The sequence below is a fragment of the Lissotriton helveticus genome, chromosome 2_1 (genome assembly GCF_964261635.1).
Source record: "Lissotriton helveticus chromosome 2_1, aLisHel1.1, whole genome shotgun sequence".
NCBI classification, from domain to species: Eukaryota; Metazoa; Chordata; class Amphibia; order Caudata; family Salamandridae; genus Lissotriton; species Lissotriton helveticus.
Window position 1 is genome coordinate 2,066,098,584 of NC_136059.1, and position 72,089 is coordinate 2,066,170,672.

Sequence of the window (72,089 nt, forward strand, 5' to 3'; positions counted from 1 at the left end):
ATATTTGGGGAATTTTCTGCTGAGAGAAGAAGTGTATTCCAAAGCTTGTCCAAATGCTAAACGCTCTTTCGGGAATCAGTCATTTTTCACCACCCCTGATTACTGTTATACCACAGTTGAGAGACGGTGGCGGTTGAGGGAGCTGGTGGAGCATGTCGATTGATGGGCCTGCAGGCCTATCTAATGAACCCAGCAAGGCTGAAGATTATTTACAAAAATAATTCTAGAGTTTTTACATCCGAAATTCAAGCTAAGGCCTACATGGACGCGCTGAAGCCAGGAAATGCAAAATCCACTCCCTAGCGAAAAAGTGGCTGGCACGATTTGACTTTCACTCTCTCCTATAGATATTTGCGTTAGATGGTGGGAGAATGTATATAAAAGGGGGGAAGGGGAAAAAGGGGGAGGAAAAAAAGAAAAGGGGGAGTGGAATCTAGTGCAATTTTGAACACAAGGGAGAGGCGGAGATGTAGGGTTAAGGGTTATTCAGCACATCATTCAGGTTAAATCTAGGCAAACAAGCGGCAAAGGGAGGCCGACTCTCAGATTCCATCATAGAGACCTTAAGTCTGCTTGCTTCATTTGGCTGGGTGGAGGGTGGGGGTAGGAGAGAGAGGTGAGGGATGGCGGAGAGGGTGTGGCACGGGTGGGGGAGTTAAAGGGGAGAAAAAATCATCATCATCTAGAAAAGAAAATCAGATTAAGATACACAGGAAAACAGTAAGAGAAATTTAAAAAATGGTATGCGGATAGTCACTATTAATGTATGCGGGCTTAACGATGCGAGTAAACGTAGGAATGTGAAAGAATACCTAAGAACCCTCCGCACTGCTGTCATATGTCTGCAGGAAACACATGTTGAGGTATCACACAAATTCTTATTGGAGCAGCTGGGTTTTCAACTTTTAACATGCACCACACAAGGCACTAGGACACAGGGTGGTGATACTCGCTCGGGCTAAGGTTATAATAGCCAAAAAATGCCTCACAGACTCCTGCAGCCGCTGGGCTATGGTAGAGTGTCACACACCAGTATTGAATTTTACCTTATGCTCTATACACGCCCCAACAGTTGATGATCTGACGATATTTAACCAAATCAACACGCAGATGGCCAATTGGCCTCTTCCATTAATAATGTGCGGAGGCTATCAACGGATTGAATGGTTTATGGAAAGGCGACCCCGATAAGTTTGTAGGGCGAAAGAGGAAAAGCCATAGGGCTCTAATTCAAAATCATGAATGACAATGGGCTTATAGATATGTGGGAACAACAAAATGCAGGCGGGCGGCAGCACATATTATTCTGCACCACATAAAGCAGTAGCACGATTAGACTATTTTTTGATTTCTCCTACCTTTCTCTCTATCTCTAAAATAAGTAGATTGCCACGCATAATATCTGATCATGATCCCCTAGTACTAGAGATTCTAATCCCAAATTTTCAGATTCAACTAACTAGCTGGTCATTTGAGCGAGCTTTATTACAGGATAATAAATATGAGGCACACATGGAAGGCTGGCTGAAGGATTTTCTCAAAATAAATAGAGGGACTGCTCAGGCTGGGATAGTTTGGGATGCCTTGAAGGCCGGTATCAGGGGGAGACCAGGAGCTACTCTATATAAGACAAAATATGGCAGAAAAGGCAGATATAGAGGTGAAGATAAGGCTAATTGCCACACTAGAGGAAGACTTGGTCAGAGCAATCGGCTCTAATCGCAGTATAGAAGAGATAGTCCAGAAACTGGCCAAAGCTACGGCAGGGGAATTAATTGCTATAAAAGAGGCTGGCAAATTTTTGGCCTGGAAGAAGGATCAATATGAATATAGCGAACAAGTAGGGCACATCTTAGCAGTAAAAACTCGACAGGCAACAACTAGAGGGGATATATCAGAGCTGGTCTCAGGCACTGGGGTAACCGTTACCACTCCTAACAAAATTTGCATGGTGTTTCAGGAATTCTACCAAAACTTATATGACTCAGACAGGGACGCGAGCAGAGAGGAAATAGATCACTATCTTGAGTATGCATTAACTGAGAGGTTCTCTAGAGAGGACACTGCAGCTTTGGAGGCTTGTTTTTCTTTAGAGGATATTCGGGGGCAATTAATGATCTACGATGCTGGGAAGGCAGTAGGGCCTGATCTTAAAAACCCTTGAATTCTATAAATATTTTTTAAAGCTTTGAAAGAAGATATCTGTAGACTCATGATCCAAACCCAGAGTGGAGAAACACCCCCACAATCCTGGGGAGAAGCCACAATGGTGGTGTTTTTGAAAAAAAGTAAGCCCCCAACATATCCAGGGTCATATAGACCAATCAGCCTCATGAACAGTGGCGCTAAAATATATTCAAAGATCCTAGCTAACCGTTTGAGCTTGGTAATATGGAAGGTAATTTGTCCTAGACAACACAGGTTCATCCCAGGGAGAGGTACTGCAGACCATAATAGAAGAGTGTGTGTTTTATTTGATGGTACGCCAGCCTCACGAGACCCCATGGCCCTTATACTGCTTGACGCCGAGAAAGCATTTGATAGGGTCTCGTGGGGCTTCCTCTGGTCTGCACTAGAAAAAGTAAATGTTGGAAGAAGCTGCATAAGGGCTTTACAGGCATTATACATAAACTCTAAGATTAGACTTCGAGCTATGGGCGAGATGAGCGATGTAAATAGCATTCAGTGAGGAACCCGGCAAGGGGGCCCTGCTCCCCGCTACTTTTTTCTTTTTAAATCGACTCCTTTATCAGGAGAATAGAATTGAATAGAAACATCCTGCCAATAACACTGAACGGGCATGAAACTAAAATCTTAGGCTATGCAGACGACTTAGCAATCACGTCTGCAGAACCCGCCTCAGCACTGGTCGAAAAAGAACAAGAAGCAGATATCTATGGGGCATTGGCTGGTTATAAATTAAACCAAGGTAAGACACAAATTGTGGTTAATAATGAAATTACACTGACGGATCAAAGAGTAACAGATTCAGCTATATATCTTGGAATAATAATAACATCAGATTTAACAAAGATAGTGAAAACAAACCTGGCCCCTGTAATCAAATAATCTAAAAAAGACCTAGACAGAATGAACAATTTGCATCTGACGATAGTAGGTTGTTGTAACATAATAAAAATGATATTTCTCCCCAAAATCCTGTATTTATTCAGGACCATCCCACTGAAATTTAGTAATAACTGGTTCAAAGAGATTGAAGGAGTCGCCAACCGTTTTATATGGGCACAAGGCAGAATGCGAAGGGCTACTAAATTTATGTCCCTCGCTAGGGATAGAGGGGGCTGGGCAGTACCCGATTTTAGGGCATATTATTGGGCGTCGGTCCTCCAATATACAAGGGGGCTACTAGGAGGCATTACCTCTGATAAATGGAGGGGAGGGGATGGCTTGCCAGACATCTATGAACTTTTAATAACCGAGGCCAATAATTGGCTTCTAACGTTCAGCGAGGCAAGCTATCACAAGAAAGTTAAGTTTAAGACACTTGGGGCAGCAAGAATGGTTTGGACCTCAGTCCGGAAAAAGCTAGGACTTGGGAGAATGAACCACTACACCCCTTTATTCAAGAACCCCACATTACCGGAGGTGTTTCATGATAATGTAATGAGACGATGGGACAAGCTAGGTGTAAAAACTATTGGGGATCTCATTGATAATACTGGTATAATGACTTTTGATAGGGCACAAAATTGATATAATGTAGAGCGTAGAGATTTTTTTAAGTACCGGCAGATCAGGTCAGCTCTGCTAAAGAAGCAAGGCGGGAATAAGATATTTGAAAGATAAGGAGCGACTTCAAAGCCAGGAGGGATGTTCAATTACACATATATATGAGGAACTGAGCCAGTATAAAGAGGACGATTTGGTGAAAATGTGTGAAAAGTGGAGAACGAAATTGAATATAGTTGGTAATGAGTTTGAAACCTCGCTCAAACTATCGAGCATAGTATTAAAGGTGGCGAATTTCCAGGCACAACATTACAAAACTATATTTGAACTATATTATACACCAAAAAGAATAGCTCGCTGGGGGGGGTACAAATGGTACAAGCTGCCCGCGATGCCAAAGTATAGAAGCGGATACGATTCATATGTTTTGCCTCATGTTCTAGCCTAGATCCCTTTAAAAAGGCAATAGAAAAGTTTATGGCAAGAGCATTTGGGATCCAGATAAGTTTAACTAATGAATTAATGGTTTTGGGAGTAAGAGGAGAAGGAAGTCCTGTAGCTCATCAGGAATTTTTATTCCTGGCAATGGCTATAGTGCAGGATCTGCATAGCATCTTTATGGAAGGACCCAAATCCCCCAACGTTCCAACAATGGTTATCACGGCTCCTTGCTATATTTAGTCTTGAGAAGGCATTATACGAGAAAAAAAGACGGAAAGCAAAGCAGCTAGGGAAGCGTATTTGGGCTCCAGTCATAGAATGGAAACAGAGATTGGAGAGTAGCTAGCTGGGAACAGCTATGAGCTTTTTTCCCTTGACTAAAAGCTAGGAGGATCCCGCTTAAGCATGGGCGGATCTAGCGGATCTCGCGTACGCGAATTTGCGGATTTACGGATTCGCAATCCGCGAAGATACGCGAACTCTCGCGGATTTGCGGATTTTCCCGTTTTTTGTGTTGGCGCGCGTTCGCGCTGATTTTGGGACAATTTCGCAATTGCGAACTTACTTTTCGGCTCGCAACGGCCGCGACTATGTTGTTTCTACGTCTGGTTTATCATCACAGGTTCACAGCACCCTCTGTTTCACCACTGCCACCCTCTGGGACACCCATGCCACCCTCTAGTACATCCTCACTGCCACCCATTAGGTTTGTTTATCACTGTAGTTTATGGGGGGTGAAAAAAGCAAGCACACCTCCCTTACTTCAACTGCCATGAATTAATTTGGGGTTGATTAATGTGTCAGTTATTTAGAAAGTTCCAGTCTGGCTGGCACCTGCTTCCTTCCTTATCTGTAATTTGTTTTCTGTTGCAGTGAAATTTTTTTTCACAGGACCTTTATGGTCTACTTGTAGCTATTCTATGAGCCTGCTGTTTGGGTCATAGCAGGGTCATAGAATAGTTGCAAACTCTGGAGGGGCCCCTCAGGAAGCACTACAGTGAATGTTACAAATGTTAAGTTTGAACTTTTGCACCTGCTCATTGCTTTCAGTTTAGCAAAAATCGGTTTTTCTGCAATTTTGCGCGTTTTTTGGGGCGCGAATCCGTGCGAGATCGATTTCGGAAGCCGCGAATGCTTGCGAATACACTAATTTTTTTTTGCGTCGTGTTTGTTCGCGTGATTTTGTGCGTGTTCGCGAGGCGCTTGTAGCTATACGTTTGCCAAGTTACCCTAGCGGTCGTACACGGGCGCGGCCATCTTGTTTGCGTGACGTAATTCCGTTTCCGGCCGCTATGTGTAATCTCGCAAAGTGTGCTGCTCGCTAGTACAATTTCGCGCGTGCTCGCGAGGAAAATCTCGCGCGAACTTACCCACGCGGTCGGGAACGGGCGCGGCCATCTTGTTTCTCATTCATTGCTATGGTTCTGGGCATGCTTTCTGTATCCTCTCTGAATCTCTGCCATCCTTTGCTTGTTTGAAGTTTATTTGATCTATTTTACTTATTAATCTATCCCTCTATTTTTTTAGCTCTATATTTTTGTGTTTTCTGCTGCTTTTAGTTACTTTTAAACTACTTTTTTAAACTCTTTTCTTTTCTTCTTCACTATTCTATTTCTTCTTTATCATTTAACTTTATTTCTGCCCAGACCATGGTAAAGGGAGCCGGGAAGCACCCTGAGAAGGGGAAGGGTCCCGCACCCCGTGACCGGCTCCCGTGCGGGCGTTTGAGGGGGGAGCAAGTGGTGCCACGGGAGATCTTTAGCGCGGAGGAGGTGGCCGCACTCATCTTCCACGCCCAGCGCCGCCTCCCCAAGACGATCCTGGGAGGCGGCAAGATCGCAACCGGCTATGGCATCCGGGAGCGCCGGAAGCGGTGGGAGAAGGTGTGCCGGGCCATGTTTAAGCTCTCTGGGGTCCGGCGCACATATAACCAGGCCACCCACCGCTGGACAGATGTCATGGACCGGGAGCGGGACTTGCTGGACGCGCTCGGCGTAGAGGTCCCCGGGCTTGGTGAGTAGTAGTAGCTATTCATCACTACTCTGTTTTATCCGGCTCTGTCATTTGCAAATCTTTGTTCTTTACCAAGAGCAATAATGCTGCCGATTACATTGTAGGTAAATTATATTTCAAAATCTTCTATGCATTTCAGGTGCACTGCTCTCCTTCTCAGTAGCCTTGCTTGCTACTATGCTTATTTGTTTTGTATTTTGTGTTCATTTCATTGGCCTGAGAAATTATGTATGAGTGTAGTGTAAAGATAAGAATTGCGTAATGCTAGACACTAAGGGTCATATTTTCAATTACCGGCGCATCCCTGCAAAGTAGCAGGGGTGCGGCAGTAATTGTGTGCCATGCCACCACCACCCATTGGCCCAAAATGTCACAGAAGCCTTACGCATCTGTGCCGTAAAGGCGGCGCATTGCTGGAGTTGCGTGCCAACGATGGCGCAGCTCCAGCAATGCTCTGGGGTACCCTATCTCCCCAATGCTGCATCAAGCCGTACGTCGGCTTCAAGCGCGCAGGGTTTGAGTCATGCATCATTGTCCTAAAAGTGACTGATTGACATCTTGTAGATTTCCCTCAGCCACTTTTAGGATTCGTTCCTGCGCAGGTACGCCCTCCCTTGCGCCGGAACGCCCCCTGATGGCGCAGGGCTTTACAACGTGATGCATATATACGCCGCACCAACACCATGGCGAGTCTTTTGTTCTGCCGCTGCGTCACAAAAGTCATGCAACAATGGAGGAAAATAAGCCGCAAGGGACTTCTAAATCAGCCCCAACAGACTGAAGTCCAGTCCTTCCTTTAGACACATGGCTATAAGAATAAATAGTGGCGCTGGTCGGTGGATTGATAGTTTGAGTATTCACTGATCGGCAAGCAGGATGGACTTTGTCTGTCACTTCGCGTGCTGCGGACTGCTGCCTGCCAGGCCTAGGCAAACCTCTTTAGTAGTCTGTTTATTGAGTTACATAGGAACTTTCTAAGTCAACGGTCCGCAAATCAGGCAATACGAATAACGTAGTATACCACATGAGATAGATCCCGTGGAATAGTTGTCTATCTATTTGCTATTTCTCCAAAATATTTTGTTATTGTTCTTTTGAAATGTTTGATTTGGTTGACAAATCTTCATCCATGTTTTCTGGTCTTTCTTTCTTTCATGTTGTACATCAGCTCCCCCCAAGGGCAAGAGGACACAGGAGGAGGGTGCTGTTCAGGAGGATGCAGGCCAGGATCGGGCAGGCGAGGGCTCCTTTGCTGGCCCCAGTAAGTTTAAATTTTAATAAAGAGTACCTATTTTTTCCTAGCGTTCCTCATTCGATTTTTTCTAAATCGTCTTTGATCTTCTTGTAGACTGGATATAAATTCTTATCCTGCCTCGAATATGACTCCATGTGGTATTACTAGATTATTCTTATTAGTCTGTCTGTGTAGCTAACTAAGATTGGACATTTGGCAATTCCATTGTACTCCCATTCTATTCAGCAATAGCTCTATGCACTGTCTCCTTACTGACTAGATAGTGTGGCAGAGTCATTTAGCTCCCGAAGTCACCGATGATTGATCCCCAATGATCTCTAGATTATCGTACGCAGGACAAGAGTACGGAGTCACAGTCAAGAAGTGTCAGAGGCACTCATGCTTGCAAAAATTCCAAAACCTTTAGCTCATCCACTCTAGTCTGGAGGACCAAAAACCACAGAGTCTATTTAAGTTTAAAAGCTTTATTAAAAGTAAACACATTTATTAAAATCTACTTTGTCATAAAACTATTTAACTGAAAACGGAAAAGTGCTTAGTGCTGACGATTAATTGGACACATTTCTTGTGGTCGAGCCGAGCTCTCACCTGATTTGAACGTGATCCTGGTCGTGTTCTTAGGAGTCAAGCTTCTGTCTGTTAGGAGAAAAAGTGGTGCGTGTTAAAAATAAAAAGCAAGCATTCATCAGTTGTGCATAAAAGTGCAGCAAGACAACAGCCTTCCCTGGAAAAAGGGTCATTTTTACTTTAGAGTAGACAGTCACAAATTATTACATTGTATTCTGTTTTTTTAACATTTCTTTATTACTCCTAGACCAAATATTATATAGTAGTGAGTGGTGTATTCTAACATTCTTAAATGTACTTTGTAGGTGGAACATCTGGTGACGGGGCCAGCGCGGAGGTGGCGGTGTTGGGCGAGGACTCGGAGGACTCTGGGGAGGAGGCGGTGCAAGAGCCGGCGGACGGTCCTGTGGGGGTTCGCACGGTGGTGGCGGGAACAGGTAAGCTATATATTCCTTACTTATTGAGATTGAAGACTGCATAGTGTGCTTTCTGCACGGGTGTATTACAAATCACCCAGGTAGTAGCCTCCTCGAAATGTACTTCGACTTAGCTGTGAAGTTTTTGGTGAGAAGAATCCCAATAAGTTCTTAGATGAACGTGATGGATGGGATGAACGAAAAGCGAAAGAAGGGTGTAAGTAAGTGGGACGCGAAATTGTATGATGGCTGGCAAAGAAGAACGATATGTGTTTGCTTGGCCCCCGAGGTGGCTGGGAAGGAAAGAATATGGTATGGTGCATGGCTGGGTCAATGATGAAGCAAGGATGGGTGGAAGGACATCAGCCTGGGTGGGTGAAACAGAAACTGTATGTGTGCGTATACTTTGAATGAATGGATTCCTGGAGCATGGTATTCTCTGACTCTTAGATAGCACATGTGTATCTAGAGAGAGTAGATGGTCGCTGGATGAACTAAGTGTTACCTTGAAGAGCATGTACCACCGCACCCGCACGTCCGTTCCAGTGTAGGGAAGGCAAGGAAAAGAAATTGTAAATGTGTCCAATACTACCATGAATAGTAGCAGTACTTTGTATTGCAACTGCAAGCACAGCATATATCTGGTTATTACGGTGGACACTCCGTACCTCTCTTAATAACTTTAGTTTAGTTGTAGTACGTCATTCATGTGTGGGTGTATCACTGTTCACTCAATATTAAGCAAAGCACCTAAAGTCATCCCATATGTCATCAAATACGTCCCATGTGAAGTGATAGATAATCAAATTATTTAGCTTCTTCATTTTCCTTGTCTAGTACTCATTTGCACTGTAGGGTGAAAGGTAAATTAATTAAGCAGTAGCCCTTGTAACAGAGTATTCTCAGTGCCACCCGTAATAGAAAAGTAATAGCTTCACCACCTGCATGTACTGGACCGGTACAGTAACGCAAGTCTGTCTCACTCATCATGGTGTGCAACTGTTTTTCTCGGGTGCAAGTTCACTGTGCTGCCATTCTGCCGGCTTGCATAAGATAACGTACCAATTTTCCTAAACAAGAGAGAAGAAGAAGAATAAGACTGGTGTACTGTCATAGTCGACTGTAATGGAAGTCCATAGTGGTCGTAGAATTTGTTCATTAAACTACCACTAATGTTAGAGCAAGGATGCAGAAGTGGGAGGTTACATAGATACTGTCCTCAATAGTTATGTACTGTGCTTTCAATTTGCTACTTGTACTGTGACCCAACTTTCGGCTCAATCACTTTGTGTTATTAATGCTAAGGAGCATTGGTTACAGACTATGTCTTTCTTTCTTCATATAGTTGCTCCTTCCAAATCGACATCACGGAGGGAGCAGGCTCGAATGGCCCGGCAACGGAGGCTGGATGCCACTGTCGCCGAATATCGGCGGCTGGTGGCCCTGGAGGAGGAGGAGGACACGCAGTCGACCGGTGCGACAACAACATCCTCGACTGGGACAGCTGCATCCTCCTCCGTGACCCCACGGGACGCCAGCATACGCAGTGCTCCAGCGGGACCGAGCCGGGCTAACAAAGCCAACCGCCACCGCCAAGCAACAGAAAGACCAGCTGCCCCCCACAGAAGCTGCAAGGCACGCCACCGCCGCCTAGGAGTCCGAATGTCCTACCTGGAGCAGGAGGTCCAGAACTATAAGAACTTGGTGGAGGGCCTCCGCTTCGAGCTTGCCACCCTCCGCAAGGAGTATGATGCCCATGCCGCAAAATGCACCAGCACCCTCCAGTAGTGGAGTGTCCCTTGCCCTTTTTTTAGAGACTTTTGGGGGGTGGGATTTGGGAGTTGGGTTCTTTTTGGGACTTTTCAAAGACAATCGTTGGGGTTAGGGTGGGTCTTGAGGGAGATTATTTTGTTAGGGCTACATAAATATACATTTTTCAACTTTATCTGACCATACCTGTTTTTTACTGCTTTTCAGTCTGGTGGGTGGGGGACGGGGGTGTAACAGTAAGTTTGTTTTCCTGAACAGTCGTAGGACTTTAGTAGTACTACCGTCAATCTCTCGTCTAGTCCTAAATAATACTCCATTATACTACCTCCCACCAAACGCTTATCTTACCTGTAATTTGTGTTAGAAATTAGGGCTAGGCCCAGGGCTGGCTCCACGTGAAATGGGGATTAACGTTGGCAATCCTGGGCGGGTGAAATTTCCTCATTGCGGTGGTACTAGTGGTGTGACACAGTGGCAGTTGCATGCCTATGGAAAAAAAGAAAACGAAACCTGGTTTGTCCTTACTGTAGCATTACAACGGTTACGGTACGATCGAGAATATAGCAGGTGACAGTACACTAGAACAGTGCCATAATGTAGCCTAACAAATGGTAAAGTATTTGCTTGCAAGTATAACTAGTACTTGCGTTGAATTTATTTGACATTGGCTCCTACTACTAGAAGATATAGTACTGAAGCTGAGTAAGTCTAGAAGATATCCTCGTATTCCTTCACCAGCCTGTTGCTATGACCTTATCCTCCCCAGCAAGTGTGTGGAATTATTGATGTCATTTTAGTCAGACATCAAGCAAAACAACACAGCCCGGGGGAAGAGGGTTAGGGTTTGGAAAATGGATGGGAATGGGGGTTTCTTTTTGGGTAGGTTTTGTTGAGAGAAGAAAAAAAAAGCACAGCCTGGACAAACAATAATTGAAGATAAAGAAATCTTTGGGTACAAACTAAAGCTAAGCACATGCAGTCACACTCATAGAAGAAAACAATGGATACTGTATCTGTATTCTGTATGTTGTTGGAGTTGTCCTGTTGAATTTGGTAAGTAAGTTGCATGCAGCAAACAATTCCTCTTATTAGCGGCACTCCTCCATTCCAGCTGACGCTTCGTCCATCAATGTTGGTGACCACTGACAGAAGACACCCTGTCCACTGCCTGCCTGGCGGATGTTGACTGAAACCCGGCCTGTAATTATTGAACGGAAAACAGGAATTGCTATTAATACCACTGATAAATAAATAAAAGGTATGCACGCTGTGTGGTGCAAAAAGTCACACTTTGATTTCCCTAATAGACAGTAGAATATTTTTGAAATTGCGTGCTCTGTCTGAGTCACCTTTTTAAGGATAAATAAGTATGGCCAAAATATTATAGCGGATCTTTCCCCTCAAGGTAGGTGTACTGTAAACTGTGTTTTAGAACAAAATTTGACCTTCCCAGCAATGCTCCCACCAAGACCCTTACTAAAGCCAGTCGCAAAAATGTAGAAGACCCCCAATCAGATCTCCAAAAACGATGCCTAGCAGAAAAATGGAGACAAAACGTACTTTGAAAGTAACAGTAGGCCCAAATACAGACCGTGGATTGTATTCAAACCACTTGCAAGCAAGCAAAAGTATCCATAGCCAGCATCGCTCCAACAGTGCTCTAAAACCCCAGTACTGCGTTGCAATAGAACACCCCGAAACACATGCAATCCTGCTGCTAGGGCTAACCCTAACGAACCCTAACTTACAAAAAGTGCCAAAACTGGTGTTTCCTTATGGATTTTGTCCAAAACACTTCTATCCGGTATTAGACCTTCCCAGGAATGCCCCAGGCAAGACCCGCCAACCCACCCGCAAAAAACCACGCGACAACACCCCCAAACAGCGAAAAAGCTAAATCTCATACTTACAATATCTCTCGGCCTTCGGTCCAAACGCGCTGTGCAGCTACTACCAGCTAGGTCATCATCAATCATCATAACTCCTGTTTTCCACCACGGATTTCCTGAAAAGCAAATGCAATCAAGATTAGACTGTCGCAGCAGTGCTTCGACAGAGACCCCGGCCGCAACCCACCCACGAACAGCAGGAAGCCCCCCAAAACGCTACATTGAGCAAGATGTCAGAAGAAATAGCAAAAAAAAGGCTTTTCCTTAAGGATTTTGTCCAAAACACTTCTATCCGGCATTAGACCTTCCCAGGAATGCCCCAGGAATGCCCCAGCCAAGACCCGCCAACCCACCCGCAAAAAACCACGCGACAACACCCCCAAACAGCGAAAAAGCTAAATCTCATACTTACAATATCTCTCGGCCTTCGGCCCAAACGCGCTGTGCAGCTACTACCAGCTAGGTCATCATCAATCATCATAACTCCTGTTTTCCACCACGGATTTCCTGAAAAGCAAATGCAATCAAGATTAGACTGTCGCAGCAGTGCTTCGACAGAGACCCCGGCCGCAACCCACCCACGAACAGCAGGAAGCCCCCCAAAACGCTACATTGAGCAAGATGTCAGAAGAAATAGCAAAAAAAAGGCTTTTCCTTAAGGATTTTGTCCAAAACACTTCTATCCGGCATTAGACCTTCCCAGGAATGCCCCAGGAATGCCCCAGCCAAGACCCGCCAACCCACCCGCAAAAAACCACGCGACAACACCCCCAAACAGCGAAAAAGCTAAATCTCATACTTACAATATCTCTCGGCCTTCGGTCCAAACGCGCTGTGCAGCTAGGTCATCATCAATCATCACAACTCCTGTTTTACACCACGGATTTCCTGAAAAGCAAATGCAATCAAGATTAGACTGTCGCAGCAGTGCTCCCAGACCCCAAAACTCACCCACAAACACCCGGAACCCCGCCAAAGAGCACCTCAAAGGCAAGCAAGTCAGCAAAAACGGCAAGAAATTTCCACCTCATATTTGGTCCAAAACACTTTTATCCATTATTAGAGCTTCACAGCAATGGGCCCAAATCCGTCAACTCACCCGCAAAGAAGTAGAACACCCCCACAAGTGCTGAGTCTTTCTTCATTGGGCGTAATCCAGCACTCTGCTTTGAGGGAAATCGCAGTCTGGAGGAGGAGGATAGAGGAGCATGTTCTTCAGAACTTGTGAACCTGAGGAATGTAGACTGCGGCACCTTCAAATCAATAAGTAAACAAGTGAAGACAGTTCTGCTGATGGTCTTGTTTTTGGGATTAGGTGATTAAAGTTTGAATTAAATTAACTGTGCAAAACAAAGAAAGAGAGACACACAGGAATAAAAGTGAATAAGGACGAAAAAGAAAGTTATTGATTCATTGTCTCATTTTCAGGGCTCGGTGTCAGGGAATAAGAAGAAGATTTCGTCATCATACTCTGCGAATTCAGGCAGGATGAGGTCAGTGCCACCGAACAGAGAACAAATCCCCTCATCTACGTTGCCGTCCTCCTCGTCTTCATGCGGCGTGCTTTCTCGTACTTTGTAATCTGGTGGTATGAGGTGCTGATTCATCTTGATCATTGTCAGCCGCTCCACATTTTGGGGCGAGAGGCGGCTCCGTTTGGGAGTTACAATGCCACCAGCAGCACTGAAAACACGTTCAGAAGACACACTTGCGAGTGGGCAAGACAAATAGTTTATAGCCAGGTTGGAGAGCTCTGGCCACAATTGTTTTTTCCCATGCCAATACTGCAATGGCTCATCATTAAGAAAGACCTCTGTTGAGTCATTCAGATAGTCCTGCACCATCGACTCAAGATCATCAACGGTTCCTCCACTTTGCTTACTTTTTGCTGTGCCTGTGACATTTTTTCGAGAACCATACCCCATCAAACTTAGCCAATCCTCCTCCGCAGCCACTGTTAGTGTTGTCATTGTGTGTGGTGCAGATGATCCACTTGCCGGTGTCTTTAACGGCTGAGAGGTCACTTGTGCCCCAGCCACAGGTGCAGAAGTGGATTCTTGTGACTGGGGATGGCCTGCTGATGCTGATGCTGATGTACTGTCTTCTCCTTCAATAACCTGCCGTTCTTTTTCAAACCTCTTGGCTGGCCAGGCTAACCAATGTTTGTACTTTTGAACATCTGCATCAGCAAAAGGAAAGAATGCTTCGCCTGCCAGCGCCTTTTTGTAGCGTGGATCCAGAATAGTAGCACAAATGTAATGCTGTTCTGACTTGATCTTTTGAAGACGTTCATCACCACGTAGGCGCTCTAATAATTTCTCAGACAAAATAAAATGGTCTTTTTTTTTCATCTTTTTCAAACTCAGAAGACACCGCCATCAGTTGGTGCTCCAGCATGCACAACAATGGGATAGCTTTTCCCAAATTACAGTCCTCCTGGCTGACTGCACACGTGAAGAACTCAAAAGGACGAAGCATGTCTGTCAGGCTTTTAACTATGTCCCATTGCGCCGCACCCATCCGCATGTCCTCCTTCAGAGATGTACCCTCTGTGAAGAAATAGTGATCGAGTACCGTATACTGCTCATACAGACGCTCAAGCATGTAGAAGGTTGAGTTCCAACGTGTTGCCACCTCCTGGATGAGTGCTTTCACTGGTATTCGACTTTGAAGTAGCAGCCTCCTCAGATGCTTCCGGGCCTTAAAAGAATGGCTGAAATGGTTACATATTTTGCGGCAGGTGGCCATTACCGCGAACGCTGCACTGTCTCTATCACTCAAGAATTTTTGAACTACCAGGTTGATACAGTGCGCCAAACACGGCACTCTAAAATAGCGACCCAGCGCCATGGCCTTAACTACATTGGCGCCATTATCCGTGGAAACATAACCAATCTGGCGTTTTTTTGGGGATAGCATTTTCAAGACCTTTTTGTCAAACTCGTCCAAAATGTTTTGGGATGTGTGACTTTTCTCCAAGCAAAACATGGCTAGTGTTGCATGTTTCCGAGCAGCTTGGAAAACTTTGTCCGGGTCAACACCTGCGTTTAGCTTTGCTTTAACACCTGAAAAAGAGACCCAGTGTGCAGTGATGCACATGTAATCAGCGCCTGCGCCACTGGTCCACATGTCTGTTGTCAGATGTATTGTGTGAACAGCACTCTTCTGCAAAGCTGCCCCAATCGCCTCCAGCACATCTTCATGTAGTGCTGGAACCGCAACTCTGGCAAAATAGAACTGGCTAGGAACCTTCCATTTAGGGCAGAGCGTTGCCACTAATTCTAGAAAACCTACCGCTTCTACAAAAGAAAAAGGGAGAAGGTCCACAGCTAGCATTTTAGCCAGCTTAGTGTTATACAGACGCATCAGTGGGTGGTTGCGTTCATATGGCACGTCTGAAGTAAGCATTGTTCTAATGTTGCCCTGGACCAAGCATTTACGGGCTGATAATGACTTCGTTGACCCAATTTTGCTCGCTGGTGAACTTTTGTGCGTTGGTGTCTCACTCGCTCCAACACTCTTAGTGTGCCTCACATTGGGTGTGCTGCTGACAGGGGTACTGGGTGTAAGGGAAGTGTTTGACACGTCTTCTTCCTCCTCGTCATCATCAGATGCAACATCAACGTTTCCTTGAATTCGGCCTTTCTTGATCGCATCTAGGTGCGCAAACCATTGGACAGTGTGCTGTCTCCTAAGATGACCTCTCTGGCCTCCGGTACCATAGTTGGTACCTGGCTTACCACGACTAACTGCAAGCTTACAAAGGGTACAAATGGCAAACTTTGGATTTTTTTGACAAACAGTAAAGAAATCCCAAACTGGGGACTTGAAGTGTCTGTGGGACCTGGAGGAGGCGGCGATACTGGTGGTGGTGGTCATGAAGCTAATGCCAGATGAAGTGGAGGATCTGGATTGCCCAACTTTTGTACGTTGTGCACTTTCACCGCCACTAATTAAGGTCGAGGTGGATGGAGGTCTCTTCTTGCCAGAAAGAAATATGGAAGCGGGACGAGTTGGTGTACTACTTAACTCCAATGATTGTGGTGTTTCCACTGCCTCCTCATCGACAACATCATCATCATCACGCTCAGCAGCTCTTCGGGCTAGGGTCAAAATGTCTGTTTGCTGCATGCCCGCTGGGGCTGCAGTGACCTTTATGATGACTGGGTCGTCGTTGGCAGAGTCTTCATCAGCAGCAGTATCCGCCACTTCTTGTTGAGCCTCATCACACTCCATAACTCTGAGACTTTGGACGAGCTTCCTTTTACGCTTAACTACCTTTGTCGGATCATGGTGTGCCTCACTCTCAGACGGCAGTGGTGCTGGTTCCCAAGTTTGATCCGTATCATCAGAAGGAGGTGTGCTTGAAGAAGATGTAGACACCACCCTTGATCTCTTCCTTGCTAGGGGTGTGGAAGACAATGAAGGATCATCAGGAGGAGTGGCTTCCTCAAATGATACCTCGCCTTGATTGTCGATTTCCTGATGTGCCCCTACTTCGGGAGGAACAACTATTGTGGGCACTTGTGACCCTCCATGCACCTCTGCTTGCGCATCTCCTTGCGCTGCCTCTCCTTCCACATGTACTTGGGCTTGTACTTGCACATGTGATTGTTGTTGCGGCTGTGGTTGTTCAACACTCGTCAGATGAGCTACAACAACCTGTGTTGATTGAGGGACATTGCTGCTGCTTTCTTGCGATGAGCCAACATCACTGGTCGATGGTGATTGAAGAACTATACTGGCTGCCTCTGCAGCACTCAAGGGCTTGGACTTAAGTTGGTGTGGTGGTGGTGGTGGCACTGAGCCCAATGGAGCGGGGGTGCTGCTGCCAGCTTGGTCCCCAGCAGATCCCGCTGCTGCTGCAGGCATACTTTTTTTTTTACTCCCAAAAAAAGGGGCGGGTGGCACACCAGTCTCCTTGGTAACTTGCTTCTTCTGCTCCTTACTGGCACCTTTCTTGCTAGAGGAGCTACGGGTTACTTTTTTTGGGGCCATCTTCTTCAGAGCAGGTCAGAACAGCAGGCAGCAGTTGCACGAGTTGCAGAGTTGTCTGTGTCCAGACGTGACGTCGCGTGACGTTATGCTGCACACACACACCGCTGCAGGACTTCTTCCTGGCACTGGTGGTTCTCTTGAGTCTTGTGCACCTAAAAGCAATGGAAGACAGAGGAACACCAGTTCAGTTATACACCCCAAAAAATCGACAAAACACAGAAAAATGAGCACAATCCCATGCCGTCCATGATGTTTATATTGAAGACACCCCACAGAAAGACTAGGGCCATGCAAGTATGCAACACTCACTACCCCTGGGCATAATGGATGAAAAGTAGGCAAAATAAGTGCAGGCCTCAGACACTGCCTCTTTTCAAAATGGCCCCTTACACCCCAAGCACATGTTGCCTGTACCAGCCAGGACTCAAGATGGCCACCACCACCACCCACATGGCCACAGTCCACATCAACAGTACACCCCCAAAAAACAGAAAACCAGCCAGAAATCACCACAATCCAATGCCATCCATGATGTTTACATTAAAGAGAGTGAGACCACACTACAGGCACACTCAGTCCATGCACCACTACCCCTTGGCAAAAGGCCCCACCAGCAGCCCCAAAAAAACGACAAAAAACAATAAAATCAGCACAATCCCAGCCCATCCATGGCCTCAATGGTGTTTAAATTCAAGAAGACACCCCTCAGAAACACTAGGCCCATGCAACACTCACTACCCCTGGGCATAATGGATGAAAAGTAGGCAAAATAAGTGCAGGCCTCAGACACTGCCTCTCTTCAAAATGGCCCCTTACACCCCAAGCACATGTTGCCTGTACCAGCCAGGACTCAAGATGGCCACCACCACCACCCACATGGCCACAGTCCACATCAACAGTACACCCCCAAAAAACAGAAAACCAGCCAGAAATCACCACAATCCAATGCCATCCATGATGTTTACATTAAAGAGAGTGAGACCACACTACAGGCACACTCAGTCCATGCACCACTACCCCTTGGCAAAAGGCCCCACCAGCAGCCCCAAAAAAACGACAAAAAACACTAAAATCAGCACAATCCCAGCCCATCCATGACCTCAATGGTGTTTAAATTCAAGAAGACACCCCTCAGAAACACTAGGCCCATGCAACACTCACTACCCCTGGGCATAATGGATGAAAAGTAGGCAAAATAAGTGCAGGCCTCAGACACTGCCTCTCTTCAAAATGGCCCCTTACACCCCAAGCACATGTTGCCTGTACCAGCCAGGACTCAAGATGGCCACCACCACCACCCACATGGCCACAGTCCACATCAACAGTACACCCCCAAAAAACAGAAAACCAGCCAGAAATCACCACAATCCAATGCCATCCATGATGTTTACATTAAAGAGAGTGAGACCACACTACAGGCACACTCAGTCCATGCACCACTACCCCTTGGCAAAAGGCCCCACCAGCAGCCCCAAAAAAACGACAAAAAACAATAAAATCAGCACAATCCCAGCCCATCCATGGCCTCAATGGTGTTTAAATTCAAGAAGACACCCCTCAGAAACACTAGGCCCATGCAACACTCACTACCCCTGGGCATAATGGATGAAAAGTAGGCAAAATAAGTGCAGGCCTCAGACACTGCCTCTCTTCAAAATGGCCCCTTACACCCCAAGCACATGTTGCCTGTACCAGCCAGGACTCAAGATGGCCACCACCACCACCCACATGGCCACAGTCCACATCAACAGTACACCCCCAAAAAACAGAAAACCAGCCAGAAATCACCACAATCCAATGCCATCCATGATGTTTACATTAAAGAGAGTGAGACCACACTACAGGCACACTCAGTCCATGCACCACTACCCCTTGGCAAAAGGCCCCACCAGCAGCCCCAAAAAAACGGCAAAAAACAATAAAATCAGCACAATCCCAGCCCATCCATGGCCTCAATGGTGTTTAAATTCAACAAAACAGTTGTATCATGCACCCCTAACCAACCCTGGTCCTACTGGATACTGTGGCTACCAACAATATAATTTATTTAATGTTCTGAAAAAGTTCCAAAATTGTACTTGCAGCAACTGTAATGCCCCAAACAAACTTACTTGTGAAAGTTGATTTCTAATCCAAAAGTGATCCAAAGACAGTCAAAAAGGCCTCAAATCCAAATATCCAGCAGCACTCACAAAAAGTAATCCTTCCAGCTCCAGATCCAAATGAAAGTGACCAGGAGATGGACAAAGCACTGGGAGGAGCCTGCTGGACAGGAACAGGAAGTTGGAGACTGTGGGGCACTTCCTTCCTCCCCCCCCAAAAAATGGACTCCTTGCAAAAAAAAAGGCCATGCAAATGTCAACCTGAGGAGTGATTCTGATCAAAATCATAATTTTCTGAAGGTTTATCCTGTTTGCTGGTGATTTTCTTGTGCAGAATTGTAAAATCTCTATTTCGCGAGTGCGAGATTGTTCCTTTCCGCCGCAACTACGTGTTCGCAATTGCGAACTCTCGCGAGGTATGCTGTGCAAGGTGGCAAGCCGCGATTACGTATTCGCGGGCGCCAAACTCCCGCGGGATCACGCAGCAAGATCCAAAATGGCGCGGCACTCGCTAAATATGATCGAGAAAAACAACTCGGCAAACGCTTAATGACGGAAAGTGAACGCCGTGCACCACGCCGCGCGCCGCAACCAAGCAAAAAATCCGCCGCAAGCGGATTCACGGATTTTCGACAAATTCGCGAGAGTTCGCGGATTGCGAATTTGCCGAAAATCCGAAAAATCCGCGATCGGAGCGGATTTTACGCCCATGCTTAATCCCGCTAGAGAGGATGAAATATAGGAAAGATGGGACTAGAGCTGTATTAAGACTAGATCAACAGGAACGGATATGTACAATAATGCTAAGATTATGATGTGTCTCGTATACCATAAAGACAGAGGAAGATATTAGATTCTGCTGTAAATATACAAGGATATTTACTAGTACAAAGTGATAATTTTAAGCTGAATGTATATGGATTTTTTTTCTAAACTGTGCATCATCGAAATGATGAAATAATGAATTGATGATTGAATAAATAAAAAAAAAAGAAACACACTTTGCTGCCCTTTCATTATGAGGTAGGAAATTTCAGCTAGAAGGCTTGTGACACTGACCTATGCCAACATATGAACAAAATTCAGATGAGCCTTCCATTGATGTCATGTTTAAGCATAGATGAGCCAGGTGGCTACCGTTTGTTCTGCTGACAGTGCAGCAGAGTGCTTGGACATATCTGCCTGAACGGCACAGCTTTACATAGTTCCCCCCTAGGCTCTTTTTGGGACTTACACTGTTGGTGTTGTAGTTAGTCATAGTCAGCACTGTCCTGTCCAACTTCAACCACCGACTCTTCACAGATTACAGTGGACACCCACTCCTCCAAGGTATACAGCTCCTCCTGGCTTGCTGGACTACCACAGCTGGTCTGCAATGCTGCCTGTAGATTGGCTGCCCATTTTGCACTTGGCATCATGCCAGCACTTCTTACAGTCTGTCACTGTCCTCTTGACTTCAGCAACGCTGTTCACTTTCTCCACTGACAATTTGGAACTGACAAAGAGCTGGTGTTGGTGCAATGTCACCTCTGCGATCAAGATCTCATTCTCCTCCTGACTGAACGTACACATCTTCTTCATCTTCCCCTGTGACTCTGGCTGGTCATCCTGGCTGGTAGTGGGGTTGGGGGGGAGGGTGTTGTCCTGTGTTGTCCTGACTCCTGGCTGCTCTATAGCTGCTTTCAGGTAAGTGTAACTTTTTTTTCTCTTAGCTGAATTTTTATGTTTTTCCCCCCGCTAGGAGCAGAAAAATGACGTTAGGCTGACTATCGTGTATTTTACTGCCATTAACTGAACATTACTTTTGTACCATAGCAAGCATTTTTTTATTGGCTTGACTCTGCCATCAGCATTAGTTTTTTCTTTCAGCTGCTAAATCTTGCTAATGTCATGTAGTGCCCTATTGTAAATAATACCCTAAAATGGCGTTAGGAAGTGTCATACAGCAGCAGTAAAAATGGTGTCTCTCTGCTGTGGCAAAGCAGAAAGAGTGCTTTTGTAAATGTATCCCCGAGTATTGAATGCATGGAAAATGTTTCTCAGAGAAGTAACATCTGGATTTTGGAGTCTTAACAGAAACTAACTCAGTTTTAATTTTTTTATCATTCAGTTAAAGACAATATAAAAAAATCTATTTCACACCTTCAACATGAATGCCAAGATTCAGCAAATGCACAGATAACTGCCATTAAGTTCTCAAAGATCCATTAAAACCTAGAAAAAGAGTAGTTTGGTAAACACAGGTAAGACTTTTCAATAAAAATATGACAATCAATGAATTAAGCCAGATATTTCAAAATGTACAGACTAACAACAATAGGAATATGCTAGTACATACCCAAATTCAAATTTATAGAGAATAATGCCTTTCTGCACCATCTAGGCAAACTAAAAATAATGATAAACTTAAGACTCAAGTTTCTCTTATCAGGTCTGAAGAAGAGAAGTTGCTTGCCTCACTAGCAGACAGTCCCTTCAAAATCAATCCTCTCTATACTTCCTTTAGGGGGTTACCCCCTCTTGAACACATTGGCATTTAAGTACAAGTGCGTATTAGTGTCAGTGGTGTAGGAGAGTAGGATCTGCTTAATAAGGTTACCCACACTTTTTGCTGGTGTTTCACTGTTTTTTTACTTTAGTCTGGCTGGGGCCCTGCTATTCAGAACCCCGGCCTAGCTGCTTTTTCTCTAAAATGATTGCATGTACTGTAGGTACACTCCAGATTGGTTACTGGTTTACCCTTGTGAGTCTCTAGTATATGGTGCCTAAGGTACTAAGGGCATAGGTACCCCAGAGGCCTACCAGGGGCTGAAGCATGTATTATGCCACCCCTGGGAAGCCTTCCAAAATGGCACCACAGGTCTGCTACTGCAGCCTGGGTAAGGTGGTGCATGCACCCCTTACTAAGATATAGGTTACTTTTATCTACCTTTAATCACTGACACATATAAACCTATGAGTCACTCCTATGGCCGGCCTTATCAATCCTGAAGCCAGAGTGCTTAGTTTTGTGTGAAAGGGTGCCCATGCATGAGCAGGACCCATCTGCAGTAAGTATTGGCGAAATTTGCGAATTCGCGTTCCGCGAATTCACGCGAAATCGAATTCGCAATCCTCAAAATCCGCGAATTGGTGCGAATTTGCGGATTTTTGTTTTTTTGCATGTTCGCGAGGTTTTTTGCATGTTCGCTGGGTTTTTTGCATGTTCGCGGGGCTTTTTGCGTGTTCGCGGGCTGCTTGCATGGCGAAGTTACCCTTGCAGTCGTTTATGGGCACATCACCCTCTGGTTCACCACTGCCACCCTCTGGTTCATCACTGCCACCCTCTGGTTCACCACTGCCACCCTCTGGTTCACCCCTGCCACCCTCTGGTTCATCACTGCCACCCTCTGGTTCATCACTGCCACCCTCTGGGTCAGCACTGTCACCCTCTGGTTCACCACTGCCACCCTCTGGTTCATCACAGCACCTCTGGTACACCATTGCCACCCTCTGGTTAACCACTGTCACCCTCTGGTTCAGAACTGCCACCCTGTGGTTCACCCCTGCCACCATCTGGTTCACCACTGCCACCCTCTGGTTCACCACTGCCACCCTATGGTTCACCACTGCCACCCTCTGGTTCATCACAGCACCCTCTGGTTCACCCCTGCCACCCTCTGGTTCAGCACTGTCATCCTCTGGTTCACCACTGCCACCCTCTGGTTCACCACTGCCACCCTCTGGTTCATCACAGCACCTCTGGTTCACCACTGCCATTCTTTGGTTCATCACTGCCACCCTCTGGTTCACCCATGCCACCCTCTGGTTCCCCACTGCCACCCTCTGGTTCACCCCTGCCACCCTCTGGTTCAGCACTGTCACCCTCTGGTTCACCACTGCCACCCTCTGGTTCACCACTGCCACCCTCTGGTTCACCCCTGCCACCCTCTGGTTCACCCCTGCCACCCTCTAGTTCATCACAGCACCCTCTGGTTCACCCCTGCCACCCTCTGGTTCAGCACTGTCACCCTCTGGTTCACCACTGCCACCCTCTGGTTCACGACTGCCACCCTCTGGTTCACGACTGCCACCCTCTGGTTCATCACAGCACGTCTGGTTCACCACTGCCACCCTCTGGTTAACCACTGTCACCCTCTGGTTCAGCACTGCCACCGTCTGGTTCACCACTGCCACTCTCTGGTTCACCACTGCCACCCTCTAGTTCAGCCATGTCACCCTCTGGTTCCCCACTTCCACCCTCTGGTTCACCCCTGCCACCATCTGGTTCATCACTGCCACTCTCTGGTTCACCCCTGCCACCCTCTGGTTCACCCCTGCCACCCTCTGTTTCAGCACTGCCACCCTCTGGTTCAGCATTGTCACCCTCTGGTTCACCACTGCCACCCTCTATCGAGACCATTTGTGACGCAGCGGCAGCACAAAAGATGCGCCATGGTGCTGGGTATTAACAACGTGACGCATCTCTCTGTGAGATGCATCACGTTGTAAAGCCGTGCGCCATCAGGAGGCGTTCCGACTCAGCCTCCTAAAAGTGGCTGAGTGAAATCTTCAAAATTTCACTCAGTCACTTTTAGGCCAATGCTGCGTCAAAACCCTGTGCCTGCTTGGAACAGGCGCAAGGCTTGATGCAGCATTGGGGAGATAGGGCCCCCCAAGAGCATTGCTGGAGCTGCGTCGCAAGCGCGACGCAGCTCCAGCAATGCGCTGCTTTTACGGCACAGACGCGTGACGCATCTGTGCCGTTTTTGCCACATGCTGCGCCGCATTGTTAATGCGGCGCACAATGGGTGGCGGAGCTGCGGCGCACAATAACTGGCGCATCCCTGGGGATGCGCCAGTTATTGTAAATCTGACCCTATACATTTAGCCAACGAGGGAGCGCTTACTGATTAGACAGTAGAAAGTACTCCAGTTGAGTAGAGGTATTGCACAAAAAGGTGGCATCTTCGTGGACAAACATGCAGGGCGGGATTCATTCTGCCCCCTGTTAGACTCGTTTTTTGTGCCCTTCTGCCCTCTGTTAGACTTGTTTTTCCCTTGTTTTTGTGCCCTTCTGCCCTCTGTTAGACTCGTTTTCCCTTGTTTTTCTGCCCTTCTGCCCCCTGTTAGACTCGTTTTGTGTGCCCTTGTGCCCTCTGTTAGACTCATTTTTCCCTTGTTTTTCTGCCCTTCTGCCCTCTGTTATACTCGTTTTTTGTGCCATTCTGCCCTCTGGTATTCCCTTGTTTTTGTGCCCTTCTGCCCTCTGTTAGACTCGTTTTGTGTGCCCTTCTGCCCTCTGTTAGACTCGTTTTTGTGCCTTTCTGCCCCATTAGACTCGTTTTTTGTGCCCTTCTGCCCTCTGTTAGACTCGTTTTTCCCTTGTTTTTCTGCCCTTCTGTCCTCCGTTAGACTGGTTTTTTGTGCCCTTCTGCCCTCTGTTAGACTCGTTTTTCCCTTGTTTTTCTGCCCTTCTGCCCTCTGTTAGACTGCTTTTTGTGCCTTTCTGCCCTCTGCATCACCACATCATCACTCAGCGCTACCCCAGCACCACTCAGCACCACCACAGCATCACTCAGCACCACCACAGCATCACTCAGCACCACCACAGCATCACTCAGCACCACCACAGCATCACTTAACACCACCACAGCATCACTCAGCACCATCCCAGTATCACTCAGCACCACCACAGCACCACTCAGCATCACCACAGCACCACTCAGCGCCACCCCAGCATCAATCTGTGCAACCATTCAACAACAACTGGTTCAAATATGTTCTCTCAATGTTTCAAGCTTTATTACAAATGTCACAAAAAGATGTTAATATTTCACTTCTGTTCTTGGATTTTCGTCACAATAAAATACACTGAACATAATCTTCACAAAAGTTATTTACAAAAGTTTAAGCTATTGCCATTATAAATTAAAATCACTTTTATTTAAGTATTAATTATTTAAAGAAATTAAAAGCCATTGTAATTTGTAATATCAATACAGCTAAGTCACGTAAATACAAAACATGTGAGACCTATTGCATTGCAAATGCTTGTTTGTACTTTGTCATCTACGAGATCTTTGCAATGTTTCAAAAGAGAGAAAAAGAGAGAGATAGAGAGAGAGAGGGAGGGAGAGAGAGAGTGAAAGAAAGAAAGAAAGAACGAAAGAAAGAAAGAAAGAAAGAAAGAAAGAAAAAAGAAAGAAAGAGAGAGAGAAAGAAATAGAGAGACAGACAGAGAAAGAGCAAGAAAGTGAAAGTGAAAGGGAGAGAAAGGGAAAGAGAGGGAGAGAAAGAGAAAGAAAGAGTTAGAGATAGAGGGGAGAGAAAGAAAGAAAGAAAGAAAGAAAGGATAGATAGAAAGAAAGAAAGAAACAAACAAACAAACAGGGAGAGAGAGAATGAGAGAGAAAGAAAGAGAGAGACAGCGAAAGAGCAAGAAAGTGAAAGAGAGAAAGAGAGGGAGAAAGGGAGAGCGAGAGAGGGAGAGAAAGAAAGAAAGAGAAAGAGCAAGAAAGTAAAAGAGAGAGAGAAAGAGAGAGAGAGACATGGAAAGAGAGAGAGAAAGAGAGAAAGACACACAGAGAGGGAGAGAGTGAGAGAGGATGAGAGAGAGAAAGAGAAAGAGAGAGAGAAAGAAGGAGAGTGAGAGAGAAAGAAAGAGAGAGAAAGAGAGAGCGAGAAAGAGAGGATGTGAGAGAGAGAAAGAAAGAGAGGGAGATAGAGAGAGAACAACAGAGAAAGAAAGAGATAAGCAGAGAAAGAGCAAGAACTTGAAAGAGAGAGAGAAAGAGATAAATAGAGCAAGAAAGGAGAGGGAGAGAGATAAATAGAGAGAAAGAGAGAGAGAAAGAGAGGGAGAGAGAGAACGAGAGAAAGAAAGAGAGGCCGGATCTCTGAAGGGCCAGATTCCTTAATTGCCCCTACAGAACATGCAGCTTTTTATTTTTAGAAAAATGCATCTGAAAATTGTGCTGTGAAGGTCTCTTTTTGTTTAACCCCTCCTGACAACTCAAAATGGGTGTATTTGCCATCCTCTCCCTTCTTCCTGTTTTTATATCTGTAAGTGCTTCCTGATGAGGTTTAATTCCTGGGACAGGCGCCGAGTTGCCTACTTGTAACTCTTCAAGGGTCAAGGGTCAGAGCAGGGTCAGAGAATAGTTGCAAGTAGGCAACGAGGTGCCAGGAAGCACTTAGCAGCAGGTGCCCAAGTTGAAGTTAATTTCTTTGTAACCCTTTTGTAAAAGGTTACAAAGAAATTAGGTTCAACTTTTGCACCTGCTGCTGTAACCCTTGCTTGGCTGAAACTTCGTCCCCGCTGATTCGCGGATTTTACCGCGATTTCGCGAGATTCGCGGATCGCGAAATGGCGGAAAATCCACAAATTCCCCCGCGAAACGGATTTCACGCCCACCCTTAATCTGCAGCTTTCGGAATCTATTCTCTGAGGCTGTTCTGTGATGCAGCCAGACCATATACTCTTAAGTGCATTATAACCTCGCGGTAAATGCTAACTTTGGAATGGCAGCATGGAAACATGTCGTGTTTGGTGTCAAACACTTTGGAATCCTACCCGCCAACCCACCAGTCCTGGCGGCGGGGGTGGAATTCCACCCTTATAGAGGGAGAAGACATGTACCCACTAACCTAACTGGTAATCGTTGAAAAGAGCCCCAGCATCACAAAATGGATGCTGCAGCCACAGACACGAGTCTGACCTCCTGCTGCTGGACAAAACTCCGGCAGGGGAGGCTTGGACAATAGGTTTTCAGTCACCGGGAGGTGTAACCAACTCCCAGACAGGCTTTAGTGTATTGGGGATGGGTGGATGCATTCAGAGAATGCTTTTTGAACAGTCCTGGGGGCCCACTTGGTGTCCTTGCGTATACCCCAGTTCAAACCGGTTGCAGGGGCAATCAGCCCCTGCTCTGGTGTGAAACTGGACAAAGGGAATGGGTGTAACCACCCCTCTTCCATGACCCTTCCATAGGTGGGTCCCCAGAGTATGTCAAACCCCCTTTCTTAGTATAAGTATGGGAACCCAGTCCTTAGGACTTCAGATTACACCTGGACGAAACTCCGCAACATATATCCTAGAACTTCATCATTCTACATTGACTAGAAGACGGAAGTGACTCCCCTGTTCAAACAGACACCAAAGAAGCATCTTGCCGGTCTGCATTTCCAAGGCTCCCGCCGGATTCCACTGGAGTTGTGTCTCAGGACATGGACTTCCAGACTTCTCTGACACCGAAATGAGATCCCAGCAAAGCTGAGACCTGCAACACTCACGAGTGACTTGGAACCGGAACTCCTGGATACGTGCACATTTGCTAGTGTGTCAACTTCCCGAGCTTTCCCGAAGTTGTGCATTGGGCTACTTGTAGTCCAAGCCCCGAGGACCATCTGCACCAAACAATGTGGGCCTACACTCCACGAGTGCTCTGTGGGCCCGCTTCTAGCATTTCCGCTCGAGGCTCCATTGCGATCCCTGGACTGTAGACTGGTGGGTCCCCACGAAGGTAACTCTTCTGTTTCTTGGGCTTCCCTGGTTGCTCCAGATGTTCCCTGACTCCCCTCCAAAGGGTGAGTCCCTCAGAGCTTGCTGGTCTGCTCCGAAGCCAATCTTTGCTTTCTGCGTGGGGTGCTGTTGCCACAGCTTTTTGGGTCCAACTTGGATACCGACACCGGAGCACTCGACATCCTTTGTTGGACAGCACGAATCCAGCTCCTGGTTGTCATCAACGCCTCCTGGCTGAAGAGTCAAGCTTCACCTTCTGCACCTGAAATCACCCGACATCGGTGGGCATCTTCTCATCACCTTCCTGGTCACTGGCAAGTGACCCAGACTCTGTCCCCTCTGCTTTCAGGTTCTTCACATGTCCGATCCACCCTTGGATCCACCCAGACACTTCACATTTGGTTGTCTGCAGCATCTTTCAGCAGCTCGCCATAGAAAATGATGACTAAAACCCGACACGAAAATACACCGATGCACCCGACTTCCCTGGGAGAGGTAACTTGAGTACTCTGGTGCTCCCGTGGGTGTTGACTCTAGAACCTCCTAGTTCTTAAGGGGTTTGCTCCAAGTCCTCTTCTAAGTGTCCTTAATCTTTATTATTCCAACCGCGACTTTCCCCATAGAAGTTGATGGTGATTCGCGGCTGTGTTCAGACACTGCACGTGTCCCCCGTGGGTCCCTTGTGTCACCACCTTGGGTTGTTGCTGGCGGCCCCAGCAGTTCTAAAGGCTCTTGGCCTTGTATCTATGTCAGTTGTGGTTCTTATACCACTTTCTTAATATATAGTTTGGTACGCCCCTAGGGCTCAACGTATATTGTGCTAATTTACTGTGTGCTAAATCAGTTTACTGTATGTACTTTTGCCTATAGCCTCATAAAGAGACTGGAGAGATGTGTTTAGAATAAATGCATATCTTTTATATTTATACCTGGCGTGGTTCTCCTTTCATTTGATCATTCATGAAATTATAGAGCTGGCTCTGATACCATCCCTCCTCCTCCTGCCCTTGATGAAAATCAATGTAACAACATTGCTGACTTCTTTATTCAGAAGGTTGAACTTATTTACAAGTCACTCTCTTATCTTTCCCCTTCCTTGTGTAGTATTGCTTCTGTATTTGACCCTACATATCACAGTAATTGTGACCAGATAGCCAAGATTTCTTCCTGGCACCCATTTGAGGCGTCTTTCCAAAGTTGCTTAAACAGTATTAAATCTGGGTCTCCTCTTGATCCTTTGCCTATTAACATCCTTTGTCAGCTCTCTGCCACATCTAAAGGCGTCCTTATCGATCATCTTAACGCCTCTATGAGGGAGGCCGTGGTACCCCCCGAGTGGAAGCGAGCCAAGGTCCTCCCTTGGTTGAAAAAGGCTGGAGCAGATCCTTCTGTATTATCTAACTTTAGACCTATATCTCTGCTTCCGGCTTTCTCCAAAATTTTGGAGAAACATATCAATACTCAACTGGCACAACACATAGATAAAGTTGGCTTTCTTCATTATTCACAATCCGGGTGTAGAGCCAACTTTTCAACTGAAACCGCTCTGCTTGGGGTTACTGAGAAACTGCGCCAGCATTTAGATCAAGGGGAAACTGCGGCACTCATTCTATTAGATTTGAGTGCCGCATTCGACACTGTGTCGCATAACTTCTTGCTTAACGCCCTTAGGTCTCTTGGGCTGGACGGCACTGCCCTATCCTGGTTTGCTTCATTCCTTGAGGGTCGCACTTTTCAAGTCTTTTCTGCTAAGGCATCATCTAAGATCTGCATATCAGCACATGGAGTCCCACAGGGATCCATTTTAAGCCCTCTACTCTTCAACATCTATGTCAGACCTCTGACAGAGATTGTGGAAGAGGCGGGTCTTTCCTTATATTCGTATGCGGATGATACATAGATTGTCTTCTCGCTTTCCACCACTAAAGAAGCTACGACTTCTGCCCTTCAGTGCGGCCTACGGCAAGTGACAGAGGGGATGCGCCTTAACTTTTTGAAGTTAAATGGGGATAAGACTGAGGTCCTTATCCTGGGCAAGCACAAGGACCTATGGGGCCCTCACCATTGGCCTCAGGTAGTAGGTTCCTTTCCCCTACCTGTCACCCATGTCCGTAATCTGGGCAACATTATTGATGAAAGTCTCTCTATGAGACAACAGGTGGCAAGTGTTGCTGCCATCTGTTTCACGATCTTGAAGTGGCTTCGTAAGATCATTTGGATGCTTCCTGCCTCAACCCAATGCAGGGTAGTCCAGGCACTCATCACCTCTCGCCTCGATTACGGCAATGTTCTCTATCTCGGTAGCTGCCAAACGGTACTGAGAAATCTACAGGTAGTTCAGAACTCTGCAGTCAAGTTCCTAGACAGGCTTCCATCTCGCCGTATTTACATGACCTTCACTGGCTTCGAATTGATCAAAGAATTAAATTTAAAACCCTGTGTTACATCTTTAAAATCAAACAAGGTGTGCACCAGCGTATCTGCAAGAGCTCATCCATCCTTACATTCCTTCTCGTCCCCTGGGCTCTACAGCCCATGGAGACTTTGTGATTCCCAGATTTAAACTTGCAAGTATGGGAGGCTGTTCCTTTTCTCGTCTTGGCCCCAAAATCTGGAATTATCTTCCGGTGTCCTTGAAGAATGACCCGTCCTATCTCACCTTTCGAAGAAATCTTAAAACTTGGCTCTTTTAGTAGCAAATGGTTCTTGACTGCTCCTTTTCTAGCAATTTGTGTGCTAGGCGCCGGGAAACCCTTTTTGGGTAGCTGCGCGCGTTACAAAACTAATTTAATAATAATAAAACAAGCTGCTTTACAATCCTTCAAGACTTAGCGTGAAGGCTGCTCTCCACAGCTTCCACTAGGATAGTTTTCTACATAGGTTGTCTTTAAACCTACCATCAATAAGGGTCATTTGGACTGGTGCAAAGTGCCCACTAGAATAGTGGACAGCATATGCCAGGACAACTTCTCACAAGTGGTACATGTTATTAGGGGTTTCCTCAGGATGGTAATTTTGGGCTGAAGATCCAGAAGGCCACTGGGAAACAAAGGTTAGGGAAACACAGGGGAAAGGGAAGTTGCACTGGCTGTATATTTCTGAAGATTTGGACATGCTGGAGGCATAGATAGTTTACTGTTTACATTACAGGCACTTGCAGTGGCTTACTATCTAATTAAAAAAGTATTTTAGGACAGCCTTCCAGGTGTTATATGATTATGGGTTGAATCATATTTCTCCAGGAAACATATCTGTTACCAATTGATTCATATTATAGAGCTTAATTCGGCAACAATGATATCGACATTTAACTGCAAAACAACGGCATGGATGTGGGCCCTGGATGGCAAAGTATCAAGATCATCTGATTGTACTGGAAAGGTAAATCCCAGTTCACCATACAACTATACCCTACTTTTGGAAATGCAAAGCAGCTCCCAAATGATCAACAAGAAGATAAACTCATTACATCTAAAGTGGACCGAATGCAACATTGCCTGGCTAGCTTTATGGAATAAATTGATAGTATTAAGCGGTGAATTTCAGAAATTGAGAATGAGTCACGAACACAGTCCAAGACACTGTAACAACATGAAAAACAGCTTTGTTGCAAGTTGTGCTAACTGTCAGGACTTGGCGACATACTCATACCATCTGTACATCTTTTAAGAGTCCACAAATCAATGCAAGATGGAGGTATACCTGGAAAAAATGCTCACTATTCTTTTTGGGACTGACAATCTCTCTCCCGTGTTTTTGAAAGAACAAGCATATGTCTCTGAAAGAACGCGTCCCTCAGGGAGTCCCCCAAGACCTACCATTGCGTGAATATTAAATTACAGAAACTTCAAAAAAGTCCTTAAACTAGCCCATGAGAAGAGAAGTACTAGGGCTTCAATGTTCCGTTTTTCTTGGCTTTACTATTGTAGTTTAGGAGGCACAACCTGCCTACATTCCTGACAAGAAATGATGGTAAATGCTGTGGATTGAATATGCTATACTCTCACTGGCTAAATTACACGTTACTCGTAATGGAACACCAATTTTCTACAGTGATTTCCATAGTCACATACTTATACTAAAGCAGACCGTTGCAGATGTTTCTTGCCGATCAATGACACACAGGTTCCCTGAACACAGATGATAACGGTTGACTTGCTTTGAATCACCAGTTATAGAAAAGCTGAATCAAAGCACTTTGTTACCGAATGCTTATATATGAAGTAGGATTCTATTTGAAGGTCTGTTACACTGTTACGTTATTTACTCCAGCCTTAGGCTGGGGTTAAACAGTGCCCCTCTATCATAGACTGTGCTCACTAGTCAACATGGACAGGGAGACCAGTAAAATGAATCCCTGCTCTACCTGCACAAGTAATACTTCAGCACCTCGTAACGGTTCTGTATCAAGGGTGTTTAATCTTTTCTTTTAGCCTTCTTTTTGATTGTAATTATGTTATGGTTTAAATGGTGATGATCCAGCGGAAATTGTATTTTATTTGTAGGGGTGCATTATAACAACAAGTGTAGATTGCCCCCGCATATCATTCTTTGTCGATTAACATGTGGTATTAGAATTGTGAAATGTATTAACTTGAAAGTTGATGTGTAACTAACAGAAAACATCGATGTGAAGAGCTTGTATTGTGAAACTGACAGTTATTTATATAGTAAATTCGTTTATTAATTATGTTGTTCTGCATGGAGGTAAATGCATTAATTAAATGAGCCTTATTTTCCTTTGCAAATTCGTAAAGCTCATATGATAGTTTCTTATGTTAGCTGAATCTTGTAGACCTAAAATGCATTTCCCTGGAAACTCTCACTTTAGAAGTAACAGCTGAATTTCATGGATGGTGTGGAATTTGTTCTTTTTACATTTTGTGTTGCAGGTGAAAGAAGCGTTCTCGTTAGCTAGAATAATGCCTTTGTTTTACTAGTCACGCAAGGAGAGAAGTAGTTACAATTGCATAGCCTGAGTCCATAAAGGAAGGTCCTTGTGCTTCACTCAGGAGAAGGCCTGGGAACCAAGGACAAACTGTTGCAAGAAGAAGAACACCGTTATCCCTTGAAAAACTACCTTTTGGATTGTACCCATTGCGGATGGTGTAACCCACAAAGCCTCTTAAGAAAGATGCCTGAAATAATGTGATGTTGGAAGTAGAGGAAATATCCACTTCTGCCTTTGCCTTCGGAGAGAGAGCATCTCAAACAAGCTGTCTCGATAGCTTCATGCTATATGACCCATTAAATGTGGAGAGACTACTTAAGAAGACTCCACATGTTGACAACTTTTATTCCTTTCCCTGAAGAAGCTTTAGTAGGGATGTTATCTTAGAGTTAGTGTAGGGTTGGATTAATGCTTTGTACTCATCATCCCTCGATGCAGGGAAACTTGGATTCATGCGTAATGACACTCTGCATTCTGCTTCTTGAATGATATTGCTTTACATATTCTTCATCGTTCTAATTTGATATGCAGATTTGGCTTTCTGCTGATTCCGGTGTATTTTTACACTTTGAGGTGTCTTTATGTCCAGTTATTTTTCTCATTGTAATAAATCAACTAACCTTCTGTAGTGGTCTGTTGTTTTTATGTGTCCGAAGGATTTCTTGTGGATTTGATTGGCAGTAATTAAAAATGTTCTCCCTTCTACCCTTCAATGCAGCTTAAAGGAACAATTGAATTGTGATTCGAGATTAGGCACTGAACTTATGGGCCTGGTTTTTTCAGTGTTGTGAGTGGGATGACAACATTGTTCTTTGGTGTTTACAGTGCGAATGGGGTGGGGTGGTGGTTTGTTTGTGTTTGGCACTTATTTTTACGAATACCATCAGTTTAATGTGCCTGAGTGGAACTAAAGAGACAAAAAACCTATGATATGCCAATACTGATCTTCAATTTATATGATTTAATATTATGGCACATTCTATTACTTAATGCCTGGGATAAGTAAATTAAAAAAATCTAAAAGTTTTTTCTTATTAAATTTATAAAGTAAAAAACTTAGAAACAAAGAGCTCCCTGGTAGCATTACATAATAGAATGGCCCATAATATTAAATCATATCAGCTGAGCCTTACTGATTACGAGCCGTAACCCATTGTTGTAAGTTGAGTGGAACTAAAGGCATTTAACATGTGGCCTATCCTTTACACTGAAAATGTATCATGACATGGGTGCACCATAGGGGGATGCACTTAGGTGCTCTCTTTGATTCTTGTCATTATCTTTAAAATATACTTACCCAGACATTAAATTAATTATATAGAATATTAGAGGACTTAAATATCCTAAGAAAGCTAGGCAATTACCAGAGTATATTAAGAGGCATAAAGTAGACATGGCATTCATGCAAGAACCTCATCAATTACAAGGAACAAAAACCCACTTTAACATGAATTGGCGTAGCCATGGACACTTCATATATTACACCTTGGGGTGGGTGCCAAACTCCGCTCCGCTGGTGGAGTTTTCAGAGTTTTCCTACTTTGCGCTCTGCTTGGAGCGGAGAGTTCAGGGAAAAACTCCACCATTTTCCAACAGAGAGGAGTTTACGAGCACTCTCAATGCTCTTCCGTAACTGTAAACATGTTTACAACACTAAGGTGAGCTTTTCAAAATCTAATCCTAAACTAACGAGACCCGTCTATGTTTTTCTATGTGTTCAGATGCATTAGGGGTCACAGCCCTCCTATATATACTCACTACCTTCTGCAAAAATGTAGCAGCTGCCTTTTGCTCCATCGTTAAGGCCAAAAGAAACTCCAAAATTAATTTTCAGCCTTCGTAATGCAACCTATAAAGTTGCAACATCCAACTCCCTTTTATTTACTGTGAGCCATAAAAAGTTGGTTCAATGACCAATGTACTCTATAGTTTAGCTAAATGCAACATGGTTGTGTGCAAGTGCAGTTAGTAGTTTACACCATGAAACCGTTTTGGTGCAGTGCTGTATGCTATCAGCTGAAATGAAAGGGAGCTTTTCAAATCTGACTTCTGTCATGACGATTCAATGTTTTTCTAATTCGTAAAGTTAATGGTGGAGATTTAAAAGACAAGGGTATTGAATGACAAGGTTTAACCTTTCCTTTTAAAAGGAAGCCAATGTTTCCTAATCCTGTTTTTTATCATTTTTATTTTGTATTTTTAGGTATTTGTATAGCGCAACATTCATCCCTAGGCCGGGAAATCACGGCGCTAAGACTGAGTAGAGTGCGGTGCAGATAATTATAGGACTACCATTTGAAGGGTCAGTATCTAGGGAACAAAAAGGTTTTCAGCTTTTTCCTGAATATTAGGTAGTCTTCTGTCAGGCCTAGGTCAAGTGGAAGTTTGTTCCAGAGGACTGCTGCTGATTTTGCGAACGATCGGTCACTCATCCTGACTTTAGTCGTACCTTTCACTGTTGCCAGTGCCTGATGGCACGATCTCAGATTGCGCGAGGGCACATGAAAGTCTAATTTATCTTGCAAAATATGTGGGCCTTTCTTATGTAAGGTTCTATGTGCATAGCACATGAGCTTAAAGTTGGCTCTTTGGTGTACTGGCAGCCAGTGTAGCTCCTGCATGCAGAGGGATGCTGAGCTATATCTACTTTAATTGTAAATTAGTTTAGCAGCAGCGTTTTGAACCACCTGGAGTCTGGTGAAAAGATAGTCGGCCATGCCCATATAAAGTGCATTGCCATAGTCCAGCCTGCTCATAAGAAGAGCCTGCGTCACCATTTTCCTACAGTTTAGAGGAATCCAAGGAAAAAGTCTTCTGAAAAGTTTTAGTTTGGCGATACCTTTTCCGCACAGTGTGCGTATTTGATTCTGCATCGATCCCACGTTTTTTGCAGCATGCCTTGGTTCAGGTGCAGTGCCTAGCACCTAGGGTTACCAACTACTGTTCCAGATTGCATGTGCGCCACCGAAAAGTAAGATCTCTGATTTTCCAGCATTTCGTTTTAAACAATGCCCGGACATCCAACCTGCTATTTCCGTAAGGCAGTGGATGAGATTGCTTTTAGTATCAGCTTTAGACAGCCAGTCAAACAGGAGAATTATCAATTGAGTATCATCGGCATAGGAACATATATCAAAACCAGATTTCCTACTGATGTCTGCCAGGGAAGAGACATATATTAAAAAGAGTGGGGCTCAAAGTATGGACTATGGAGTTCCCTGTGGAACTCCATAGTCCATTCTTTTTGCAGTGGAAGAGTGGGAACCCAGGTATGGTATTTGAGAGATTGGCCTATAGTTTGTTGGGTCATAAATGTCTAGGCCTGGTTTCTTTAGAAGGAAAAAGACCACAGTTTTTTTTCCATACATCTGGAAAAGCTGCAAGGTTTAGGGAATGATTGAGAGCTCTGATAACCTGGGGGCATAATACTGACACAAATCGGGAAAAAATGAAGTGCGGGCAAGGGTCTAGTGGCGATCCTGCCTTGACCTTTGTCAAAGCTTTAGCCACTTGTTCTTCTAAAAAAGGCGTAAGAATGTCAAGGGGAGCATGGGCTGTGGGATGGGGTGCTAATTTTTCCCAGACCGTATTATCATTGTCTTTGGCATTGTTAAAAGATGCATAGATTTTTGTCACCTTGTCTATAAAGAAGTTGTTAAGTACCTCACAATTCTCAGCCGTAGGTGTCATAGATTGAGACAGAGAGGTAGTCATGCAAAGTTCATGAATTACTTTGTAGAGTTGTTTGGATGAACTACCATTTTCTTCGATCCTTTTTGTATAGTAATTCGTTTTGGCATTTTTCAAGGCGAAATGATACATTTTTTTGTTTGCCTAGATAGTTTTGTCTGTTTATGCTACCACTTTTCCGATTGAGTATTATTAGCAGATTTACTAATACGTTTAGGGGCGCATTGGTCAAGTGTTTTTTCAATATCTTGTTGTAGCTGTGCAGCTATTGTGTGTGCAGAATTCTGATAAAATAAGCTAGAGTCGTGGGGAAATGAGGCAGTAAATAACTCCTCAGTGATTTGATTCCAGACCTTGGTCCCTGACTGATATGTTGGTTCCGCCTTAGATAACTTATTGGTTAGGTTGAAAGAGAAAGATTAGAAAGTGATCCGTCCAGGATAGGGGTTTATTCTCTTGATTATTCATAGTTTCTGTGTTAGAGAACAATATCTCTAAGGTGTTTCCAGCCACATGAGATGGTTTAGTGATCCTCTGGGTTAATTGCATTAAAGCCAAGTTGTCATCCAAATGTTTAACCCCCGGATTAGTGAACTTTTCAAAGTGAAGGTTGAAATCCCCTATAACCAAGAACTGATTTTGTTTTAGGCAGTGGGGGAGAAGTTGTGTTAGTATGTTGGTACTAAGCCAGGATGGTAGTCTGGTGGGTTGTAAAGGACCGCCCCTCCAAATAGTTTACAGTCACCCACAGACACTGAGAACGCTAGAATCTCATTTGTGCCTGATTGAGTGACTGTAGTAGAAACACAGGTGAGGTGGTCTTTGTATAGAATCGCTACTCCCCCCTCTTGCCTCCTTTTCTATCTTGTTTTAATATTTTATATCCTAGAGGTAGGGCGGTGACAATGTCTGGGGAGTTATTATCGTGTAACCAGGTTTCAGTAACAAAAGCTAGGTCTGGACTCAAATCATCCAATGTCTCCCAGATCTCGATACTATGTTTAGGGAGTGATCCGGAATTTAAATAAATACAATTCAGTTCCTGGACAGTGGAATTGTGGATTGAGTCTTTTACTGGATATTGGGCATGAATATCAAGGCTTCCTCATTTACAATCAAAACATGTGAATGGGCCTTTCATCTCGGCTGGGGATGCTTTTACACACCCCATGTTTGACAGTCGTCCACTGCTGTTAAGTTGACACTTGGAAATATTTAAATGCTTTGCAGCGAGAAAAAATATATTTTTAAAAACATTATAAATATGAATTGTTGACCATTAATGAGGCCAGTGACACACAAAGACAGGTCTAAATTTGACCACACCAACAGTGCTGGTAGCAGAGTTGGCATTGACATTATTTGCAATTATCTGTTCAGTAATCTCTGGTGACTCCCTTAGCATGTACAAGTTTATCATGGAAAATAGTAAAGAATTATTAATTTTCTTGTTACAATAACGGCTGCATTGACTTCTATATGTGCTGCAATGGGTAAATAGCAGGAAACAGATAGCAGTTCTGTCTGCTGTGAGTGAGGAGCAGCCAAGGTGCTGGTGACAACCAACTGCACACTGGAGAGGAGGGTCTGAGTTGAGCATCAACCTGTCCATATCCCAGGTGAAGGAACTCTTTCCATTCATTTTATTGGACCATCAGGTACTTAATGTGTTTTTGAGTGAATCCAAGTTACCCAACTAATGGGGGACACCATGAAAGCCACTCTCACAGCAGAACAGCCAGAGTAAGAGAGACTGCAGGAGAAGGGGCATGCTCGTCGGAGGTAGCGGGCAGCTCGACTGCTTCATGGAGGCCATACTCCTGACTGCCACTGTGAGTGCTGCTATGTTCATTGTACTGGGAGTCCGCCCATATTGGAGGTGCATGTACCCCTCTCAGGCTGCTTGAGAGTGATGTCAGTGCCTGAGTCCTCTCCGAACCTGTCCACCACAGTCCCAGTGCAAGTTTGGGGCTGTGCTGTGGCACACAGACTGCATGGGACTGCGGAGTTGGCATTGAGGGCTCTGTCATGCGTAGATGTCGAAGAAAGCATGGATGTGTTGGCTGTCATGTCGGTGTGCCTGCCTACCGCCACAGCAGGTAAGCATCCCTGGAAGCGGACATCAGCATCTTTCATGAATAGCATAATGATGTGGTCATGCTGAGCATTTGTACCCAGGGGGCCATCTTGCAGACCAAATGGGCACCCTTTTGTTCAGATCCATGTGTTCCAGTTTGCAGCCATGAAGAGGCAAAAACAGTGCCGAGATTACACAGTGTGCACGTGCATGACGGCAGCACTGAGATCACTTGCAGCACCGGTGTGTGGTGGCAGTGGCAAGTTACAGGGGTGGGAGGTTTCATGTGTGTCTTTGAAATAGCTTGTGATATTTTTTCACGTTAATATATATTTATTTAAAATTGCAGTAAGCCCTCTTCAGCAGCATCACATGCACTGCAGATTATAACAGGCACTGCAGCCCCCCACAGGTATTTCACAGAAGCAGTCTGTACATTGATCTGTGGCCATCTCATTGGTGTGTATTCACATGCATTGTGCCGGCCACACTGCTAAAGGTTTGAGATGTGCCAGATGCAGCAGAGGCACATATTTGGCATCCCAGTTCATCTGTTCCTGCTGGCAGAGCAAAACTCCATCTGCCGGTGTAACGGTGCAGAATTCCACTGAGTTTTTTGCAGACAGAGTACTCAACGAGCTCTGCTTAGCCCTACTTACAACACACATTCCCAAAGGTGGATCATACTGCTTCAGTCCTCTCAGCATTACATACAGGAAACCACCATTGCAGACACCCAGGGCCAGCATCCAATAGTGCAGGGGATCATGGGCCATGCACAAGTTACACTCATTAACACCTATGAACCTAAATCCGACATCCCCTCATTTTATGACAACATAATGCAACATTGTCTCACTCTGATGGCTTCCACTAGTTTGTGGGAAGTAGAGGAGAGCTCAGTACAAATATATCTTATAACATCAAGCAGAAAGCACTGTGTACTGATATTTTAACCATAATCATCACATAGGTATGACAACATATTTGTACAATCCATGCCCTCATATCCCCTTGTACCCCTATCCAGCCCTTCTTTTCCATTTTGGTCACCAATACCATTGTTAGACCATGGGGTGCCTGGTCAAGGCTCTAGGTGTATACCCCTAGTTTTCGTCCCACCCTTTCCATATCTTGTAATGTTTCTGAAGATAGCCTCTCGCCTTGTATGTGGGGCATTCCATACTACATCCAAGAGTCTATGCCTTTGGCTCATGCCACAAATGACGAGGCACATACCACTTTCCAAGCCTTTGCAATGTCACTCTTGGCTACTGGCTACTGTGAGGCCGAGCCAAAGGAGTGCTTTCTGGTATCGCAAGCCATCCAACTTGTCTGTTAGATGAAGTAATATCAATGTGGGATCCCTCAGAATGCTCAGGCTCGGCACTCTCTCTAAATTTCCCAAGAACCACTCCGAGAAAGGAGAAAGGACAGGAAAGTACCAAAACATATGGGATAAATATCCGGGGAAACGTCTGCCCCTTAAGCACCCCCCATTTGATATCAAGCCCACGCAGGAGAGTCTGGCCCTGGTGTAATGTACTTGGTGAAGCAGTTTCAACTGAATACTTCCTAACTGTGAAGCTATGACTGCCTCTCTAGAAGCCTCTTGGGCCTCTCTCCAATCATCATTATCAAGTGCTCCTAGCTTTTTCCCACACCCTGCGTACCACCTACATAGCATCTGGGACACTCCTCAGCAACATCTTATGTCTTTGATAGCTTTTGTTCTTACATGTTACTCTGACACGTGTTGCTGCTGACACTTCAGGGCAAACTGAGGTACCGGAGTTCTCAAGTGAAAGGAACTCGGTAACTCAGTTTTGCCCTGAAGTGTCAGCAGCAACACGTGTCAGAGTTGCAGATACCTGAAAAATGTGAGTGGTATAGATAGTATTCCTTGTTTATCTCCTGAAAGGATTTCTGCACTCCATTGTGTAAAACATCCCCCAAAGTTGAGATTTCTATATTAGCTCAAACCACGAAGCCTTGCAAGGCCACAACTTGTGGAACATATGCTCCTCTCTACAAAGGTGTTTCTAGTGTTAGCCTGCCAGGCCAGCCACTAGCCTTGTTGGCCACAGCCCATATCCTAAGTAAAACCCTGGTAGTACGTAGAAGAGATTTAGGCACATCGAACCCATATAGAAGGTTCAGGAGATCCTGCATGCCTCTAGCTCTCCCCTGAAGGGCATAGGCAGGGTCCTCAACCCCCCTCAACCACCAGTCATTGATAATAAGAAGATAGGCTGCCCAGTAATACAAGCAAACAGCCGGTGTGGCTACTTCCCCTTCAAACACCGGTCTGCAACACTTTTCTAAGGAGATGTGAGGTATGCGACCCCCTCCCCTCCTCCTCACCCACAGCTGCGTCCACAACACTGAATTGAATTTCAGAAAGAAAGAGTTGGCAGTTAGTTGGTAAGGGGTGATTCTGCAACTGGCATAAAAGCTGCTACAGTGCATGGGGAGGAGATTTTAATGATTCTTGAAGCCAACATATACAGATCATCTTCTATCTGCCATTCACTACCCAATGCTGCTCATGGAGTTAATTCACATTCACGTTATCATTGATGTCTGGTGCCATAAATACCCCCTCAAATGTTATTATTTAGACAACTCCACAGTACATGACGCACACTTGCATTATAATTTCTGGCTTGCACCCAGAGATGTATACGAACTACACTGTTGCTAACAGACATTATTTGATACTCTTAGGTATTACTCACTTTAAGTATGCAACATACACCGGGAACTCATTGCCCCAAGTATTTCACACTTCTGCACTAACAGCCTCTCTCAGGAGGAAGAACAGCAGGCAACTTCACTTTTAATGAAGTTATTGCTGACAGTAACTCTACACTCATGGAAGCATTTAAAGCTGAAAGCGCGGAGTTGGGGCAAAATTTAAATATTATGGTTCAGCCTTTTTCTTACCATCAATTTCATGGTTAAACCCTGTTCCCAGGCTGGCTTCCAAGTATAACTCATTTGAGGTGACAGACAGCCAAGGCCGGTTTTAGGTGTAACTGCAGGGCGGTGACGTAGGGAGGGGGAGGGTCAGGGTGGGGGGTTGTAATGTATGGATTATGGACTTTAACAGGTAAGTAAACATATAAATAAATAAAACGAATTTCGTTGTGTGCACTGCATCACCAAATACGATGCAGTGCGCGCAACAAAATTTGTTTTATTTATTTATATGTTTACTTACCTGTTAATGTCCGTAATCCTTACATTACAACCCCCCACCCTGCCCCTCCCCCTCCCTACGTCACCGCCCTGCAGTTACACCTAACACCGGCTGTGGCTGGTGACAGATCTTTGCCACAGTATTTTGAATCAGGAGCCAGTTCATCATTATACGATAAATGACAATGACAAATTGCTTTTACCGGGTGGTAACGGCCGAATTCGGCCGTTACCACCCGGTAAAAGCCTACCTACATCTGGCCCCATATGTCTTACAACCACCTCAAGATGCTCCAAATGTCATGACTTCAGGGAAGACTATTTTCACCTAGCATGGGCCTGTCCCGACATTTGAATTCTGGGAGGTAATATTTATAAATCTATCTGAAATGTTGTCAATGCCAATATCCCTATTCCCAATTCAAGCCCTATTGGCTTATGTGAAAGACATTATCAAGCACTCATGTAGGTATGCAGCTCTTGCTCTCCTTCTTTCAAAAGGAAAGAGCAAGACACTCCCAGGAAGGCGAGCGATCAGCGCTGCAGCTCTCCTCCCCATAAGGCTATATAGGCAACGAGGAGGCAGGGGTTCCTGGCGGTAAGGGACGACGGTGGCAGCATCTCCCCACCCCGCTTGGCGCCTACACTGGTATTTGAGCGGAAGCGCTGTCACAAGGCGCTCCAATTTACTCACTGCTAAAATTGAATAATAATTTTAATACGCCCCAGCACTGACCCCGTATTTTTTTATGTGCACTTCATTTTAAAATTGATGTGGAAATTTTAAAGTTTGGATGTATTTGCACTGACTGGTTTTAGAATTGATGTAATAACTTTTAAAACCACCCGTTTTAACTTACTAGCGCCTGACAGGGCTCAGAGGGGCTCCCACGGCATTTAATTGTTGTCTTGGCTCAATACTCAAGCCTGCCCGCCCTGGTCCGACTCGGTAGCCTATACCGTTGAGCGGAGGGCGGGGCAGGCAAGAGCAAGACACTCCCAGGAAGGCGAGCGATCAGCGCTGCAGCTCTCCTCCCCATAAGGCTATATAGGCAACGAGGAGGCAGGGGTTCCTGGCGGTAAGGGACGACGGTGGCAGCATCTCCCCACCCCGCTTGGCGCCTACACTGGTATTTGAGCGGAAGCGCTGTCACAAGGCGCTCCAATTTACTCACTGCTAAAATTGAATAATAATTTTAATACACCCCAGCACTGACCCCGTATTTTTTTATGTGCACTTCATTTTAAAATTGATGTGGAAATTTTAAAGTTTGGATGTATTTGCACTGACTGGTTTTAGAATTGATGTAATAACTTTTAAAACCACCCGTTTTAACTTACTAGCGCCTGACAGGGCTCAGAGGGGCTCCCACGGCATTTAATTGTTGTCTTGGCTCAATACTCAAGCCTGCCCGCCCTGGTCCGACTCGGTAGCCTATACCGTTGAGCGGAGGGCGGGACAGGCAAGAGCAAGACACTCCCAGGAAGGCGAGCGATCAGCGCTGCAGCTCTCCTCCCCATAAGGCTATATAGCCCTCGTCGGCCACAAGCGCGCAGTGCTTGCGCGCAGTGGGGCGCCTCAACAGGCGCCGAAGACAAGCCAAAGACCTGCCCGTCTGCGCCCGTCCGCGCCAGGCCGGGGCCAGGGGCCGAAGGCTATGGAGGGACACGCCGGCAGACAGCTAACGTATACCTCTCAGGTATTATTAGAAATACTAAAGTCTTCACCAACGTTCTGCCCAACTGAGGCGGAACACAACATAGAAGGCCCTTTCTCATGCCGATTATGTAAATCACAATTTACTACTGCAGCGGTAGCTAGTAAGATTTTTCCCGCCACCGCTAAGCAGCATCCTCATGGTAGGAAACAGATGGACTCTAACCCCCAATCTATGGGAAATGAGAAGAATCACACTCCCATTAAAACTAAAAATCTGCTATGCAATATAAGATCCCTACCGAAGCATTTTACTGAAATATGGGATCTGATCAATTCCCATCAACCGGAACTATGCTTCTTGACTGAAACATGGCTTAAGCCTCACTCCGTCCCTGCCATAACACTGGGAATCCCTACAGGGTACAAAATGGTCAGGATGGACCGTCCTATTAAAGTTGGCGGAGGGGTAGCAATTGTCCATAAACAGGAAATGAACATAACGGTATTGGATGAAATCTGTACCCCAAACCTAGAAGTATTAGTTTTCAAAATCCATACTTCGAACAAAACTAGCAGAAAGGGAGCAGTGGTATACCGCCCCCCTGGGCCTTGTGCAAATGTATCCATCACCCTGATGGAAGCATTAGCACCCCACATATATGAAGACTCTGACTTCCTTCTTGTAGGAGATTTTAACATCCACAGTGAGTTGGATTCTAACAGCGAAGCCCAGACACTGCTGTCAGACCTCGCCACTCTGGGTCTAAAGCCTATCAATGATGAACCCACTCATCAAGCAGGACACACGCTAGACCTAATTTTAACTAACTCCCTGCAGGTCGAATGTAAATCCCCCTACCAAGTGGAGTGGACTGACCACTTTATAATAGAATTCTACACTCCCACTCTTATCTCATGTGGAAACGGAAATCTCACCCTAGCGAATAAAAGAAGACCCTGGCATAAGCTGACCCAACAAGACTTTAGCAAAAAATTTGTGGGACCAATTTTAAATGAGGAAGAGAACATTGACAATGCCCTACAGACTTATGAGGAAACTCTCCTCAAAGCTATAGATAGCATTGTTCCATTAAAAACCTTTAAGCCCAGACCTGCACATAAGCAGGAAATCTGGTTTTCAGAGAACCTTAGAGTGCTCAAACAAACCACCAGAAAACTGGAGAAGAAATGGAGGGCATCTCGCCAAGATCAGGATAAACAATCATACAAAAGTTCTCAGAAATTATACCACAAAGCCATCCGAGCAGCAAGGAAAAACCATATTGCGACGCAAATATTAGCAGCTGGTAACAATCCCAAGACTCTTTACCAGATTTTAGAGACTTTTCTTAAACCCACCGCATGTGAAAGTGCAGAAGTAGCGTCACAAAAACTCTGTGACAACATCTCTCAGTTTTTCAACCAAAAAATAGATGCCATCTATAACAAGATTATGCTTTTGAATTATCAGAACACCGCTGATAATGAGCTTATCGTAAACCTGGAACCAGATAAGCCAATCAGGCACTCCCTCTCTGCCTTCCCCCCTATATCGATGGAGGAAGTAATAGGAAACATCTCTATGATAAAGAGCGGATCTCCTACTGACACTATCCCTGCACGGATCATGCCCATCCTGGCTGCGGCTCTGGGACCCTTTATTCAGCAAATTATCAATCTTTCTTTAAGTACGGGACAGGTTCCCAAGGGATGGAAAAAGGCTCTGGTGAAACCGCTGAGGAAAAACACTGCTACTCCTTGGGAAGAATTAGCTAACCTCAGACCCATCTCCCTGCTCCCATTTCTAGGCAAAATTACTGAAAAACATGTTAATAACAAATTATCTAAATACATTGAATCCACTGAAGCACTGGACCAGTCCCAATCTGGGTTTAGACCCAAACATAGCACGGAGACCGCCCTGCTGACTGTCGCAGACGATCTACACATGTACCAGGACAGGGGTTATTCTGCTGTCCTGGTGCTGTTGGATCTGTCTGCGGCATTTGATACCGTATCCCACCCTATCTTGATCACTAGACTGGCTAACATCGGCCTAAAGCAGGAAGCCTTGGCATGGTTAAAGAGTTTCTTGAAGGACCGCACCCAGCAAGTAGCTATGGGTGCATACAGGTCAGAGGAAGTTGAGATCACCAAGGGGGTGCCACAGGGCTCTTGTTTGAGCCCTACTTTATTCAACATCTATGTGGCACCCCTGGCCAACATCATGAGAAGATATGGTTTTATCCCAATATCTTACGCAGACGATACTCAACTCCTCTTTCCTTTTAAGATCTTTACACCTGAGGTCAGAAACTCTTTTTCCAAGGGCATGAAAGCGGTGGCACGATGGATGTCCTCCAACTACCTGCAGTGCAACGTGGGGAAGACGGAAGTCATGATGTTTGGGGAGGCAAAAATGCTCTGGACCCCAGATTGGTGGCCACAAGATCTTGGCCCAGTGCCTAAACCTAAACAAACTGTCAAGAATCTGGGGGTCCGCCTAGATCAGGAGCTTACCCTCAAACAACATGGCAACCAGGTGGTGGGAGCATGCTTTCATGTCATTGGCATGCTACGGAAAATCTTCCCATTTCTACCTGATGCAGTTAGGAAGACACTGGTCCAGGCACTCGTTCTGAGTCGCCTGGACTACTGTAACGGCTTGCTCCTGTCTGCCAACGAGGGAGTCATGAACAGACTCCAGGTAGCTCAGAATACGGCCGCCCGCCTGGTTCTGAATGCTCCTCCCCGCACGCCTTCCAAACCCCTGCTGACCAAATTGCACTGGCTATCTGTCAGACAGAGGGCAAAATTTAAGGTATGCTGCATCATACACAAAAGCCTACATGGTATGGGCCCCGCATACTTAACCACCAAATTTAACGCCCTACATTCCTACTCGGACACTAAGATCAAGTGAACAAGGTCTTCTGTGTGTACCCAGAGCTAAGAAGGCCAGACACGGAACTAAAACCCTATCAATAGCTGGCCCCTCTCTCTGGAACAGCCTCCCTGTATCTCTTAGGCTATGTGTAGACCATCTCCCCTTTAGGAAAAGGTTGAAGACCTTTTTGTTTGAACAGTAAACCCAGACTAGAACAGCTTTAAAGACTCCTTCCCTCAAAACCCTATGTAGAAGCCAAAGGCGCGGAGATACTCCTTCGGGAGTGAAGCCAGCGCGGTACAAACCTGCAAATAAAAATAAATAAAAGATAGGGAAAGAAGCACAGTAAGGTGAAAATATAGACGATCTAATCTATTGTAACAACTTGAGGATATTTGCACATTACATCATCTCTCACATCACATCTGAAAGACATCTGGACTCGTCTGTATTCTTACATTTCACAAAATGATAAGTATGAACCACCATGTTTTTTTTTAGTTTTCAAGTCTAATAGCTGCTATGAAACATGCACAACCCTTTTCCAGACATAATTGTATTTCACAAAGCTGGTTTGTACATTGTTGTATGAATGCTCTGTTGATTCCTCTATGATGATGCTGGTGTGTGTTTTTTTGCCCATAACCAAATTACCATATTTTATTATGAATTATGTTATGAAGAGAATCTATAAATAAATCATTTTAAAATCACAGGTTGTGATAATGCATGTATTGGAACAAAAAAATGTATTTTAGGTTCATCACAATAAGTAGGCTGGTAGCATCAAATCATGTATCAGTTGCATATGAAGTTTAACAGAGGCAATTTTGATTTTGAAACCCACATTTGACACAGCTTAGCCCAGTATATGTTGCGATTTGGATAGAAAGACACCTTGAGTTGGGGTTATTTGCTAACGAGCTTGGGTTCCTCAGGGGAATTTAGGGGCACCTTGCTTTCATTGCGTTGGGTTTACCAAAGGGTTGGGCCTTTGGTACCATAAGGGAAAGTTTTGAAAAGAAAGTGTATTATCTTAATTTAAAGAAAGGTCCCTCAACCAAGTTCTACAGGGAAAGTGTGAATCGATTTTTCCAGGAGCAGAGGGCATCTGCATATTGTTAAGAGGTTAAAATCATTTGATTTGGATTGGTGGATTGGTTCATTGAGAAAAATGGATTCTGAAGCATAATGCCATGCAGGAAACTCCTAGCATGTGATAAATCATTTCACCAAACACTTTGGAAAGGCATTGTTTTATGACAATCCGTGTAACTAGTCACAAGAAAGGTTTCAAGAACCTGAGATGAATCTATCTCTTCATTCCAAGACACCAACGCTTTGGGAAGCAATCCTAGATGTCCAGAATAATGACTATGGTCCATATCAAACTAAATATAACATTGCTAGAATGACTAATTGGTGCTTAGTGAACGGCATGTGGCAGTGTGCCTATTACATGGAACTGAAGAAACCGTTGATTGTTACCATGATAAATGTGGTGATGACTGTAGAGATAAAACAACTCGTCTCTTGATAATTATCAGCATCGAGATAAGGGTCAGTCTTCTCAGATGATGCAGAAGGATTAAATCATCCACATATTGCTGTACTACATTGATATGTCATGTGATGGGAAATAGTCTTGGAATGACGATGTCATTCAAAGAATACTTTGAATTTGGGCCAAATCATTTGGCCCCAATGTTCAATAGTTGGCCGTATCCCACTGTGTTGCATAAAGGATACAAGGAGAAGCTGACCTCATGCTAACTGTGAGCCAGTCAATGATAGAATGGGTTTGCCAAGTGCATGTGGTTGGCGGGGGGGGGGGTTATTCAAATGGAACTGCTTCATTATAATACTCCAGAAAAGGAGTGATGTCCCTGACAGATCAGCCCGAGAATACGACAACGACAACTGCAAATACCTGCCAAAGCCCTGTTGTAGAGTGACACTTCAAGTATGCCTTACAATGGTGTATGAAGGAGGAAAGCTAAGCACATGAGAGATCAAGGCGCCTGTAGCTGCATTAGGTATTTATTCCTCTTTAGAGGACACAGATGCTGACTGGGTAACTGACACCAGGCTCGGGCGACATCATAGGGGAATGGCCAACAATTTCTTCAGGAGATAGCATAGTATAGTACAAGAACCTGGTTAACCCTTTATTAGGGTAGGTCCAGTATTGAGCAAGCTAAAGCTGGTCTTAATTGGAGGCACTAAGAGTTGGTGAATTGCGACTGACGACAATCAGCTAGATGACACTTATTGAGGCGAGCAATCAGTACTTTTGGTTTGTACTGGGCAGCGGAGAAGGTATAATGATGCACATGCAATCTAACCCAATCACCTGTATAGGTGGTCCGAAAAATGTCAACATTTATTTTATTGGAATTTGTGTCCTGTAACATGTCCCTCGGATTTAGAAGTCATCAATCAGTAGCAGTTTTAGCAGTTTTAGAGGTGATGTCTGTTGTGCTATTCTGCAAAGTTAACTTTGTTGCTGTTTCTTGAACGGTCCGCAGCTGAGCCATACATGCTTCATGTTTCGCCTCCAACTGGGCAAAGAGAAGGGGATCTGGCATACCCATGTTATCACTTCAAATGTGTATATGTGATCCCTCTGTTAAAAAATATATATATATATATATATATTCACTAAAAAAAACATAGGTTTCACACCAGTTATAGTTAGGAATTAGCATTTAAAAAACCTATTAAATTCACTGAAAAAACCATAGGTTTCACACCTGTTATAGTTAGCTGGAAGTTTTACTCGCAAAAAACCATTGAAATTCCCACGTTATAGTTAGTTGGACTCACTATAACGTGCGCATGCAATGCACTGCTGATTACATCACATATTACATCACTCATGACATGGTCAGTGACATCACTCATGACATCACTGATGACACCATCCAGTGAATGTGTGCATTTTTAAAAAATAAATATGTGTTATATATGTAAAAGTTGATGGAAGAATAAATGTTTAAATAAGGGTTTACATGGATGTTTTAAAAAAAAAAATTGATTGGTTCACTGGCTTATTAAGTGTATCTTAGTGTATACATATATTAGTGAGTAATGTTTAAATATTTAAATATATGGATTAGTGTTTCACTTTGTGTATAAGTAGCTGCATGGGTTGGTGAGTAGCTACATGTGTATGTATATGGGTTATTAGATGTTTTTTTTTAATATCAATATGAGTGTCTATATGTTTGGTGGGGGTATTACTTAGAACATAGATGCATGAGTGACTGACTCTCTGTTTGTATATGTTTTGAAGACAGCATATGTGCAGGACTGTATGGGTGGATGACTGTGTATATGTGTGTGTTACTGACTGAATGACTGTCTCACTATTGTCTTTATCAGTAACTACATATGTTTTAATGTAGTATATGTGAATATTGATGTATATAAGTGACTATATGTGAGAGTAAGGGATTGTAAGAGTTCCTGTTTAAATAAGTATGTGTTTCTATAAGTGATGGTTTAAGAGAGTAAGTATGTGTAAGGTTCCTTAGAAGTAAGGTGGTAGTGTGTGTATAGCTGTATATGCAAATAAATGGATGTTCAATAGTTTATTTGCATGTGTGAGTATGTGTGAGAGTATCTTTTGGATGACTGTCGGTGTGTAACAGGATGTATAGGTGTATCACTACATATGATGAGTAAGTATACGTATGAGTGATTATATAGAACTGTTGGTGAATGAGTGGATGTGTATATAGATGGTGGAATTATTGAATTGGTTGTTGTAACTGGTATGGGTATCTCCATTTTTTTGAAAATGTTAGTTTCTATTTTTGAATATGTGTTTCAAGGGTTACATTACAGTGAAAGGAGGTCTGTCACTGCGTCACAAGGATGGTGTCATCAGTGATGTCATGAGTGATATCACTGACCATGTCATGAGTGATGTAATATGTGATGTCATCAGCAGTGCATTGCACGCGCAAGTTACAGTGAGTCCAACTAACTATAACGTGGGAATTTCAATGGTTTTATGCGAGTAAAACTTCCAGCTAACTATAACAGGTGTGAAACCTATGTTTTTTTCAGTGAATTTAATAGGTTTTTTAAATGCTAATTCCTAACTATAACTGGTGTGAAACCTATGTTTTTTTCAGTGAATTTCAATGGTTTTTTAATAGCAAATCTCTATAGGTATAAAAAGTAAAACATTTTATACCGAATTTTATATTGTAAAATTATGTAATAGGTTTTTTTTTGCCCCGGAGCGCTCCCGGGGCGCGTACCTGTGAATGCACGGGTAAGCGCAATGTTACGGCGCGACCCGGGGCGCGTACCAGTGAGCGTCCCTTTAGCGCTATTCTCGCGATCGAAAACAACATCGTGACATTTCGCGTAACCGTGTGATGCGTCATATGACGCACTGCGTAAGCGACTACGGGCGCGCCCCGGGGCACGTAGCGTAAGCGCGTCGGGTCATGTGATCTGAAAATAACACTTTTCATTGGTGCAGATCAGTTTTGGTTTCCAAATGATGAAAACTCGGATCATGTGACTTGAAAATAACACTTTTCATTGGTCCAGAACAGTTTTGTTTTCCAAAATGATGAAAGCCCCCACCTTTTTTCCTTATTCTGACTTTGTCCTTTGACTGAGGAAGACCTGTTTGGAGATCTGTCTCTAATCTTTTCTACTTTAAAATGGCTACAGTAGCAGCAGCAGCTGGAGCATCTGCACCACCACCACCAAGAGGACCACCACAACATCACTTTCGTGGTCAGGAAGAAGAAGAGGAGGAGGAGGATGAGGAGGGGAGAAGGACATTCCTCCAAGAAGACAATACCCCATATAGGCCAAAGGAGCACATAGTATGGGAGTTTTTTTCTATTCCAGAGGGCAAAAAGAAAGTCAATGCACCAAAGGTGGCTTGCCTAATCTGTGGCATGGAACTTTCAAGGGGGAACCCTAATAGGAAATATTCATTTGGTAATTACACCATGATTAGGCATATGCAGCGCAAGCATCCCAGGAACTATGCTGCTGCAGAGATGAGAGAAAAGGCCATTAACATTTCCCAATCTTCATCCAGCATCTCCAAAAGAAAGCAACCCACTCCATCGGGACCAGACACAAGGGAGACGATGCCAATCATCCAACCATGGTTTGGTGAATTCAGGGTCACTTGTATTTTTTGTGGTAAGACCATCAGCTATGGTGAGCAGAGCGTAAAGCTCATCGTTCTTGCTGGTGACAACCACAATTGCCCCAAAAAACCCTAATTTTTTCCTGATTTTTTTTTTGCTCCAGTTGAGCCGTTTACAATTCCCTGTTTTTTGTTTCTCCCCATAAACAATACAATTTTTTTTTTAAGTGTTCAGAAAAGCCAAAAAAAATTCAAAAAAACTATTAAAAAAATATAAAACAACAAAAAGAATAAAAAAAACAGTTCTTTTTAGAACTACCTTTAATTTATAAAAATAAACCTATATTTTTAAAGAATCTCTGTCATTCTTTTTTCCTTAGGGTACACGCACCGGGGCGCGCACCCAAAAAAAAGAAAAAAAAAATTAATGAAGGAGTGAGCATGAGGGAAGAACACAGAGAGAGTAAGGTTAAGAGGAAGAGAGCTAGAGAGAGCAACACAGAGGGATTGTTTATTACATAGTAAAAAACAGAGAAGGTATAATAAGATGTTATTGAGAAAAGGAAAATTAATAAGGGAGCGAAATTAGGGAAGAGAGACGAAGAAGAGTAAAGTAGAGGTACTGGGAGAATGTGAGTGGGTGTTGAAAGAAAAAGGAAGGACAGTAAAGAATGGGGAAAGAAGGGTAGTGACGGAACCGGGATGAATGAACAACGGTGAGGGAGGGTGAGAAAAGAGCAGTGAGTGTAAGTAAAGAGGGATGAAAGAGGGTGAAAAAACTGAATTAGGGTAAGACATGGGGAGTGACAGACAGAAAAGAGAGAGAGGGTAAAGGAAACAGTGACTGAAAGGGTCTGAGTGAAACAGGAAAGAAATGTAAGTAAGGCAGTGTGGGTGACTTATAGGGAGTCAGTGGGTGTAGGTGGGGGTGTGGGTGTGTAACGTGTGTGTGTCTGGGTGTGAGTGTGTGGGGTGTTTGGGTATGGGTGGAGGTGTGGGTGTGTAAGATATGTGTGGGGGGTGCGTGAGTGTGGGGGGTATGTGTGTGGAGTGTGTGTGTGTGTGTGTGGGATGTGTGGGTGTGTGTGTGTGTGGCTGTGTGAGTGTGTGTGAGGTGTGTGTGTGGTGTGTGTGTGGGGTGTATGTCAGAGGTGTGTGTGTGTGTTGGGGGGAGGTGTGTGTGTAGAAGTGAAGTAAATGATTAAGGGAAAGAGAATGAGTGAGTGAGCAAAGGAAGGGAACAGAGGGTAGGGGAAGTAAAGAATGGGGACTGAAAGAAGTTGAATGTAGGAGGGGAAATAGGGTAAACATGGAGAATATGAATAAGTGAGGGAAGCAGAGTAAAGAAACAGGAGTGAGGTAGGTTGAGAAAATAGTAGTGAGGTTAAAGCAAAGGGTCATGACAAACTACATTTTTTTAGTCAAACTTACCATATAATAAATGTAACTTTAATTAAATTTTTTACTACATTTTGTATCTGTAAAGAGAAAAGAAAAAATAAGTTATAATTAGTAAAATATGTATTTAAAATTAAAGATACAAATGAAGAGGTATAAAATCATAACAGTGTATTTAGAAATAAAATAAGGTAGAAGGACAAAAAGAGGGAAAAAGAAATAGAAGGAGAGCAAATTACTAAGAGTAAGGCATATAGATTCACTGACAGAAAGGAAGAGAAGAAGAGAAAAATGAACTGAAGGTAAGGAAGATACTAAAAGAATATGAGTTAGCAAAACTAAATCAGGAAACAGGAGTAAGTAAAAAGATAATGACTGAGAGGGAAAGGAGTCTAATAAAGGATGCATTTAGAAGAATGAGGAATGGAAGATAACTGAGAGTAAGTGAAGTAGAGTCATAGAGTGAAGGGATGAAGGGAGAAAGGATAATATAGAAGGATTGAGGGAAAAGGAGTGAGGAAGTTAGTAGACAGAGAGACTAAGGGAAGGACTGAGTGAAGTGGAGTACAATGAATGAGGAAAGAAAAATGAGAACGGGAGCAAAAGAAGGAAATAGAGGAGAAGAGGACTAAAGCAGTGGTACTGAGAGAAAGTGATTCGGTGATGAAAGTAAAGAGAAGGACACTGAAAGATAGGAAATGAGGGGTAGTAATGAAACCGGACTAAAAAAAATAGGTTGATGAACGATGAGAGAGGAGCAGTGAAGTTGTTGTAAGAGAAATGATAGAAGGTAGATAAACACAAGTGAACATAACACAAGGAGATTGAGGGACTGAGGACATAGAGGTAGTGAACGGAAAATAGAGAGAAGAGGTCAAAAGAAAGGAGGAAACAAAGATAAGCGAGGGAGAGTGGATGATTTATAGTGATAGAGTGCGACAATACTGGTGAGTGAGTAAAGAAGAATTACTAAAAGAGCAAAGGAGGAAAACACGGAAAAGGAAAGTAAAACAGACAGACTGAAAGCTGAATAGTTATGCAAGGGAGAGAGGGGATGCAGACAGTTGAAATGAGAATGAGGGGTTGTGAAAGAAGTGGAGTAAAAGAACGGGGTTGAAAGAGAGTGAAAGAAAGACATAATATGTGAGTAAAAAGAGCTGAAAGAGGGTGGAAAAAGGAAAGTGAGTGTGAGACAATGGGAATATAATTTAAATTACAGAATACAAACTATAGATTAACTTGCACAACATGTTACATAGCTTATTTTTGCTGTTCTCCGAATATATTGAATTTCACTTAAAAAAGTGAGTTCAAACTACTCATCATATGACAGCGGGGAAAAAAAACACAATCAAAAAGATTGTGTTTTTAAAAAAAAACATCTAAACTTAAAAATAACAAATGTACACTAATCTTTGATTCACTTACTTTTCCTTTAGGCCAAATAGTATATCATGAAGGTCCTTTTCGTTGGAAAGTACTCTGCTGTTCTCTAAAAATTCCATTTCATCGACTTTCCAGAAGCAAACCTCGAAGAACATCTGAAATATTTTCATTATTTTCATATACTCCTTCTGTTCAGTCATAACTCTTTGCTCATTCCTTCACCATTCCTTAAGTCCAAATAGTGTCAGATGTATCAGTATATTTTCAAATTAATTAAAACAAACTCTAAAATTACAGTTTTTCCGACGTTCTGAAAGAAAGGTTCAAACAACATTTTCACAATATTTAAATTTTCGTAATTCCATCTCTGACTCACTCATGTTCATCATTTCCTATAATACTGATATCACTTATTATGAGATCCACTTACAGTACCTATATGACAACTCAATTTTTTATATTATCTTGATCACTTTTACTCAGAATATAATTTTAAACAGCAAACTAACCTTTATTAACAGCTCCCGTCTTTACTTAAATTTTGGTTCTAAAAACACTAGATATGAATTTTTTAGGTCAAAAGGCAAACGTTGTTTGAAAGTCAAATGAGTGTCATTACAAAGGGTCCAACCTTTACAACTTTTTAAATAGCATGTGTAATGCCCTGATGTTGTTGAAGGACCGTCATGATAAATAATAGCTACAGTTGCAAAGGTTCTTCCTGAAATTGATAACTGAGAAGCCACAAAATTTTTAATAGAAGTTGACAATTTACTTCCATCAGGTCTACATCGTTGGAACATTAAAATCACATATTTACCATAAGTTTGTAAAAATAATGTGGACAGCATTGCAGACTTACATTGGGTACACACCATATTGTGATCAGCTGCTTTAACTAGATTATTAAAAGGCACTGATTTGCAGTCTTGTAAACTCAAATATATAAATCTTTCAGTGTCTATTCTAGTACTACAGTTGTCGCAGTCATGCTGCCATTGATAAGAAAGGCTAAAAAGATTTTTTATATCTACTCCTTCATCTTCCAATACATCAAACATATACATTAAAAATTCCTGACAATCCTGCTGAATAATCTGTGAAAATTGATTTTGACCAGAACATATGTCTAGAAGATTTCTAATTTCTGAAACACTTTCTATTTTTGCTCATCACTGCTACATTTCTCAAACACAGAATTCAATAAACAGCAGAATGTTTGATCCCGATTTTCAACAATCTGTTCTTGTAAATTTTGAAGAAAAAAAACAACATTAACCACTACATTAGCATAGCAGTTGACACCAGAACTGTTTTCAAACTGAAATCCAACAACATCTTCAACAGAATCCTTTTTCTTTCTGCTTACAATTACATTTTCATCTACTTTTTGTGTTTTTGCTAGTACCTCACTGCAATTATTTTCATTTCTTCTTTTTCGGCCTACCACACGTTTTTCAAACAGAGGATATTGAGGCAAATGTGGAGCATACTCTTTTCTTAACCTATTGTATTCTTTAACACAATCTAGATCAGCAAAAATCTTTGTTTCATCACACTCAATCCAGTACAATCCTGATAAAGTTCTGACTCGTGATAATGCCACATATGCCATGCCCTCTTTAAACACAGAACTTCCAATGTTCCCCAAAGCACTATCTACACTTAAACCTTGAGATTTATGAATTGTCACTGCATATGCCAAACAAACAGGAAACTGTGTTCAGCGAACATATAAGTCTTTCACAAGCAAAAATCTAGCTGAACAATGACAAATTTGTTCTATTTCGTCAATGCCATCAAATTTAATTTTAAAAATTTCAATTCCATCTCTATTTTTGTAATTCACAAAACCAACAACATGACCCATTGCTCCATTTACAAGACCTCTTTCAACATTTAAATTCCTTCTCAAAATGATACAACAATTTAAACACACATTCAGAGTCTTTTCAAAACCAGCAGTTTTAGATATAGTCTTCTCTAATGAATCCAATTTTGATTTCAAATTTTCTGACAAAATAATTGTTGCTCCCATATGCTCTATTTTATCTATAGCTTCCAGTTTCACTATCTCTTCATTTTCTAACTTTAACATTTTGTTGTTGAACATGGAACATTCTTTCAGAGTAGGCATCAAACATATGCCAGATTTCTTCTCGTTAATTTTCTTAAAAATATTCTCTGGAAGAATGTTTTCATTTGGGTACAAATTTGAAGTTAATCGTCCATGTAAAGCTTCTTTCCCATGCTGACTTACTTTTCTGATTCTTACATCTTGTAGAATATTTTTATAATCTTCATCCTTTGCCTGCCGCATATTTTGGAGTAGTTCTGCATATTTGAAATGTAACCATATATTAACGTTTCCAATGCTTCCTAGGCACTTCCTGGTATCTTCATGCGTGACCATTTTAAACACTGGTTGTCCTTTCACTGGAGTCAACTGCAGTAGATCTCCAAAAACAATAATGTGTTTTCCTCCGAATAACAGATCATACTCTGTTCTAAGAATTTCTTGCATTCTCAAATGCACAAAAGCAAGCATTAGATTTGAGACCATGCTTACTTCATCAATGATAAGAAGTTTAATTTTCTTCAGGACTCTGGAAACTTCGGAACACGCATCTCCAGATAGCTTGTGGTATTGCAATTTGTTATCATGCTCCGCTGGCAGCATCAGTAAACGATGTAAAGTAATCCCTTTAATATTATGTGCTTCCAGCCCAGTTGGAGCGGTAACAACATAAGACAGCGATGATTCAGTCCTTTTCTGCGGATAAGTTGCAATTGCTTTAATCAGAAAACTTTTTCCAGTTCCCGCTTCTCCACTCACGTACAGTTGGACAGGCTTAAATGATGTACATGAGCACTCTTTCTTCTCATGACTGAATCCATGTTCAACCTGTTCTGTGACTTCGTCATATATCTGTTTCTGCTCAAGGTTTAATTGTTTCACCAAATCTTGTAAATTAATTACATCCTCTTGAGCTTGCTCCATAGCTCTTTCCACCTCATCCATGGTAGTGGCAGCTTCATTTTGGATAATTGGTCCTCCTAGTGGATCCTGAGTCAATGAAGCAGAACTCTGACTGTCTTGAGAACTGTCTCTCGCAATCTCTGCAGCAATTGTTGCTTCTTGCTCTATTTCTTCATTCAACATTTGCAGATAATTTAGAAAAACAGGACATTCTATGGTATCCTTCGTTGCATTAAAAGAGTCTTCGTAACAGAGAAAATCTCCAAGTAGTTCCTCTTCTGTACGCCATGGTTTAAAGAGTTGCAATAGAGCCAAATAGTAAAATTCTCTTTTGTCTGGATTTTCACGACTCAATTTTCGATGATTAATCAAATGACCTTTTCTCTGTTTCACTAGACATCCTTCACATCCAATGACAGCATATATTCCATTATTGATATCTTCTCTGATGTTCCTCTCATAAATATATCTTTGCGGAACTTCGTAGAGACAAGCGTTCTCAAGATAAGGACTTCTATTTGGATAGTAGGTATCCAACATGTTTGTCTTCAAAATATCTGTACTTTTTGGTTCTTTCTCCGCCAAATACTCTATTTCCTGTACAGATTTCAAAACTCGGTTTCGTGTTGCAGCAAGATCTAGACTCACCCAAATGATGGTTCTAGATTTGGCATATAGACTTGCTGATGACAATCGATAGGAACATTCATATGCTCCAATTTCTCGATGTGACAACATCTTTAGACTGTAACTGTATAATTTCTTGCTTATACTCTTTTCATGTGAAATGTCCTCCCACATTTCCTTCAGTTCTGTCTTTTCTTTTTTTGTGATGTAAGACATCACATATCGAGCCACAGCAATAGAGTTGTCAGCAACAAATTGAATATCCATGTTAGCATTCCACATGGACAAAATCACTGGGTTGTAGTCGTTGATGTACTTGGACTCTTCGTTTCTTTTTAAATTGTATGTATTCTTGGGTGATTTCCTCGTCACAGTATGTCCCAGAGAAGACATCAAATTATTTATTCTTCCTTTAGAAATCACTGCTCGTGGAAAACCAAAACGACATTTTGTGTAGAACTTGTCCTTGTTTCTGAATTTTCAACGACAGTACTTTCGACAACGATGGGATTGAAAGCGTAAAACTTGTTGCCTTAAACTGTTTTCTTCAGTAGTTTTCGGAACAACACATGTTGAATACTCTTCAATGAAGTTCATCACTGTCTCATCTGAATCTGTTCCAAATTTGGGTGCATCTTTAATCCACAACAACATATGTATGTGAGGAGCACCTCTCGCTTGGTACTCCTTTCTCCAAAAGAAATCCAAAACCTCTCCAAGGGGAGGATTTTTTTTGTTGGTAATGAAAGACATCATAGCTTCAAATCTATGATTAAAATATCTGCATACATTCACTGGATCCAAAGAACACAGTTCTCCAGGTGTTTTGAATTCTATATTTTGTATATTTGCATTTGCCTCGCGTATAAATTGAAGTAAGTCGTCCCATGCATACAGCTAACAGTGAGGAACCATGTAGGAGTTCCTAAGTTTCTTAGCATATATTTCAATTCCCCATGACGACGGTACCAATACTCGTTTGTACCACGCTGACATGCCATGAGATTGATTAGATGAGATTCCAAAATATTATCTTGCAGATTAACTTTCTCCATAAAGTCCCTCGCTGAAACATTTTGGATATGTGCTCCACTTTTCAGTATATGGTTTACTGCATAAGAAAGCCAGACAAGTCACTTTCATACAGTAGATGAAACAAATATGGGAGGCATTGACGAAACCTTGGATCTTCAGCATATAATCTTAAAGTATTCAGATGCTGGAATTTGAAGTGGTCGATCGTCATATCGTCCACCTCGACCTGTTGGAAATAGCTGTGGAAAACAACGAGCTTCCAAACTTTCTTCCCATACACTAATGGGACTTCCTTTTGCTGATTTCATTTGAAACAAGTCAATTGCATTCCCCATTACTTCTCTGGAACGCTGAAACATTTTGGAGATGTGCTCCACTTTTCAGTATATGGTTTACTGCATAAGAAAGCCAGACAAGTCACTTTCATACAGTAGATGAAACAAATATGGGATGCATTGACGAAACCTTGGATCTTCAGCATATAATCTTAAAGTCCGGTATTCAGATGCTGGAATTTGTAATGGTCGATCGTCATATCGTCCACCTCGACCTGTTGGAAATAGCTGTGGAAAACAACGAGCTTCCAAACTTTCTTCCCATACACTAATGGGACTTCCTTTTGCTGATTTCATTTGAAACAAGTCAATTGCATTCCCCATTACTTCTTTGGAATGCAAAGGATAAACAGTATAATGTTCATATATTTCTTCACTTCTAGACACATCAACATTTTCAATTTGGTCAGCTGAACAATCACTGTCTTCATCTGCAGCTGTTTCCTCTGCTCCAACACATACATGTTTGTAGTACTCATTGTTTTTGACCAAATACAACGTTGCCTTTTTGACTTTCCTAACATCCACTAAATCTTGCCAGATTTTCTTACTCTTTGTCGGAACCCCATTAACTAGAATAACCAGAGGTTCCTCTTCCACTTTCTCTACACCAATTGTATCAATATTTTTCTTGAAATCTAGAGGCAAATGTAATGTAATGTAATGTATGTATACTTGTAAAGCGCACTGTTACCTCGTTACGTGGCGTCCTGGCGCTGTATACCGCTGGGGAACCCGTCCTGGCTTTCCCTGTGAGAGGGCACCCCAAGGTGAAGCCAGGCATCCCCGGTGTTGCTCGGGCCATTGTGGAGATTAAGCAAGCTATTGCCCAGAGTTGCAGAGTGGGACCCATGGTTAGCGTAGGCACCTAAGCGAGAATTATCGAGTCCGCAGACATTGACCCAAGACCCTGCCGCGTCCGGAATTGAACCCTGGTCCCGGGCCGACCTCTGCTTCAGGGTCTGCCGCTTCTAACCGGTGAGCCACACTTCTCAGAAATAAACAACTCTTCCCTTTAATCCTCTCTGTAAATCTGAAGGAGGCAATTTCCCTATCTTAGGCTCCATGCGAACAATTGCCTGAAAAGGATGGACACATTGAATCAAAATACACTCATATGTATTTAAATCCATCAATTCAGGAGGAATGTCTACCAACTCAAGATTATTATGAACAGCTCTAGCAGGCATTCTGTTTTGATTTAATTTATCATAACAATATTTATAAATACGCTGATCAGAACTCAAATCAAAAGAATTTGACACCCACAAATAAGTTGCAAAATCCTTCCACTCATAATTATTTATCTTTTCACTTTTTACGTATAAATCAACTAATCTAGTTTGATGCTTATAATGAGTTCGTCGTCAACACACACAAGTAAAATTCGGCCTTTCACTTGATTTCACCTTAAACCTGATAATTTCCTGGTCAAACTTTTCTGTAGTTGAAATCTGTACATTGTCTTCCATATTACCTTGAATTTCTGTGTCAATTTCTACACTGTCCTCTTTTTCACGAAAATAACAAATTTCAATTTCTTCACAAATCTTCTTCATATCTAATTCAGTTCCATGCAAAAGAGCACAGTTTAATTGTTTAAGCTTAAGTGCTGGACTTTTTGCATAATACAACCTTCCCACTAATTTCCTCATTTTGTTATGATGCACTGCTAACATCCTAAAATGATGAAAAACACTCTGACAGACTTTTCTAGAAAGACAAGCCAGTGAATGCCCTTGCAAACCTGTGTTTTCTCTCACTCTGCAAGGATCTAAGTCTTGCAACATCTTAATTTTATGTTTTAGAGTTTTCTCACTATATGTACGTAAGAAATTACAAAACAAATCGATTGATTCCTGACGCACACTACAAATACTACTACACTTCCAAGTGTACACTGGACCCTTAGTACGTCTCCCTAAAACTTCATCAGTTAACACCTCTTCTGGTTCTCTAGGCACAAGTTTCTCTTTTTCAATCGGACAACCGTCTTTCACCTCATATGCTCGACCACTGGTGTCAACTGCATGCACTAAATCATTCTCCTGAAAGTAACTCTCCTCATTAAAAAATGGCTCACAACTTGAACTGTGCATCCATTCTCCAGAAAAAACTTTACAAAAATGAGTCCGATTAATTACTCTTTTCCATTTACTGTTTGATTTGAAAACATCAATTGTCCTAATTCTATTGATTATTAAAATAAATAATTTTTTCTTAACTTCAAAAGCATGATCAACAATCTTCTCTACACTTTTCTTTTTCTTATAAAAAGCAGATCTCTGTTTACCTTTTTTAATATTTTTTAACAAATTTAAAACCACCCTATTGCGAAACATTCGTTTACGAATGTCCCTAAATTGATTTTGCCTTCTATTCCTATATATATTATTGTCTCCTGCTGCAGTAGTAAAAAAAATTCGGAATCTCTCCTTCCTCTTCAAATTTGCTCTCTCCTTCTCTTTTTCTACATTTTGTCAAACATTTTTTTTTTATCTACATATGTTCCGTAAGAAAGACTTATTGTCTTACCAGGAGCTTTTTTCCTGTTTTTTGAAGTATTTGTTGTAGGAGACTGCTTTAATTCCGTTGCTGTTTTTGATTTTTTTCCGCTTAGAATCTTTTCGTCTCCTTTCCCTTGAGGGCATATTTCCTTACTATTGAAATCTAGATTTAAATCTGTGGAAAACAAAAAAAAACCAAAAAAAAAATCATTTTAGACCACTATTACCAAACAACAAAACAATGACAATAAGCAAACAATATAAACACTATAATACTTCTACATATGACCTTATCTCTGTTTTTAAATATAATTCTAAAAAAATATTTCGGGCACATGAATTACTTTTACATTATTGACAAGGATTAGATAGTATCTGCATGTTTAAAAAAATATATTTGCACATTTCACAATCATATCACCTGTGTTTCCTCAGATTAGTAAGCAGATTGTACACATGAGGTAAGGACTGTCCTGGGGAGCATAGGTGGTGTGGCCGGTGTCTAAGAGTGCACTGGACTGCACTTCATGAAGCCTATCCCCCACTGCACTCTTAGAAACAGCCCTCACCTCCTTTCCACCCCTGGACAGACCTCTCTTCCACTACACTCCTCAACACAGGCATCACCTCCTATGCACCCCTGGACAATCCTCACCTTATCTGCAACCCAGAATAGACCTCAACTCATCTGCACCATTAGACAGGCCTCAGTTCATTTACACCCCTGAACACGCCTCATCTCATCTGCACCCTGTTACCATCAATTATACTCAATGTATTGAGACCTGTCTAAGGGCCACAGATTAGATCATGTTTGTCTAGAGGTCAGAGGAGGTAAGTCCTCTCAATTGCACTCATGGACACAGGCCTCAACTCCTTTGCGCCCCTGGACATGCCTCACCTCATCTGCACAATCCACTTCCTAATTTGAGGAAGCACAGGTAACATACATTTCCTCTCTCTTGCAAACATTCCTACCAAGCATTACCATAAAAATGACACAAACCAACAGCAAACAAGCTCAGTCTGCTTCCTAATCTGAGGTAACACAGGTGACATGATTGTGAAAGGTTCAAATATTTTTATGTAATCATGCACAAACTATTTATTCCTTCTCAAAAATGTAAAACCATTGATTTGCCCCAAAATCGTTTTTTGAATAACATTTTAGAAACACAGCGCAGGTCCTATGTACAAGCATTCCATTTCAGTTCTGAAAACTCACTATTTTACAAAATACATTTCCTCTCTATTGCAAACATTCCTACCAAGCATTACCCAAAAAATGACCAACCCAACAGCAAAGAAGCTCAGTCTGCTTCATAATTTGAGGTAACACAGGTGACATGATTGTAAAAGGTTCAAATATTTTTATGTAATCATGCACACACTATTTATTCCTTCTCAAAAATGTAAAAGCCATTGATTTGCCCCAAAATCGTTTTTTGAATAACATTTTAGAAACACAGCGCAGGTCCTATGTACAAGCATTCCATTTCAGTTCTGAAAACTCACTATTTTACAAAATACATTTCCTCTCTATTGCAAACATTCCTACCAAGCATTACCAAAAAAATGACACAACCCAACAGCAAAGAAGCTCAGTCTGCTTCCTAATTTGAGGTAACACAGGTGACATGATTGTAAAAGGTTCAAATATTTTTATGTAATCATGCACACACTATTTATTCCTTCTAAAAAATGTAAAAGCCATTGATTTGCCCCAAAATCGTATTTTGAATAACATTTTAGAAACAGAGCATAGGTCCTATGTACAAGCATTCCATTTCAGTACTGAAAACTCACTATTTTACAAAATACATTTCCTCTCTATTGCAAACATTCCTACCAAGCATTACCCAAAAAATGACACAACCCAACAGCAAAGAAGCTCAGTCTGCTTCCTAATCTGAGGTAACACAGGTGACATGATTGTAAAAGGTTCAAATATTTTTATGTAATCATGCACACACTATTTATTCCTTCTCAAAAATGTAAAAGCCATTGATTTGCCCCAAAATCGTATTTTGAATAACATTTTAGAAACAGAGCACAGGTCCTATGTACAAGCATTCCATTTCAGTACTGAAAACTCACTATTTTACAAAATACATTTCCTCTCTATTGCAAACATTCCTACCAAGCATTACCCAAAAAATGACACAACCCAACAGCAAAGAAGCTCAGTCTGCTTCCTAATCTGAGGTAACACAGGTGACATGATTGTAGAAGGTTCAAATATTTTTATGTAATCATGCACACACTATTTATTCCTTCTCAAAAATGTAAAACCATTGATTTGCCCCAAAATCGTTTTTTGAATAACATTTTAGAAACATAGCGCAGGTCCTATGTACAAGAATTTCATTTCAGTTCTGAAAACTCACTATTATACAAAATACAAATCCTCTATCTTGCAAATATTGATACCATGCATTTTCAAAAAACATCACACAAACCAACAGCAAAGAAACTCAATGTGCTTCCTAATCTGTACTCTCTATCTATTTTGAATGAATCATAACTCATCTTTACAAATGCTTTGGGAGATTGAGAACAGTGTCAGATACACACACCAATATTTCTTTAGCAGAGCAAAAGGTATGTACTCCAGGCACTGCAACCATGAATGGCACAGAAAACCTCTAATTCTACACACATATCCCTCATGTTAACCAATTAAAACTCTTCCCTCTCTATTTTCAAACCAACACACTTCCCCCCTCAGCCCTTTCTGCCTGTTACCATAGCAACTCCCTCCTCACTCACCTCTCAGGGTTAAAAGTTTATTCTACAATGTTGCAATTGAACTTAGCAAGGATGTTTGACCTCTCAATACACCAGCTTATGAGGTGCAATCTTTCTTTTAATGACTTTTTCTTAACCATTCAAATTACTTCTTTCACAGAACAGAACCATGCACCCTAACTTTCAGTTTTAAACTATCTGAATCCACAAATCATTGCTTGTGATTCTAGAGCACTGAAACTCCACAGTTTTTTTTGCAAACTCCTACTGTTCCAACTGCCATTTCATTCCCACACTTCATCTGACGGCACCAGAACCTCCTCTCACCATCTCACCATGTACTCTGTATGGATTATTGGACATAGCTACATTCACTGGGCTCAAAGGTAAGCAGCTATCAGAAATTTTCACAACCTTGATTTACCAAATGTGCACATAAAATGGATTGGCCAAAGAGGATTGAGATGTCATCAATTGATACCATTGGTGAAAACCTTTTACCATCTGCTACACCCTGACCTTAAAATTTTGCACTGTGGTGGAAATGACCTAGGCACTTTGACTGGGGTAGGTCTGGAGATGGGTTTAAAGGACACCTTTGGGCAATTGATGACACTTTTTCCACAAACTGCCTTGGTATATTCCAATATATGCCAAAGACAGAAATGGAAGTGGTCCAACCAATTTTGTCCACAATTTGAGAAAGCACGGAAACATGTCAATAAATCTGTTTCTGCTTACATGAGAGACTATGGAATGGGTTCAATATACAACAATAACTTGTGTTACAACATGCAAGATATCTACAGAGAAGATGGTGTGCACTTCTCAGATGAGGGGAATAGAATATTCCTCCTGAATATAAGACTGTGCATTGGAACCTACCTGTAGGTACCTAAATCAGCCACAGAACCCAAAAGCTCTTTTCAGAGCTACCCTACCTCTGATCACTCAAAATGATTACTTTTCTCTAACTTTTTTTCACTATTTTTCACCAAAGTACGCTCCCCGGTCCGCTCCCCGGTGCGCGAACCGGGCGCTCCCCCCGCGAAAATTTAAACATTTTTTTTTTAGCCTATATGGGCCTCCTAAGACCCCCTCATAAAACCTAGGGGGTCAGGGGGTGTCTACCGTACCCCCTTTCACTCATTCCCAATGTTGATGTTGTTTGTCCTCCATCTTGTGTCTCAATTCTTCCGAAACACAAGATGGAGGACTCCTGTTGCGCTGCCGGTACGCGTACCGGGGCGCGCACCGGTAAGCGCTCCCAAAAAAATTTCAAAGATAATTTACATAAAACCTCTGTAGAGATGTTCACCAAATATAGAATAGGCCATACTACATACCAGTCCCTACCATTTTCCCAAATTTGATGGAATTCCATTGAGCCATTTGGCCTGTAGCCCTCTCTAAATATCCTGAGGTAAATTACATGACAAAAACACATCTGAAGTGTTAGAATTTACAACCAATTAAAATGTTACTTTCAATTTCTAGTATTATTTCCTGACATTTGATTGGTTATGTACATGAATATAAATGAAAAAAGAGGGAAACACAGCCATTTTGACTACAACTACCTGAGGTACAAAGGATTTTCAAATTTTTTCTTCTACACCTCTCTCAAAAGTAAGTTGTTAATTTGTAAGGAGCACTTTAAATTAATTAGTAAAAACGTTTTCTGATAGTTATTTATTGTCCCTTTGTTATAGTTATAGCTTGAGATACGCTTCTCTAATATATTTATGGATTAAGTTAGGCTTCTCTAATATAATTATGATTTTAATAGTCTTCATCACATGCACTTTTTAATAGTTCTACTTCCTGCCTGATACCATACACTGCCCAAAGATAACTTCACTGTTAAAAACTCAGAAGTACCTGTCTGAACTTAAACCTAACAGTGCCCTATCTCTACTGATATATTTATTTTTTATGCAATTTACAGCAACAAAATGGAAGGAGAACAAAAGAAATTTAATATTTCATTCGAAATTGATCTCGAGAACAACCCAGAGGAAGAGATTAATGATTTAGACTTTTTGGATCAGTCTCTTGATGAAGAGTTTCTTAAATATGTGGAAGAAATGGAATCATGTAATCCAAAGGAGGACATTCCTGACGAAATAATGTTGGAAGTGTTATTACATTTTGAAAAATCAGAGCAATACATTTGTATTTAATAATTAAAAATTGTTCCAGACATTATTCTTTTTTATATGTAATTCATGAAATAGTACCAAAATGAATATAATATAATGTGAGACTTAAAGCATACTGTGCAACTTTTTTATGTTACATAGTAATTTTCCTCATAGTTACTTCCTTTCTCCCACTATATTATCTCCAATGTGTATTTGACATCTCTTTTTCATCTCCTGCCTCAATGTTGTTTCTACTTTCCTGATAAACTATGGTATGGATTCCATATACCACAATAAATTCTGTAACAACATGCAAATTATCTACAGAGGAGACAATCTACATTGAATTTAAAACTCTGCATTGGTACCTACATGCTGGTACTTATATCACCCACACAACACAAAAACTCTATGTAGAGCTACCCTACCTCTAAGCACTTTAAATTATTATTTTACTGTTTCACTGGGTTTTCTACATGGTACGCTCCCCGGTACGTGTGTGGGGGGGGGGTGAGGTGTGTGTGGGAGATGTGTGGGGTGTGTCTGTGAGGTGTGTGTGTGTGTGGGGGGGGTGAGGTGTGTGTGTGGGTGTAGGTATGTGGGGTGTGTGGGTGTGGGTGGGGGTGTGGGTGTGGACGGTGTGTGTGTGGGTGTGGGTGTGTGGGGTGTTTGGGTGTGGGTGGAGGTGAGGGTGTGTGAGGTGTGTGTGTGGGGGGTGGGTGTGGGGGGTATATGTGTGGGATGTGTGTGTGTGTGTGGGATGTGTGGGTGTGTCTGTGAGGTGTGTGTGTGTGGGGGTGTGTGGGATGTGTGGGGTGTGTCTGTGAGGTGTGTGTGTGTGGGGGGTGAGGTGTGTGTGTGAGTGTGGGTGTGTGGGGTGTGTGGGTGTGGGTGTGGATGTGTAAGGTGTCGGTGTGGGTGTGTGGGGTGTTTGGGTGTGGGTGGAGGTGTGGGTGTGTGAGGTGTGTGTGGGGAGTGTGTGGGTGTGGGGATGTGGGGTTATGTGTGTGGGGTGTGTGTGTGTGTGTGAGATGTGTGGGTGTGTGTGTGTGAGGAGTGTGTGTGTGGGTGTGTGTGTGGGATGTGTGCGTGTGGGTGTGTGTGGGATGTACTTGTAGGTACCTAAATCAGTCACAGAACCCAAAAGCTCTTTTCAGAGCTACCCTACCTCTGATCACTCAAAATGATTATTTTACACTAATTTTTTTCACTATTTTTCACCAAAGTACGCTCCCCGGTACGTTCCCCGGTGCGCGTACCGGGCGCTCCCCCCGCGAAAATCGAAAAAAATAATAATATTTTTTTCGTCCCGCGGGACCCTTTTTTGGCCCCCACATCAAACCTAGGGGGTCAGGGGGGTCTACCCTGCCCCCTTTTGGTTATTTCCCCCTTTGTTTTTGCCACCTCTTGTGTCTCGATCCTACCGAGACACAAGATGGCGGCCGCTCCGGACTGTTTCGAATGTTGCCAGACACCCGAGAGCCAATCAGCTTTCCGCGCGCGAACTCGCGGTGCGCGCCGGTAGCGCTCCCCGGTGCGCGTACCGGGCCGCGCCTATAGATATATATATTTTTTTAACCTAAATTACTCAAAATCCAATGGATCACATATCTTGAGACATAGCAAAGGCACATCGGGCTACCAGTCCCTACAATTTTGCCAAGTTTCGTGGGAATCCATTCAGCCGTTCGGGCTAAAAGTGAGTCCAACCGCCCTATGGAAATTAACATGGGAAAACACGTTTTGGGCCCCCCCTTTTATCTCGGCCCCTGCTTGACGAATCCCCCCCAAACTTTTAAGGAAGGAGCGGACCACCGCGAGGCAAATTTGAGGACAACTACAGGCAGATCCCTCAATCTGCACCAAAGTTATTCCCAATAGAATTTTGCGGATTCCCTATGGAAAACAATCCTAACTATAACTACCTACTGGCGACCGCCAGTAGGTAATATATATATATATTACCTACTGGCGGTCGCCAGTAGGTATATATAGTTAGGATTTTTTCTCTATGGGTTTTTTGAAAATTCTATGTCTAATAACTTTGGCGTTTGTGGACGGAATTGGCTGAAATTTTCAGGAAAATGGCACATTTTGTTTCTGAGCAGCCCTTGAAAATTTGGGGGGGGTTCGTCCAGTGGGGGCCGAGGAAAAAGGGGGGTCCCAAAACGCGTTTTTCCCATGTTAATTTCCATAGGGCGGTTGGCCTCACTTTTAGCCCGAACGGCTGAATGGATTTGCACGAAACTTGGCAAAATTGTAGGGACTGGTAGCCCGATGTGCCTTTTGTAGGTCTCAATATATGTGCTCCAGTGGATTTTGAGAAATTAACGTTTAAAAAAAGATATATATCTGTAACAGCGGACTGGGCAGCGGCCCAGGACGCGTACTTTTCGCGCAACGGAGCTTTGTGAAGCGAAGCTGATTGGTTCTCCGGCGTCTGTCAACATTCCAAACAGTCCGTAGCGGCCGCCATCTTGTCTCTCGGTAGGATCGAGAGACAAGAGGAGGTCAAAACAAAGGGGGAAATAACTATAAGGGGGCATAGTAGATCCTCGCTGACCCCCTAGGTTTGATGTGGAGGTTTTAAAAGGGCCCCGCGGGGCAAAAAAAAAAAATAATAATAATAATCGAACGGCTGAATGGATTTGCACGAAACTTGGCAAAATTGTAGGGACTGGTAGCCCGATGTGCCTTTGCTAGGTCTCAATATATGTGCTTCAGTGGATTTTGAGAGATTAATGTTCAAAAAAAGATATATATCTGTAACAGCGCACCGCTTCGCGTACTTTTCGCGTTACGGAGCTTTGCGAAGCGAAGCTGATTGGCTCTCCGGTGTCTGTAAACATTCCAAACAGTACGTAGCGGCCGCCATCTTGTCTCTCGGTAGGATCGAGAGACAAGAGGAGGCCAAAGCGAAGGGGCAAATGACCATAAGGGGGCATAGTAGATCCTCGCTGACCCCCTAGGTTTGATGTGGAGGTTTTAAAAGGGCCCCGCGGGGCAAAAAAAAAAAATAATAATAATAATCGAACGGCTGAATGGATTTGCACGAAACTTGGTAAAATATTAGGGACTGGTAGCCCGATGTGCCTTTGCTATGTCTCAATATATGTGCTTCAGTGCATTTTGAGAAATTAACGTTCAAAAACAAGATATATATCTGTAACAGCGCTCCGCTTCGCGGAGATAAAATTATATCTGTATTACCTAGCTGTTGCTAACACCAGTTAGCGACGGCTAGTAGGAGATAGCGACCATCTTGGGTCCCACTTTGCATGTGAGTGATATTTATCACTAATGACATGCAAAGTGGGCATGCCAAGATGTTAGTGACTGGAAACAGTCGCTAACATCGCTATCTCCTAGGGACTGGTAGCCCGATGTGCCTTTGCTATGTCTCAATATATGTGCTTCAGTGCATTTTGAGAAATTAACGTTCAAAAACAAGATATATATCTGTAACAGCGCTCCGCTTCGCGGAGATAAAAGTATATCTGTATTACCTAGCTGTTGCTAACACCAGTTAGCGACGGCTAGTAGGAGATAGCGACCATCTTGGGTCCCACTTTGCATGTGAGTGATATTTATCACTAATGACATGCAAAGTGGGCATGCCAAGATGTTAGCGACTGGAAACAGTCGCTAACATCGCTATCTCCTATTATCAACTTTTGGAAATATTCGAGATAAGCGCGAATATCTCCAAAAAGTAACAGCTGCCCTGAGCAGCTCTTAGCCATGTTATCCAATGGGAGGTGGATAACATGGCTAAGAGCATTAGCTCGGTAATGCATGAATATCGCTGAGTTTTCAGCGATATTAATGCATTGCGGTCGTTTTTTATCGTATTTGCGATAAACCTTGATAATAGCAAGGTTTATCTGCGATAATTTCTGACGGTAAAAAAATCTTTGCAATGCATCGTTAGGGATAAATATCGCTTAACTTTGGTAATATGCCCCAACGTCTGTTAACGTTCGATTCGAAGGAAATCAGGAATTGTTGAAAAACATTGTGTGCGCCATCTTGTCTTTTTTCAAATGCCACACTTTTGTCGTGCACGGCAGCCATTTTAGATGCCTTGACCAGACCCACTCTGTGCACGCTGTCGATCCTTAGCATGGCTCCCCACCCTCGCAAGCATCTCACCCAGGCAGTGGTCACCCCCGCTCTCTGTCTTATGCATGGGTAATAAACCTCCCCCCATCTGCGCTGCTCTTCCCTGAGAATCACACCCTGTGCCCGCCCGACACCTCCCTTTCGCCCTATTCACTACCGCACCCTCTGACACTCCTTTTCCTCTGTGTCCGATTGTCCAGGCCGGTCCTAGGCTATCAGCTAGCCCTGCAGATGTAGTTTATGGCCACAGCTGTAAAGAATCACCCCTCTTCAAAGGAGTTATAGTAGATCAAGGCCCACACTCGATGAGATCCGTCACAGCAGAAGCGTTGCTATTATCTGAAAACCATCCTGTATTGTGATTGGGGAGGGGACCGAGCGTGAAGCGGAAGATTCCAGGGATGACTCTTTGTACATCAAAGTTTTTACAATTATGTGTCACATTAAAAATATATAGCACTCCGACAAAGTAGTAAGATTATAAAACTTTAATAATTTATAAATATATACAAGAAAACAAAAATAGTAATAACATATAAACATTTTTAGGGAAAAACAACGAAGTAGCGGTCGGCTGTGCGAATAGTCCCAACGCAGCACAACGTCCAGATTTCCGGCGTGGGGCGTCGCGGGGGGTGGGTCATCAGTAGCAAACTGTTGTGCGAATAGTTCCAAGGCAGCAGAACGCGCCGAAATCTAGATGACACGAAAGTGATGTCTAGTAAGTTGCCACCCAGCAAATAACGGCGTGGGGCGTCGCGGGGGGTGGGTCATCAGTAGCAAACTGTTGTGCGAATAGTTCCAAGGCAGCAGAACGATGGCACCAAGGTGATGTCCAGTAAGTTGGTTTTGGTATCCTACAATGCTGCTCCGAATAACGGCGTGGGGCGCCCCGGGGGAGGCGGCGTGAACGGGCCTCTCCAGGTGGAGTCTCTTCTGTTTTAGTGGGGCGCCCCTTTACCGTTTCAGTTGCCATTCCGTCCGCTTTTGGTCCACTGTGTCAAAATCCGCCATTCAGCTGAGTTGCGCCCACTCTTGCGGTGCAGCGATAGGCGGCTGCCACAGGACTCTCAAAATGGCGGCAGGCTCTTTCCTTTTTGGGCGTGGTCCACTGAAATGGCCCTGGGACACCTTGGAAATCGGACGCTTGTCTGCTAGGTCTTGGACCCCATTCTCGAAAGCGTCCCCTCCGCCTTGAGAATTCATCAAAAGTTTTGGGGGCCCCGACTCCTGCAGGCTTCTGGTGGGGAGCGGCTGCCATGATTGCTCGCGGAATGACCACGACGGAGCTACGAGATGGTGGTGCTCTCATGCTGACGCCAGTTTAGTCTGAAACATCCAGAAACAAGGTGGGGCTTTCATCGTTTGGGGGGAAAAAAAGTTTTCATCCAATGAAAAGTGTTGTTTTTAGGTCATATGATCAAGCCTTCCATCATTAGGAAACCAAAAGTAAAATGAACCAATGAAAAGTTTTATAAACAAGTCACATGACCTGTTATGCGGCATAGGGTATAAAATGCGGAGAAAATACGTTGGCACGTGAGGCGGCGTCAGTAGCGGACCGATGTG